General features: G+C 37.2%; 3 protein-coding genes and 1 long non-coding RNA gene across 4 annotated transcripts in view; 2 read left to right on the forward strand and 2 right to left on the reverse strand.

Annotated features, from left to right (window-relative positions):
* The first annotated feature begins 3120 nt into the window (after positions 1-3120).
* LOC137401711 (uncharacterized) lies at positions 3121-9210 on the forward strand. The gene is made up of 3 exons (XR_010979385.1): positions 3121-3272; positions 6203-6322; positions 8748-9210. It is a non-coding gene; the product is annotated as an uncharacterized lncRNA (long non-coding RNA).
* Positions 9211-13136: 3926 nt separating this feature from the next.
* On the forward strand, positions 13137-19506 carry LOC137401381 (uncharacterized). The gene is made up of 3 exons (XM_068087698.1): positions 13137-13217; positions 14942-15087; positions 19277-19506. The coding sequence occupies exons 2-3, from the start codon at positions 14971-14973 to the stop codon at positions 19472-19474; spliced, it is 315 nt and encodes a 104-aa protein (XP_067943799.1). The 5' UTR covers positions 13137-13217; positions 14942-14970; the 3' UTR covers positions 19475-19506.
* Positions 19507-23550: 4044 nt separating this feature from the next.
* LOC137401508 (E3 ubiquitin-protein ligase RBX1) lies at positions 23551-35714 on the reverse strand. The gene is made up of 3 exons (XM_068087892.1): positions 35523-35714; positions 25210-25359; positions 23551-23906 (listed from the first exon to the last, which is right to left on the reverse strand). The coding sequence occupies exons 1-3, from the start codon at positions 35601-35603 to the stop codon at positions 23808-23810; spliced, it is 330 nt and encodes a 109-aa protein (XP_067943993.1). The 5' UTR covers positions 35604-35714; the 3' UTR covers positions 23551-23807.
* A 21030-nt stretch (positions 35715-56744) lies between these two features.
* LOC137402551 (uncharacterized) overlaps positions 56745-58671 on the reverse strand; it is a 1981-nt gene continuing 54 nt past the window's right edge. The window contains exons 1-4 of the mRNA XM_068089054.1: positions 58608-58671; positions 58159-58470; positions 57957-57997; positions 56745-57491 (exon numbers count right to left, since the gene is read on the reverse strand). The exon at positions 58608-58671 is cut by the window's right edge and continues 54 nt beyond it. Of these exons, the coding sequence (XP_067945155.1) occupies positions 56745-57491; positions 57957-57997; positions 58159-58470; positions 58608-58671 (1164 nt within the window). The remainder of the gene's footprint in view (positions 57492-57956; positions 57998-58158; positions 58471-58607) is intronic.

The raw sequence follows: 58671 nt of genomic DNA on the forward strand, positions 1-58671 counted from the left end.
CAAAATCACTGGCTGCCCTGAGCAAACCGAAATAGTTGTAAAAAGAATTGTGCAAACTATGTACAAATAAAATCTGATACACAGACAGCGTTGTTACAAAAAATTGCATTTCAAACAACAGACACAATGATAATAAAGCATACTATACCGAGACGTACTCTTATAAGTGTCAATATTGCGCAATATGTAGGAATTTGAGTACGTAGGGAAACAACTCTAAGAATTTCTATACGGTCCATTTCCAGGGAATTTTGACCTCACGCTCTTTGTCATCTTGGAATCTATTTACTGTATGGCAATACCTATACAACCATGCAGTAGCATGGTAAACTCTGACTGTCTGTATATCTGGATGTCCACACATCTGGGACATTTAAATAATTTCATCTGGCGAGACCAGAGTAGAATCAAAGGTGGTAGCATCAATTTCCATCTTCTTTTGTTCCAGTTCATTTTCTGTTTCTGTTTTTTTTTCACTGATGCAAGCCATGGCTCATCAATTGATGCAGACACGGCTTACAACCGCTTGCAACCGCCCACAACTGCCTCTGTTATTCATGCCATCGATAAGAAGCGTTTCAAATGCATCCCAAAAATTGTGTTCTATAGTGGTACATATAATGTGGCTTCAAACACAGTCATTGTATTTCTTGGATTTCATCAGGTGTAGGCTCAATCTACTTCTAACAGGGGAGCTTGCCTGAACTCGCCGTCATTCCAACTTGATGCAGGGGTGTCAGGTTGGTTAGGTAATTCAGATGAAATTTCCTTTTGGGGTGTAGTGACTGTCCTATCAACTCTAGTACTCCTCTGTTAGTCAAATAAAATGCCTTCAAGTAACCCCTCACACGTTCTGTTCATCTCAGTTGGAGACATTCCCACTTCTATAGCATTGAGGTGTCTACTCACATCAAAGAAATGCTATTGAGATCAATTTCTAAAAAGCTACCAAAAATTTACTTGGCAGCAAACTATCGATCACAATCAGTAGGGTTGCAAATCTTTACTGCGACCTGCCTGTTGCTGCTTGGATCATACAGATTGGTCATGAAGCAAGTATATAAAAATAATTTGACCGCTCATTCACCAGCTGTATCTTGGAGGAAGTAACGACTATGGTATGGCCATTTGGTGCCAGTCCTTTCCAGCTACTGACAAGGGCGGGGAGTCTCAAAAGCCATTTTTAGTGTTGGCCAAATGACTGACAGAGTCTTTCCAAGTGATTGTCTCATCTGTATTAAGTACCTTCTGGCTTCTCTTCTTCGTTTGTCTTGTTCATTCATCAATGGTGCACTATCATCAGAATTAGGTTGCTCCTGTTCATCAGCTTGATGATCCCATAGAATAAAAAGTTACTTTTTTAATTCTAGCAATCCTACAAAGAGGAACTCGCAAGAGCCAGAGCATTTTTCAACTGGAACCATCTTTTCTGGAGAGGGATTTCATCGTTGTCTAACTTCTGTGGCCTTGTCAGGCAGTTTGTCATTTAATGATCACACTTCCCATATCTCCAGCAATTGGCAAAATGAGAAGCAGGGTTCTTTTTCCTTTTCCTGCAGACAGATTCTTCATTTTAATGCAAAAATCTCGTTCTGTAGACCCTTAATGGCATTAGATGGCAAGCAGACTTCCTTTGCTAGCATTTCAGCGTGAGAAACTGTCATTGCTACAGCGTCGACATCAACGTCCTCAGGCTCCTTAAAAATGCTTTGCATAAAGGTATGATTCCTCCACATGAGCTGCTGGTATTCATTCTCCGTATTGATAACTTCGTCAAAACTCTAGAGTTCTCTGGGCAACAAATGGCTTTATGGCTTTATAGACCCGTACTATCAAGTCTACATCAAAACTTCATCATAGCAAGATAGTCTCGCATTTCAGGTAGAGAATCTGTGTGAACGATTAACATCCTGAGTCATTGAATTTCAGCACTGAAGCCAGCCAACTCTCAAGGCAAGGATATCCTTATAGCGTTCAACTACATGCTCACATCTGAAACCGTTAACCTAAACTTCTGTTAGAGAATCTCTGATATCGCCACCGATTTGGCACAGTGGCTACTAGCTGCCACATGACCAGAGAGGCCTTCACTTGCCTTCCCTTGCCTATTTTTATAGTAACCAAAAAGCTACTCAGTGTTGCCCAGGGAATTGCAAAAGTGCAAGGAGTACATAGACATGGTCAAGAATTTAACAGTTACTCACAGACTACTAATATATAGACACTGTCAGGATATTAACTGTGATTCGTAGACTACTAATATATAGACACTGTCAGGGTATTAACTGTGACTTGTAGACTACTAATATATAGACACTGTCAGGGTATTAACTGTGACTTGTAAACTACTAATATATAGACACTGTCAGGGTATTAACTGCGACTTGTAGACTACTAAAATATAGACACTGTCAGGGTATTAACTGTGATTTGTAGACTACTAATATATAGGCACTGTCAGGGTATTAACAGTGATTTGTAGACTACTAATATATAGACACTGTCAGGATATTAACTGTGACTTGTAGACTACTAATATATAGACACTGTCAGGATATTAACTGCGACTCATAGACTACTAATATACAGACACTGTCAGGGTATTAACTGCGACTCATAGACTACTAATATATAGACACTGTCAGTATATTAACTGTGACTTGTAGACTACTAATATATAGACACTGTCAGGATATTAACTGTGACTCATAGACTACTAATATATAGACACTGTCAGGATATTAACTTTGACTTGTAGACTACTAATATATAGACACTGTCAGGATATTAACTGTGACCTGTAGACTACTAATATATAGACACTGTCAGGGTATTAACTGCGACTTGTAGACTACTAAAATATAGACACTGTCAGAGTATTAACTGCGACTCATAGACTACTAATATATAGACACTGTCAGGGTATTAACTGCGACTCATAGACTACTAATATATAGACACTGTCAGGGTATTAACTGCGACTCATAAACTACTAATATTCAGACACTGCTGGCATCACTGCTTCTCTTTGCATAAAATCAATAATGACACCTCAGCTCAGACATATCCGGTGTAAGGCACTGCCTTATATATATATAGGGACATGACCACGCGTAGTAAGTCATTGCTACTTGAGAGCTTATCTGACCACCTGCTGCTCCTGCCATCTGACAACCTGCATTCACTGGCATTTGACAACAGCTACTAGCAACATCACCTGCACCATCTGTATCTAAACTTTTGACAACTCATAAAAGTCTATTGCACCACTGGTGAGTAGTTTCCTATAGTGAAATATTTTTACAAAAAAATTTGTTTGTAATTTTTAGTCCGTGTGCAATGACCACTGCAATTTCCAAATTTATTCTTCTATTTATTAGGCTCCAGCTAAAGATGTAAAATTAATTATCATATGAAAAAATAAAACATTAGAAGATGCAAACATAAGTTTATTCTAGGTCAGTTTTAGTGCATCCATCAATATCTATCACTGATTTCAGTAAGATCTGTCTATTTATGCTGTAACATCTGCAAGACTGGACAGTTATGTTGCTCAATTGACCTAAGCAGGGAACATGGTTTTTCTTTTTTTCTGAAAATTTTTTGGAACAGGATTCGTGTAGGTTCTTTTCCACAGAGTAAAATTAAGTTTCAACTTGTATATATATAAATATCGATTATGCCATTTGTAGGGCATCATTGATATATACAATCGATGTATACCGATTGTATATATCAATATATCTCGATGTATATGTATAATATCAATATATATTGATGTACATTATATATTGATGATGCCTTGTAAGGCATCATGGATATCATCAGATAACCTCTGACAAAAATCTGAACTTAAAGTCGTGGCTGCCAGCTATCAGAGCGGCAACCACTTCCTAGAAACATTGGCTTATGTTGAGCATTCCATCTCATCTATATTTTAAATGCACATTGATTATTCTAAGTAAAACTCAAAACAGATTAGAAAATAAACCACTTTACTTAAAAAGTTGTGGATAAATAATCAAGTTATTATCATTACTAAAGAAGGATGTCCACCTTATATCATTGAATAAATAAAGCGCGCTTGTTAGAAATTTCTGGAACAAAAGTTAGAGGCAATTGCCAGAAGTGATAACTGTGTTATACTCCCAAGAACTTTACTGAATAAAATGTTCATGACTTGTCCTCATACATCATCTTCCTTTCAATTCTTGATGAGGTTGGTTTCATTATTTGCTGATCTGTAAAATCGCAAGAATCAATCGTTGAGAAGACAACTCCGTTCTTTCAGTGACTGACTTTTCACTTTCTGTCTGTTGCTGTTTAGAGAGCACCAACTTAGTGTGCAACAGTCAGAGCTTTTATAGTATTTAACCTTTTCACTGCCATCCGTGTACAACTTTAGATTTCTGCTTACTGCCAGCCATTTTACCGAAAATTGCCGATTTGGTTGCATGATATAAATACAGTTTTTTTCAATTTCAAACCCTATCTAGAACATTTTTGTTATACGTTTTATGTTGCCAACATGTTAACAAACGATGTATCTATACTATGTGCATTGCTAAAGTTTTTGTGAAGCTGCGATAGCTACAAAGCTATAACAATCCTGTACAATATTCCTTACTTTTACAAAACTATTACTTTCACCACCGTCAGAGTCAGTACTGTCGCTTTTATTGTCTGAGTATTAAATTAATTCTGAATCTGAATTAGCTATAATGTCATCAACAAAAGCTATTCTGTTTCTAACACAGCAGGTGCTTGTGGCAGCCATATTATAACTAAAAAGTTCGATCGTCAGACAAAAATGTTTGTTTTTGACTTGGAATTTCCTGATCAAAGATTATAATTTGCTTCGCAAATGTAAGCTAATTTTTGTGGAGAATTATTTAGACAGCACTCTTAACGCCTTAAAATACTAATGATCGCTGGTAATGCTGTCATGAATCATTAATATTCAGTTACTAGGCAACCACATTAAATTTCGCAAAAATGCCTCTACAGTAGCCAATCATAGAATTTCCAGAAACTCGCATACGACAGTGAAAGGTTTAAACTAACAATAAATGTAAAGGGTTGATGTTAGTAAAAACTTTATTGTTCAATGATAGAATGCTATAATCGAATATATAATAATATATATTATAATATCTATAAAAGAATAACAATACTTTGTTCACTCATCTCTAACTAATGCACAATTGGGGCCACAGAAGAAGCTATGACCCAATGGTCTAGAAGAACTGGTCAATTCCCAAAAAGGACTCTGTTCGTGACAGGCACGAAATTCAACCTAAAATTTCTCTCTGCAACTGGGTTTGTCTCTAGTTGTAAAGGCTTATTTTGCCACTGGACTCAGACATGTTCAGCCAGTATCACAGAGCTATTGTTTGTGTAACACTGGCTCTTAAATACGCACAGCCTCTGCTTGCTGAGGGCTCAGCAGACATCATAGTCAATCTTTGAGTGATTGCTTACATATACGCAGCGCTGATCGCACTTTCCTCATCAACACTTAATTGGGACCTCAGGGAAACAAATGTGTGGGTTTACACAAAATTTCTAGGTCAGTATATAAAAACAAAATCAGCCATGAGTGAGAATATGCTTTAAATAGAAGCATTGCAGAACCTGTTGACATGTTCAGTGTGGCAAGTTACAACTTTAGAAAAACTTGGGAAAATGCAACAACTCAGGTCATATACCCTTTGTTGATCAATTTCTCCTTATGCATGTAGAGTTGTACTTGTTCTAAAAGGCACTTTTCAGCCAGACATAAAGTGTGACATTTTACGACGGATGTGCTCTAAGGGGCACCTGCCAGCAAAACATTCAAAATGTGACATGTTACAACAGATCTGCTTTAAGGGGCTCCCACCAGCAAAACATTCAGAAGGTGGCGTGTTACAACAGCTTGTTCAAGGACACATCACCTTAACATATATAGAATGTGTCATGTTACAAACGGCTTGCTGTAAGGAGACGCTCCTTACAGCAAGCCGTTTGTAAGCGATTTGTACAGCAAGCTGCTTCTTTTCACAAGGTTACGTCTGCGCTTACAAGGTTCAAACTTCTTGGCCTTCACACATTTGGCAGTCAAAACACTCATGCCTAAAAGGTTTTCTTTAGCACTCGTGTAACTCATTTCAAAACTAGTATGTTATTGCATGCATTTCTCAGCTGTTCAATTTGCTTGCAGACAAGAGAAATGACAGTTATGAAACGGACTATCCTCGTGGCTATGGCAGTCACTCTCCTTTTCACAACATCGTCTCTAGCAAATGTCATAGATGATTTGCTAGAGATGGAATCAGCAGAAGTAAGTTAACATGCGAATAAACCATCAGCTAATGTAACCTTTTCAAAAGCGTTGCAGTTTAATTTTACAGTGAGAGAAAGATCGCAGAATTGTCTGCCCTTGAACAACATTTGTTCACTCAGGCATACAAACCTGTTGGACTGGGCATGTTGACATTGATAAAAATGCCAATTTGCATTAAGGTCTTAATTTTATAGACAGTTCTCGGTGTGGAAACTGCTTGAAGGATCTTTGTGATGGAATAATTGTATAGATAACTCTGAGTAGTGGAGTAATTCTATGGAAGCTCCGAGTAGTAAGATGATTCTATGACTAGTATTGATGATAAAATAATCTAAGAAACAATATCAGTAATAGCATAACTCTCTAAATAATTTAACAAAACTGCACGATGCAAAACAATCAATGTCTAATGGTTAGAGTTTGTTTAAAAAAATTCATCTCAACTTTATCCTTTTTTGCCTGCCTTTTTTGTATAATTCGTGCTCAGACCACAACAACTAAAATCAAGTGCATTAGCAAGAGCCTTACTAGCACCTATTATGAACTTTCTGCAGATCGTACTTATGATGCAGTTACACCACTTACTCCCCTTACACCACTTATGCCACTTACTCCACTTACTCTATTTACGCCACTTAGTCCACTTACTCCACTTATTCCACTTACTCCCCTTACTCCACTCACTCCACTTACTCCACTTACACCACTTACTCCACTTACTGTATTTACACCACCTACTCCACTTACTCCCCTTGCTCCACTCACTCCACTTACTCCACTTACACCACCTACTCCACTTACTCCACTTACTGTATTTACACCACTTACTCCACTTACTCCACTTACATCACCTACTCTACTTACTCCACTTACATCACCTACTCCACTTACTCCACTTACTCCACTTACATCACCTACTCCACTTACTCCACTTACTCCACTTACACCACCTACTCCACTTACTCCACTTACTGTATTTACACCACTTACTCCACTTACATCACCTACTCCACTTACTCCACTTACTCCACTTACATCACCTACTCCACTTACTCCACTTACTCCACTTACACCACCTACTCCACTTACTCCACTTACTGTATTTACACCACTTACTCCACTTACACCACCTACTCCACTTACTCCACTTACTGTATTTACACCACTTACTCCACTTACATCACCTACTCCACTTACTCCACTTACTCCACTTACTCCACTTACATCACCTACTCCACTTTCTCCACTTACTCCACTTACATCACCTACTCCACTTACTCCACTTACTCCACTTACATCACCTACTCCACTTACTCCACTTACATCACCTACTCCACTTATTCTACTCCACTTACTCCACTTACATCACCTACTCCACTTACTCCACTTACGCCACTTATGCTACCATGTGTGTGTGAAATGCTGAAAACTCAAGACATTGGCAGCTTTGGTTAGCGTCGAAACCCATTAGTGTAAGCAGCAAAACTTTTGCGTTTGGTTTGCGGATAAAGGGTCATTATTGATGTCTAAACACATAAAATAAAATAGAGTCCCATTTGTAATCTTAATACAGCTGGTTTGCCAATCAGAACTCATAATGTCAATGTATTAATAACGACTTTGCTCAAATAATTTCTTCTCCTTTTAACTTGGGACATTCTAGCAGACGCGTGTACTCAGAATATCTTATTCATTTATATGAATGACAGAATAGATGAGACCATTTTTATAACAAACATTTTAATGTGACCACTTAAACCACCAGCGTAAGCACCTCCCTCTGAAGAACCACATTAGGCTGACAGAAAGAAATATAATTGTCGGACACGGCTAGATTTTGTCATTCTTACGATCAACTGCAGGGACCAAACTGCACTAAATATTAACTTTTTGATTAGTGGAGGAGTTACAATGGAGTTAATCAATGTTTGACAGTAGATGAATGTGTATAGGGGTTGTCTACCCTAAAGAACTTTTACTCTAGGCTATGAGCATATGTCGCTAACCGCTGAGAGTATGCGTAAACCAGAAAGGTTACACAAAGTTGTGTAAATGCACATTCATTAGCTTCAACTTTAGACCTCCAGTCACCTCCAGTCTTAATGAGAGCTTGGAGGGAGGAAGAAAGTACTGGCTGATTGTGTTGTTTAAAAACTACCATTAAAAGACTTTTTATCCACCTGTCACCATAGTAATAGGAAAGGTTTGAAAGCGAAAATTAGACTGCCTGCATTACATATTACATCATCCTTGTGTGCGAGAGTTCAGAGTTATTTATTAGGTGCGAACATACATGTACAATTTACTGGCGCAAAAGTGTAAACGTGTGCCAGGTGTGATGTCGGTAAAGGAAGCTGACAAATATTGTATTCATGGTGAGTAACTGCACGATTCTGGTCACTCACTTACCCTGTGCTTATAGGAATCACACTCAAAACAAATGGAAACGACCGAGATGTGTGAAGCTGGATGTCTGGATCGCCAAGTAGATGATTGCATCGGTGAAACAGGCAAAACACTAACCTGCCTTCGGTTGTACCGCATGCCGAGTGTGAAACTAGAATGTGGATTTATCTGTGGAAAAGAAGGAGAGAAGTAGAAGAGCTACCAGAACCCAATACTATATCTAATTTCTAATTATATTTTGTAAACTTTCTGTTCAGATAGTAATTGTTCGCTTGTTACTTTTACTTATTATAATCCACTCGTTAATTATAGACCATCTTTTAACTTATTGATGGAATATTTCTCTTTGGTGTTTAATTAAATGTATATTTATCACTCAGACACTGAAATACAGTATTACCATCATTTCATATGTGTATTTATGCAGTGAAACAATCTCTGAAATATATTACACTTTGGAATGTGTAGATAAGAGTTGATTGATTTTTCTTTGTACTCATATCGTTGGCCAAATGTCTCTTTGAGTTGGCGAGTTTGAAAAAAACATCACTTTGATTTTGGAGATTCCAAGTTATATTTAACTAATAACTCCATGACTTTAGAGGTTCAACTAATAACTCCATGACTTTAGAGGTTCAACTAATAACTCCATGACTTTAGAGGTTCAACCAATAACTCCATGACTTTGGAGGTTCAACCAATAACTCCATGACTTTGGAGGTTCCAACCAATAACTCCATGACTTTAGAGGTTTAACCAATAACTCCATGACTTTGGAGGTTCCAACCAATAACTCCATGACTTTGGAGGTTTAACTAATAGCTCCATGCAGGCTTGTATGCCCTGAGCTGGGGCATACAAGCGGGCGGCTGGGGCCGCCTCAACTTTTCAGTGATTTTTGGTGGTCAAGTACTAAGAATTGCAGTCTAACCTCATTCACTTCGAAATTCCAAAAACTAATTTACTAGCAGCTAGCGTTCTATATTGTCTCCGTGGGATCTCGCCAAATTATTGATATTGTGAGACTTTGGTAAGACTTGGAAACTGAAATTTATTGCTTATAGTGGGGGTGTGAAGAAGACCCCCAAACTTGCATTTTCATTTTCATATAAAACTTAATCAGCGTAGAATCAAAACATCGATGAGGAGCACTATGGGGCAGGCTCGTCTAAATATTCTTCTAATATTACACATATATAAAGATGTTGAAGTAGATACAGAATCAGTCGTGAAAGATTTTTGCCATATAGACATTGACAAAACAAGAGCTATTGCAATAAAGAAGTAATAGCTATTGTTCTGTCAATGTCCCTTACAGAAATCTGTAGTGTCATGAGTTTTATTTCCTTCGTTGAATCTAGAAAAAGTTTTGCCTACCACGAACAATAAGCATATTTATGTAGATTTTGATGCTTACAATTGATTGCATTTAGGCATACATTGAGGTTTGGTGATGCTTAAAAGGCTCAGAGCTTTGGGATGCTGCCCCAAACCTCGTTTGGGGGCTTACACCGCCCCCAAACCCTCAGGTGTTCATAACTAGTCGCCTAACATTTGCAGCCTCAACTGGCAACCAGGGAATACAGGCCTGGCTCTATGACTTTATAAGTTCAACTAATAACTCCGTGACTTTTGAGGTTCACCTAATAACTCTGTGACTATTGAGCGCTCACTTGTTTCTGTAAAACTTCTCGAAACCCAGCGCTAGCCAGACTCTATAACAAACACTTTGTCGCTAGTGTTCTTATGGCCCCTTTAAGAATAAGGTTAGCATTCCAAAACACCTCGGGGAATTTCTTGACGTCAAGCCACCGCGGAGGTGTTGAACTATTGTAATGTTTCTTCTCTCATCGTCACGTTGTCTTTTAACGCCCATAACACGCAACAGCTTAATAGCGAATAGTCTCATGCTCGTGTACTGTAAACATGAGAGCCATTGGGATTAGTAGAGCCATGGTCCTGACTGCCAGTTCTGTAGGTGACACATTTTTTGTAAGACGTCATACCATGATTATGCAATATGTCAGCTCAACACTTACAAGTTTTGTTTATTGACCACATCTCACATTCATCTCACATTCATCTCACATTCATCTCACATTCATCTCACATTCATCTCACATTCATCTCACATTCATCTCACATTCATCTCACATTCATCTCACATTCATCTCACATTCATCTCACATTCATCTCACATTCATCTCACATTCATCTCACATTCATCTCACATTCATCTCACATTCATCTCACATTCATCTCACATTCATCTCACATTCATCTCACATTCATCTCACATTCATCTCACATTCATCTCACATTCATCTCACATTCATCTCACATTCATCTCACATTCATCTCACACTCATCTCACATTCATCTCACATTCATCTCACATTCATCTCACATTCATCTCACATTCATCTCACATTCATCTCACATTCATCTCACATTCATCTCACATTCATCTCACATTCATCTCACATTCATCTCACATTCATCTCACATTCATCTCACATTCATCTCACATTCATCTCACATTCATCTCACATTCATCTCACATTCATTGCACATTCATCTCACATTCATCTCACATTCATCTCACAAAGTTATTGTTCCTAGCAGCGAGATGTATTTATACAATGTGCTCATGTTTTCTGCACAGAATCAGGAGCTTCTAAACCATAACTGTTTGTGAAACAGTTCACTCCGTTATGAGTTTAACACGTAAATTCTGTGAAAATATCTCTCTCATTTAGATTGTAGATTTTCAGAACTGTAGATGCTACATTTTCACTTGTTTTGTTACAGCCAATTCACATCTTTAATTAATCTTCAACATATATCCTTTCAGATGCTGAGTACCAGCTTGTCAAGTAAGCAGTCCATAAGCTATGTTGAAGCTTACATTCTCACTGAGCCAGCCATTTATGTCAGTTATGTCAGCTTATGTCACCTAATTAGTTAGCTATATTATGCACACTCCTAGTTAGAGAGCTATATTGTATGCACCCTTAGTTAGCTAACTATATTGTATACAGCCCTGATTAGTTAGCTATATGGTATACACCCCTAGTTACCTAACTATATTGTATACAGCCCTGATTAGTTAGCTATATGATATACACCCATAGTTAGCTAACTATATTGTATACAGCCCTGATTAGTTATCTATATGGTATAAACCCCTAGTTAGCTGACTATATTGTATACAACCCTGATTAGTTAGCTATATGATATACACCCATAGCTAGCTAACTATATTGTATACAGCCCTGATTAGTTAGCTATATGATATACACCCCTAGTTACCTAACTATATTGTATACAGCCCTGATTAGTTAGCTATATGATATACACCCCTAGTTAGGTAATTATGTTGTATACAACCCTGATTAGTTAGCTATATAATATACACCCCTAGTTAGCTAACTTTATTGTATACAGCCCTGATTAGTTAGCTATATGGTATACACCCCTAGTTAGCTAACTTTATTGTATACAACCCTGATTAGTTAGCTATATGATATACACCCCTAGTTAGCTAAGTATGTTGTATATAGTTTTGCGCTTTAAAGGCACATATTTCTTAGCTTGTAGCTGCGGCAAATAGCAGGAATGTAGCTGGAGTTCACCCTGCCCATCATCTCCTCACCCCTATTACTACTTTCATCTATACACCCCTATTTCTACCTTCATCCATACACCCCTATTACTACCTTCATCCATACACTCCTATTACTACCTTCATCCATACACTCCTATTACTACCTTCATCCATACACTCCTATTACTACCTTCATCCATACACTCCTATTACTACCTTCATCCATACACTCCTATTACTACCTTCATCCATACACCCCTATTACTACCTTCATCTATACACTCCTATTACTACCTTCATCCATACACCCCTATTACTACCTTTGTTCGTACACTCCTATTACTACCTTCATCCATACACCCCTATTACTACGTTCATCCATAAACCCCTATTACTACCTTCATCCATACACCCCTATTATTACCTTCGTTCATACACTCCTATTACTACCTTTGTTCATACACTCCTATTACTACCTTCATCCATACACCCCTATTACTACCTTCATCCATACACCCCTATTACTACCTTCATCCTTACACCCCTATTACTACCTTTGTTCGTACACTCCTATTACTACCTTCATCCATACACCCCTATTAGAACCTTCATCCATACACCCCTATTACTACCTTCATTCATACACTCCTAGATTGTTATATGACTCACCGAGTAGAACAGCTTTTTAACCTTGTAAAATCGACAAGACATATGGCCTATGGAAATGCTTACACAAATGCAATGCTTTCTTACATTCCCTTGTCACCTCTTGAAACACAATAAAAGGCGAGCCAACTGCAGTCAGAGCGTCACAAGGCTCTGCACACCCTGATAGAAACATAGTGAAGAAGTCTGTGTTAGGGAAGCTAGCTTTTGTTGGTAAGCTCATTCTTTTGCGGTCTTGTTAGACAGTTTTATATGAGATAAAGTCTCAACTGCTTATAAAAACTTTTGCTTGTAGTTTTTGGTCTGATCACTCGAGGAAGCTTGAAAGCTGAACACTGTCGGAAGCTTGAAAGCTCATGAATGGCTAATTGACTAGACTCAGTTTTTACAGCAAGCGAAAATAACATTTTCACATCAAGCATAGCTATATCTTTCAAGTGGCTTGAGAATTTTGTTACTTAGCTATTGTCTGCTAGAATACCCAGCTTTCCTTGTTATAGACGAATTGTGCTATGAGCAGACAGTTGCACTTGATTGCGGCGTTAAGTACTTTCTCAAAAAGATAGTCTCACTTAAAAATCCACAAGATAGTTTTGCAAAAATAAAAAAGATTTTTGCTTTGATCTTCTTTAAAGGTTAGAGATGATATGACAGAAATCACATTCCTATCTGCTTGAGCACTTTCATTTTCAAATTTAACACAATATTTTCTATAATTAAAAATACATTTTCTACGTGTTCAGCAACAAATAATAAAGTGCTAAAAAGAATAATTGCTGAAACATTTGTGAATTTCACCTCAAAAAAATAGTTAAATTTGTGTATTGAATCAAAAATTATTTGTATTGTCAAAAAATAACTGTGTATTGCAAGGAAATATATGTGTATTGCAGGAAAGTACTTGTGTATGGTAGGGAAATATATGCGTATTACAGGGAAATATATGTGTATTGCAAAGAAATAGAAGCGTATTACAAGGAAATATATGCGTATTGCAGGAAAATATATGCGTATTGCAGAGAAATATATGCGTATTGCAAGGATATATGTGTATTGCAAGGAAATATATGCGTATAGCAGAGAAATATATGCGTATTGCAAGGAAATACGTATATGTGTATTGCAGGGAAATAGATGTGTATAGCAGGGAAATATATGTGTATTGCAGAGAAATAGATGTGTATTGCAAGGAAATACGTATATGTGTATTGCAGGGAAATAGATGTGTATTGCAAGGAAATATATGTGTATTGCAGGGAAATAGATGTGTATCGCAAGGAAATATATGTGTATTGCAGGGAAATAGATGTGTATTGCAAGGAAATATATGTGTATTGCAGGGAAATAGATGTGTATTGCAAGGAAATATATGTGTATTGCAGAGAAATATATGTGTATTGCAGAGAAATATATGTGTATTGCAGAGAAATAGATGTGTATTGCAAGGAAATATATGTGTATTGCAGGGAAATAGATGTGTATTGCAAGGAAATGTATGTGTATTGCAGGGAAATAGATGTGTATCGCAAGGAAATATATGTGTATTGCAGGGAAATAGATGTGTATTGCAAGGAAATATATGTGTATTGCAGAGAAATAGATGTGTATTGCAGAGAAATATATGTGTATTGCAGAGAAATAGATGTGTATTGCAAGGAAATATATGTGTATTGCAGAGAAATAGATGTGTATTGCAAGGAAATATATGTGTATTGCAGGGAAATAGATGTGTATCGCAAGGAAATATATGTGTATTGCAGGGAAATATATGTGTATTGCAGGGAAATATATGTGTATTGCAAGGAAATATATGCATATTATAAAATTTTCAAATATTAGTCAGCGTCTTCCCTTGTATTTGAAAATGTAATTGTGTGTTAGAAAAGTGTTTTTTTGCAGAAAAGTATTTTCTACAGAGAAATATTTTTATTTTACAGAATTCACTCCAGCCAACAGGGAAGCTTGTATGATGAAGTCTGTGATCCCACTGTTGTTATTAGCCTTAGTTTCCACGCTTATCGTCTCTGCGCATTCTGACCCCGTAGAAGACTACCTGCGTGCGAGAGCTGAGGATTCTAGTGAGGTGTGTTCCCTTTTATAAATGATATACACGTCTCTAAAATATCGATGCGCTTATCAACTTGTGTCTCACACATTGTATTAGACTTCAACTTAAATATAGTCGTCTTGCAAGCAGTTATAGAAACTACCGGTAGTTGCCTTGAAAGACAATAAGCACTCGCAGCCTCCCGTCAAACGGTAAAACCACCTCCGCTAACAAAATTATACAACATTCAATTTAGCCGAAACTTTTGCTTATAATTTTTATCACAATGCTGCTTCAAGCATTACATGTAAACAATACGTGCTGTCGCCTGACTTGTTAAATCTGTTTGTTACTGTAGCGATTTTGTAATGTAACCAGTGGCATAGGAATGCTGAAGAGAAACACTGAATGAAACACGTGCAGCTATAAATGCTATCTGATGATAAGACCGCTCGCTGACGTACTTGAAGGTCTAAAATGTCATTCCTCTGTTTGGCAATGCTTCCGGCACTTCTCTGTCTAGCATCCTGCGAGGATTCAATGCAGTTGCTCGCGTCAAAAAGGATTAATAAAAGGTTGCTAGTGGTTCCTGAGCACGATCTGATAAACAACCTGCCGAGTACATTCCGCTCTTGGGACTTTTCTTTGCAGTTTGCTCAGTCTGCTCTCCGCTGCAGGAAATGTTTTTATGCAATACCTCATGGTTCTTACATTTGCGGGAAACGGAGTGTGTGGGCAGTTCACTGCAACAGCGGTCAGATTAGCGCATGCTCACATGCTAAACAGGCATGAGTGTGTCAACGTTGTTTTCCTGTCATTAGCCACCGTGTTAAAAACAAGGCCAACATTTCTAAAAAAATTAAATATGGCTTGCTAGTGGTTTAAAACTCCCAACCTGTAAACAACAGGCAGGGGTTCAATCCTTCGTTTTTTCGTGACGTCATTCTATCGTTGTCTGCCATCTTTATGGACAACTTTTATCGTTAAAAACACAAAGCTTCGGCAATTAACTATTGCAAACAATGCTTTTGTTCGCAAATTTTTTATTTTAGTATCAAAACAACACCAAATATACTATTAATCAAGAGAATGACGATCGTTTTCTACAAAGGTGGCGGCTTTTTCATGGACGAGCGCATGTGCAAACAGGGTGATGACGTAAAAAAATGATGGATTCCCAAGATATGCTGGTGGTGATAGGAATGACATCCAAATGTAAATTGCCATCCGCAACTGGGCATGTCTCTAGCTGTAAAGGTTTCCTTGCCACTGGGCTGTAGCATGTCTAGCCAAGATCGCATAGCCATTGTTTGTGCAATAATGCTTTTAAAATACGCGCATACAGTGAGCTAAATGTATTGCAGTAAACTGCAACAGTAAGCTAAACAGACCTACTCGATCTTCAAGAGATTGATAAAAAAAAACAGAAATCGTCTCATCTTTGAACATGCAAAGGTTAAAACAGTCAGATAATGCTTTTATCTCAAAAAGTTTTCTTTGCCATTTAACAGCTGTTTGGTCTCTCTAATCTTTTTTGAGATTCAAAATGTTATTTCACTCTCAAATGGTCTTCTTGACTTCAGTTAGAATTGAGTACTCACAGTTTGTCATGCTTCAGAGTTAGAAATCCGTCACGTGGCTCCAAGGTAAAGGAAAATTAAGAACGTGTATTTATTTAGTCAGCGAGCCAATCGTTGTTGAAGATGCTTAATGAATAGAAGTCAGCGGAAGCATGACTCATGCTCACGGTGAAGCAATTCTTATGCGACTGCAGATTGTATGTTGGCTTTGACATTGGCTGGTAGCTCATCCGTGAGACGGTAGTGTCTTTTCTTGGGCAACATTGTGTATAAGGCTCTGAATAACTATTCTAAAACTGCTCATACAGGGCTCATAGGTTATGAGCCCTGTATGAGCAGTTTTAGCATAGTTACAGGCGATCTCAACATCCTCGAGATGTCGCATTATTTAGTTTGTGATATCTGGCATCTGTCTTTCTTCTGCACCTCTTAACCTTGTATCATTTCAACCAACTTCTCTTCATACCACTCATTAACTCGCTGCATGATTTCTTCTCGAGTCTGCCTGTGTCCATAATGCCAATGTTTGGCAAGACTCTTATTCTGAGTCAAGATATCTTGTGTCTCATAGTTGGTGCACTAATCATTGATGTGCTCATTGTTGACGTGCACATAGTTGGTGTGCTCATTGTCAGTATGCTCATAGTTGGTATGCTCATTGTTGGTATGCTCATAGTTGGTATGCTCATTGTTGGTATGCTCATAGTTGGTATGCTCATTGTCAGTATGCTCATAGTTGGTATGCTCATTGTTGGTATGCTCATAGTTGGTATGCTCATTGTTGGTATGCTCATAGTTGGTATGCTCATTGTCAGTATGCTCATTGTTAGTATGCTCATAGTTGGTATGCTCATTGTCAGTATGCTCATAGTTGGTATGCTCATTGTTGGTATGCTCATAGTTGGTATGCTCATTGTTGGTATGTTCATTGTTGGTATGCTCATAGTTGGTATGCTCATAGTTGGTATGCTCATAGTCAGTATGCTCATTGTTAGTATGCTCATAGTTGGTGTGCTCATAGTTGGTATGCTCATAGTTGGTATGCTCATAGTTGGTATGCTCAGTGTTGGTATGCTCATAGTTGGTATGCTCATAGTCAGTATGCTCATTGTTAGTATGCTCATAGTTGGTATGCTCATTGTCAGTATACTCATAGTTGGTATGCTCATTGTTGGTATGTTCATTGTTGGTATGCTCATAGTTGGTATGCTCATAGTTGGTATGCTCATAGTCAGTATGCTCATTGTTAGTATGCTCATAGTTGGTGTGCTCATAGTTGGTATGCTCATAGTTGGTATGCTCATAGTTGGTATGCTCAGTGTTGGTATGCTCATAGTTGGTATGCTCATAGTCAGTATGCTCATTGTTAGTATGCTCATAGTTGGTATGCTCATTGTCAGTATACTCATAGTTGGTATGCTCATTGTTGGTATGCTCATAGTTGGTATGCTCATTGTCAGTATGCTCATAGTTGGTATGCTCATTGTTGGTATGCTCATAGTTGGTATGCTCATAGTTGGTATGCTCATTGTTAGTATGCTCATAGTCAGTACGCTCATTGTTAGTGTGCTCATTGTTAGTATGCTAATTGTTGGTATGCTCATAGTTGGTATGTTCATAGTTGGTATGCTCATAGTCGGTATGCTCATAGTCGGTATGCTCATAGTTGATATGCTCATTGTTAGTGTGCTCATTGTTGGTATGCTCATTGTTGGTATGCTCATAGTTGGTATGCTCATAGTCGGTATGCTCATAGTTGGTATGCTCATAGTTGGTATGCTCATAATCGGTATGCTCATAGTTGGTGTGCTCATAGTTGGTATGCTCATAGTTGATATGCTCATTGTTAGTGTGCTCATTGTTGGTATGCTCATTATTGGTATGCTCATTGTTGGTATGTTCATTGTTGGTGTGTTCATAGCTGTGTACACCCTAAGTTAAACTTGCCCACACAAAAAATGTCTTATATCTAAAAAGGTTGTTGCAACTAAAAACTTAAATGATTTTGTTGGCGAGATTACTTGTTAATACCGTATACTCCTTCTCTTTACAACATGGACCCTCTGACAACTCACGACTGTATTCCTCATTGGTATCTAGATAGGTTCAGTGGTTGTGTCACTGAGGTACACACAACCTTACTCATTTTATGCCTAGTGCAGTTCGCAGGTCGCTACGGTGGCTTTACACAACACAATACGATTACTACAGCAACTTCCCATGACAGAATACGACAACTACAGCAACTTTACATGACAGAATATGATCACTACAGCAACTTCACATGACAGAATAGGACTACTACAGCAACTTCACATGACAGAATATGATCACTACAGCAACTTCACTCAACAGAATATGGCTCTTTCAACAAGTCTCTCTGCCTCAGTTGAATGTCACTATTAATATAATAATATTACTTGCACAAATTATTTAAAAACTGAAAGGTCGCATTTTATAAATATGAGTTTAGTTTGGTTCAACACTGTTGACATGTAAACATGATATACTCTGTCATGTTGCATACTTTTGCTTTAGGGCCTCTGTAAGCGTACAGAAGCCTCGAACTTTTTCTAGTTCACCTATGGATCCTTTGCTTGAAGTCATGTTTTCCTCTTTGTCAGTGGTTTCAATGTGATTTCAAGGTGGTGATTAGCAAGCCAGCACTTGACATGGATGCCTGTCGACAAGGTTGCCTCAATTACGAAGTAGCGAAATGTTCTACAGCTCTTGGGAAGCAATTGAGTTTAAGATGCTTTCAAATCTCTGAAATGCCCGACGTGAGATCAGACTGCACCGAGTTCTGCGCCAAGGCTCTTGCTATAGTGAGAATGAATGAATAATTGTATGAACAATCATTTATGTTGTCTTTCAGAGTCCTTGTGAACCATTACGCGTTATGTGGAATAACCTCTTTAAATATTCGTGATATATTATATTTATATATTTAATCCAAAAGCTTAATAAAGTTACATCTTACCATGGCAACACTTACTAAGCTTGCCCCAAAGTCGTGGTAGGAGTGTGAGCAAACCTGACTATGCATGATAACCCTCTACTGCTCCATAAAGAAGCCATGCATAGCACATAGTAAACACATAGCAAGTTGAGTGTATCTGCCATGTATAGCACACAGTATGCACTTAGCAAGTTGAGTGTATCTGCCATGTATAGCGCATAGTAAGCACTTAGCAAGTTGAGTGTATCTGCCATATATAGCACATAGTAGGCACCTAGCAAGTTGAGTGTATCTGCCATGTATAGCACATAGTATGCACTTAGCAAGTTGAGTGTATCTGCCATATATAGCACACAGTAAACACTTAGCAAGTTGAGTGTATCTGCCATATATAGCACATAGTAGGCACCTAGCAAGTTGAGTGTATCTGCCATGTATAGCACACAGTAAGCACTTAGCAAGTTGAGTGTATCTGCCATTTATAGCGCATATACCTGTAGTAATATATATAGTACTATATGTATATGTACTATATGTGTATATGTATACTACATATATAGTCAGAGGCCGAGTTCTCCAGCAGTAGCTGCATGTCAGAGGCAGAGTTGTCCGATGTAAAATGTCCAATGTACAAACAATGTAAAATTGTACATTTTACATGTACAATGTAAAATGTACATGTATATTTCACATTTCCGTAATTTTCCTATGAAATAAGGAATAGCAGGAAATAGTAATGTGATATTCATCACATCGCATTACCCGCACTGTGGTAGACGTTACTGCATAGCGGACAATCTTCTTACCCAAACAATTTACTCTCAATAAGTACAATTTTTTACCAAAATTCATATTCTCTCTTTTGCTAAACCCTCAATTAAGATAATAAACATTAGTTCAGAAAACAATTTTTTCTATATATACCTACTAGCTCCAAATGTATCCAGCGAGCTCGAAAATAGATTATTTTTGTCATGAGTTGATCAATGGTCCTGGCCTATTTAAACGCCACCTCTATTTGACCGTCACCCTAAAAAATGGGTTGAAAAATAAAGTGCCATTCTCCATTTGAACGCCTCCTCCATTTCACCCCTACTTTAGAATTCTTTGATCTTTACGAGCCCTTAGTATTGACTGATCAGTAGAAAAGTGTCCACACATCGTATTAATAATGATTCGTTTACATCATTAACAATCAATTCTCTCGTTGTCCAAATCCAAAGCTTTTCGCTTTGTTTTTTGTTAAAACTTTGAAAGTATCACCATAAAAATAATTAATAACTGTCTCAGACTAATAGTAGTTTCTTGTTTAACGCGGTCTTGATGTTTCCAAGTACATGTACATGCAAATAAAAATTTACGATGGTAAACAAATGACTAGTTTTAGGGTCAATCAGTCAATGTTGCATTTACCGAGCAAAACTTTTGTGCATTGCATTTGTACTAAATGCAATGCGCAAAAGTATTGCTATGCCAAAAAATTGTTTGGACCAATATCAACTAGTTCAGTAGTGCAGAAGAAGAGTTGAAGTCAGAAGACATTGTGGAAAGTATTGGACAACCACAAGATGTTTGTTCCATCTAGAGCAACAATCAGAACACAGCTATCTGAGCAAACGATGCTAATATTATTATTTTAAAAACGTTAATTTTTAATTCTGTACGTAATATAAGTATGGTTCATGTTCATGAATATATATATACATATATTTGTAGCATTTGATCGATTACCATTATATAACTTATAAATATGCAGATTTATAGCATGTTATTTAATAGCGTCCTTGCTGCTATCTTAACACGGCTTACAATGGATCGATGCTCATAACTCAACTTCTGTTGCACATAAAAAACTATTTTTGGCTGCAAACTGCAGCAAATGTATCAATGCGTGCAACAAGCTCTTATTCAACATTGTTAAATATAAAATAAAAATATGCCTTCAAATTTAGAGTGAAATAAAAAATTGAAAGTTCTAACTAATTACAAAGCATGGCGAATGCTATAATATCATTGTAGGTTAATTGCAACGGATAACAACAACTGGTAGAGATATTTCTTGGCGTTCCCAATGCATATTTTATTTAGAGACCTTTTTAGCAGATTTATTTCATTTCGAAAGGTTTCATATCGGTTCACCAAAAAAAGGAAGGTGCCGCCAGGTAAAATATAGGCAATATTCGCTTTGGCCGTAAAAAGGCAAATTTATCTTACCAAAATTCTGACGAGCCATGTAAAAAATACAATGCCAGCCTCCATTTGACTGCCACTAGAGAGGAAGGGTTGAAAAATAGAGCGCGGTAGCCCTCAATTAGAGGTTTTACAGTACCTTTCACCAATACCTTTCTGAAAAGTAAATTAATTCTTTTCAATTCCTTTATGACATCTCTATTGTTGTAACTAAGAAAGATGCTCTTTGCAGTCTTACTCAAATGATAGACCAATTATAATGGTTCAAAAATTTTACACAGAGACAGGATCCTCACCTTTTCTATTGAATAAACATCAGCATATTTCAAAAGCCTAGGTTACTGCTGTTTGGAGAAAATCTTTCGCATGACATCATGCGTTGGAACACGGAGAACATCAGCAAAACTCTTGCTCACCCATGACGTTTATTTTGTTATGCGAGTAAACTTACACATGGTGTACCTCTATCTTGTTATGCGAGTAAACTTACACATGGTGTACATCTATCTTGCTATACGAGTAAACTTACACATGGTGTACATCTATCTTGTTATGCGAGTAAACTTACACATGGCGTACATCTATCTTGTTATGCGAGTAAACTTACACATTGTGTACCTCTATCTTGCTATACGAGTACACTTACACATGGTGTACATCTATCTTGCTATGTGAGTAAACTTACACATGGTGTACCTCTATCTTGCTATGCGAGTAAACTTACACATGGTGTACATCTATCTCGCTATGCGAGTAAACTTACACATAGTGTTCATCTATCTTGTTATGCAAGTAAACTTACACATGGTGTACATCTATCTTGTTATGCGAGTAAACTTACACATGGTGTACATCTATCTTGTTATGCGAGTAAACTTACACATAGTGTACATCTATCTTGCTATGCGAGTAAACTTACACATGGTGTACCTCTATCTTGCTATGCGAGTAAACTTACACATAGTGTTCATCTATCTTGTCATGCGAGTAAACTTACACATAGTGTACATCTATCTTGCTATGCGAGTAAACTTACACATGGTGTACATCTATCTTGCTATGCGAGTAAACTTACACATGGTGTACATCTATCTTGTTATGCGAGTAAACTTACACATGGTGTACATCTATCTTGTTATGCAAGTAAACTTACACATGGTGTACCTCTATCTTGCTATGCGAGTAAACTTACACATGGTGTACCTCTATCTTGCTATGCGAGTAAACTTACACATGGTGTACATCTATCTAGTTATACAAGTAAACTTACACATGGTGTACATCTATCTTGTTATACAAGTAAACTTACACATAGTGTACCTTTATCTTGCTATGCGAGTAAACTTACACATGGTGTACATCTATCTTATTATACAAGTAAACTTACACATGGCGTACATCTATCTTGTCATGCGAGTAAACTTACACATGGTGTACATCTATCTTGTTATGCGAGTAAACTTACACATGGTGTACCTCTACCTTGCTATGCGAGTAAACTTACACAAGGTGTACATCTATCTTGCTATACGAGTAAACTTACACATAGTGTACCTCTATCTTGTTATGCGAGTACACTTACACATGGTGTACATCTATCTTGTTATGCGAGTAAACTTACACATGGTGTACATCTATCTTGCTATGCGAGTAAACTTACACATGGTGTACATCTATCTTGTTATGCGAGTAAACTTACACATGGTGTACATCTATCTTGTTATGCGAGTAAACATGAGAAACTAAATGAAACATGCGCAGTGAAATAAATTGAACTCTCCATCTGAGCATTTTTCATATAAATGTTGGTTCGGGCAAGACCATCTTGAAATCCATGTATCAAAAAACCTGCTCATGGCATACTAGCATGGAAATATTGCAAGGGCCTAGTGAATAATGTTCAGCCAACTTCATGCCTATCAGATGAACACGCAGGAGTCTATATTTAACATCCATTTCTAGATTTGATGGTATATATAAGATTCTCAAGCAATATTATAATGTGAAGTAAAAACTTCGGCAAAAGGCTAATGACCATATTTCTGAAATTCCCACTCTCTGTTGTCCAGAGGACAAACTTGCCGAGTCTTCAGCCACCGGGAAATGCAGTGAAAATGGAAGGCGTGCTACAAAGAGAACAGAAGCTAGTTGACACCAGATCTTGTCAGTTATATAGTACCAAAGGGGTACCTCTATTATTCATAATAGCAGCAAAGGGGTATCTCTATTATATATAATGGTACCAAAGGGGTATCTCTATTATATATAATGGTACCAAAGGGGTATCTCTATTATATATAATAGTACCAAAGGGGTATCTCTATTATATATAACGGTACCAAAGGGGTATCGCTATTATATATAATAGTACTAAAGGGGTAACTCTATTATATATAATAGTACCCTGGCAGTTTAGCTGCTGCGAGAGATCATCAGGTGCGCCGATAAATCAAAGAGAATAAGTAGCTGCACAAATCTTCAGAAATGTTTGAAGGCAGACGATTGGTGGATGTATTAGTGTTAGTCTACCGATCCGAATGTCACAATTTGGAATATCATTGAAATCAATCTTTCATCCTACTATCTAACTCTGGTTCCAGATGAATAGACAAATGGACAGACAACTCCCTTAGTACAGTTGAATATATATTTTATTTTACTTTGTATTGGACATGTACAATATTTTTTATTTCTTTTTTCCAGCATAGACATTGCTGTCTAAAAAAGTGACAAATTCATTTGAATAGACATTAAAGTTACCGTAATCATTAGCCCTAAACCAAGTAAAAGTGATAAAGGAGACGAAGTTGTTAAACCAATAGTACCACAGTTACTTACATACAGTTACTGTACAGTCATTACCGTGAAAGCTCTATTTGAATGCCACCTCTATTTGAGCGCCGCTTCTATTAGACCGATACTATTTGATATTCTTAATCTTTACAAACCCATAATAGCAAATTGATCAGTAGAAGTGCCAACAAAACGAATCGTACTAACTGTACTAATAATGACTGGATTACATCAATAATTAGCTCGTTCGTTGTTTCTGTTCGAAACAAAGTCCGTTATCCAACTCCAAATCTTAAGGTTTTTTCGTTAAAAACTTTGATTGCAACATCATAGAAATAATTAGTAACTGTATCAGGCTAATAGTAGTTCTTTTTTACTGTGGTCTTGATATTTCGATGTATGTAGGAAAAAGTTTCCGCATTTATGATAGAAAATGTGCTATTACGTACTTTGAGGCTAATATTTTGAGGCCAATATTTTGATGTCTGCCTTCATGTTAGAGATAGGCTGAATTTTGGAATCATGTGTACTTGCAACAATGCGACCATTTAGCACGCAAACATCATACACAGAATTTCCTTGCGGTAAGCCCACATCTAGTGCCCGCTCAACCCGAATAAAAACCGGTCTACTTACATTGCATATGCCCCAAGCAACAGTGCATTCTTCACTCGTGGCAGAAGCTTGGTTGGCTTGACACTCTATACAAAGATCCATAATATGGTTCCTACAGATGGCACAGTTGTCCACAACTATATCCCAAGCCCAGAGTGCAACAGCACTCCACTGTAAAGACAAAACACATCCCTTGTTGCTATTTCCGACTACTTCCGGCAGCATGATTGGACTTACCATAACCAAACCACAGTTCATGGCTGTTATCAGTAGTGGAAGGTAGGGCAATTTGGGTCATGAGGCAATTGGGCCAAGTCACATATGTGGAGTTGAATTTTATGTTTGTTTTTTTTTGTTGGGTCGCCGACAACATCTTAGGTTAAGGTTATTTTCTACCATTATTTAGTAACGAACATTTAGCAGGTTAGAGTTTTATTTGACATTCACTACTACAATAGAGGCTCCTATAACGTATACTTCCTACAATGTAAATTCCAGATAACATAAAAACTTTATGTGAAGTTTTTGCTTCATACGACATAAAAAATTTCCTATTGAGTAGTGCCCAGTCGAGTGAGCTTTCAAACTCTATTTGAATGTGAATCCATCTTGCTGCACTTGCGGGAAAAATGACATGCGCATAGCGTTACATCTATTATATATAATATTTCATGACATTCTAGTTCATCGTAATAGATCGCCAAATGTGTCAACAAAACAGATACATGTACAGTGCACCCTCAGGACACGAATACCCTGATATACGATTTTTTTATCTTATGAAGTGGAACATGATAATTTTTTCACATCACCATACAAATCGTATTTCACCATAGGGTAAAGCCGTTTTTGGCAGGATTGTGACGCGCGGGACATTTGAACGCTTCCTCGCATACCTCTCAGCTCAGATGCGAAATTTTGGTGTCATTCATACTGTTTTAGAAAGTACTTGACATCAACTACTACTGAATGAGATTTCATCCTTGTCATGAAATGTGTTAACAAATTATGAATCATTGAAGCTGGTGTGACGCGCGGGACCATAATTTGACATGAAAAACTACTCTTTGATCAATTGGAAAAATCTTCTGAATTTTTGAACTCATAACATTATTATTTGACAAGCGCAAAGCTCTTTTGTCCTTCTGCTAGGAATACATACCATTTTGTTTCCAGGCCCAAGTTTAATGACTCTGTGAGGTTTGAAAGAAGACAACCACCTGTGACGCGCGGGACTGTGACGCGCGGGACAAAAATAACATCATGAAAAATTAAACATTTTTCTATGTTTTGTTGTTGTTAGACCACAAATTGCCATGAGTTGTAATTGTAACAGTGAATATATTTGTATTAAACCCACTAGTAATTAATATTATTATATATTGCATTTATTTTATTTAAACATAAAACATATATAACCTAAAGATTGTCAGACTTTCATGCAGTAAACCATTTTTTTTAAATCAGCATGATTCATTTTCCATTTTACACAGTTCTTTTCAGTAGCTGGTGGAGCGTAGTAGGCATTTCCAAAGAACAGACACTAGCCTGCCGCAGTCCCAGTAGAGCTGAATCCGCATTTTCGCAGTATTTGCAAGCACAGACAATTTGACCATACATGTCTAGAAACTGGCTTGCAATTTACTGGGCGCAACTCTTTTTAAATTTACTAAGGCCAACCTTAATATCTGGATATTCCTCCTTGAAAATCTCAAAGATGTCACTTAACGTGTAGTTCAGTGTTTCCGAAGTTTTCATCGCTTACCAGTCTTGTCTTTTACACTGATGGTATCCTTCTGGCTTGGCATTTCTCGACTGATCTTACTGTCCCGGTAGAAAGAAGTTATCTTCTCCACTGTTGATTCAAGTAGCTTGTTCCGTGGCTGAAAATTCGTTCGCGCTTTTGGTTTAGGCAGACAAACTGCCTGGAGGGCAATATCCTGTTTGGTCGGGCTCATCATGGACAGCTATTTACCAATCAAAAGAGCTTTTCTCCATGGAAAGTGTGGCAATGCTGTCTGTAGCTTTTTTCTCGCTCCTCATTCAGACAGTCAGCTTAAAAATATGGAAGAGGTGCTTGTTCCTGGTGTTGAATTAGCTTCTGCCTCTTAGCGCGATATTTGGCCTTTCTCTCTTTCCTTGGCACGCTTTGCTTCTAAATCTGATGGAGCCATACGAAATCTCTTTCTCTCCCTGTGCTATCTACACCTAAATAATCATAAAACTGTACACTAATATTCATTACAGATTAAACCATATTATGTACATATCATATACATGTATATGGCATGAAACCTGTTGAATGTTTACTCAAATTCGTGATTCACCTTACATCATCAAACCACAAGTAGTGTGATTGATAAAAAATGTTGTACGTACTTGTGTATACTTGCTCAGAAATGTATAATAGGCATTAAATATATTTTACCTTTCATTCTCTAGTTTCCTGAATGCTTTAAATCCATGTTGTGCTATGAAAATTTCTCTACTCTTACGCTTACGATCCATCGAATTAGGCATCTTGCAAGCAAATGACATCTAACATAACGCCAAGTATGGCATGACGCTGAGCGTTATGTTGAGTGTGGTGTTATTCTGTCAGCCTTGCCTGACAGGGAGGATGGCATGTTTAGTATGGTGTCATTTTGGCAGTATTACCATACCGAGAGGAAGTGTAGCATGATTTTAACAGCAGTTTGGCAGTCATTGGAACACATGCCAGTTTGAAAGTGTGAAAAAAGCAAACGTACTCTCTCTGAAAAATTCTTAGTGTTTATGAGGGAAACCTACTTTCTCTACTGACTGAAAATTAAATGCATGAGTGGAAAGTAATTTTTGTAACCATACTTTACAAATACACATTTGGTTCAAGGATTACCTCGTGATTTGCATGCTAGGTATGTGTGTGTGTATCAAAAGAGTAATCTTGACAAGCTACATATTTTGAGTTACAAAACTTCATAAAATAATTCTAATTCATTATTTTTCTCAAAGAAACTGGCTTTTAAGACTTGGAATATCCAGCATTACTTTCAAATACCAGAGTATCAAAGAGAACTCCCAAACAAAGGCAGGCATCACCATATTATTAAAAATGTCCCGCGCGTCACAAATACTTCCATGTACCTATAAAACTATAACTTGCAGTATCTTCAGCAAATTGGCGCGTTTGGCTAAGCTATAGCAGCCCAAAATCGAATTATAGATGAGAATTTTTTATCTCAGATAGCTTTGAAAGAACAGGCTGCAACTAAATGCACTTAAATTGTGACGCGCGGGACAAACTAATTTTTGCTTGCCTAAATGGTAAGGAAAAATTTGCATTTGCTAGGAAAAAACACCTGGGCTATAAAATCCACTATAGTATTGATTATAAAATGGAAGAAAAATTTATTTCAGAATGAATTGCAAAGTTTGAGAAGAGATGATCAATTGTCCCGCGCGTCACACACCATACCAGAAAAACCTACTTGCATGCCCAATATCTTCATAAGAGAAGATTTCATTATGAAAACTTTTGTGTTTCCACATGTCTGAACATGTTTGCTTGCCAATTAACTAAAAATTATGGTTGCTAAAGGCAGAAAAAAAATTGCCTTTGTGTGTGACACCATGCTTGGCCTTGCCCCATACATATTCAACAAAATTTTCGCCTAAGTTCAAATTTGGCAGTCGGTGTGCTTATTATGTTCGTAGAAATAACAAAAAAGCCCAAATGTTGTTCGGCCAAACTATTTTTACAACGCCTGAAAGAGACACAATGACCGATTTCTCTCAGTTCAGTAATTTTTGTGTGTCAAATGCTAAATTTTTTCCCTTAAAACCAGTAGCAAAGTTGGAGTTGCAATCCCTTCAAACAGAAGGTCAGTGGTAAGACAACATTTCTTAACCTGCTAACAAAAATCCAGCTAACAAAACAGCATCATTCAGGCTTTCATACCGAATTAGGTTGAAAAAAGTTTTCAACAGGTCAGCTAAAAAGTTTTAGTGAAAGTGAAGACAGAAACTGACAGGTGATAAAAATTTAGTAATAAAAAGTTGAAATACAGTAAAATAGCTAAAAATACATACTAGGACTTAACTTTAAGGGTGTGCTTTTTTCAAGCTAAACTAATTTGAGATGACTAATTTAAAGTTTATGTTATACGTACTTCTGTCTTAAAAGTAAGAACTCCCTACTGTACATTCTAATGTTAAATTTTATTACATACATACTGCACATGGCATATTATGTTACATTTTATTGCAGATCATAATCACTGAATACAATAAAGTAACTGTAAGTAATGTTACTAAGATTGTTACAAAATAGTGTTAACATACTATTTGGTTACTAATTTTCAATGTGTACAGTAATTATATAAAATTTTGATGATTTTTACCAGGGGATGTTTGCATCATATAACTACTATGGTTTCTATACCCCAGCATACAATTTTTTAATCATATGATGGCAGTCCTGGAATGGATCAAAATCGTATCCTGAGGATGCACTAATAGGTTGCTGCGTAGGTTTTTATAAACATTTGAAGGCGATCGATTGATGCAGGTGTTACAGCGTCGGTCCACCAATTTCAATGTCACGAGTATCGTCAAAAGTTATCTTTTATCCTAACCTTGACCCCTGGATACAGATAGACGATGAACAGGTATCACCTCTTTTTATAGTAAAAATATTTTTGTTGTTTCACTTTATTGTAGATGTATAAAAAATTTGTTATTAGTTTTACTATGCAGAGTTGACCTTGCTGTTCAGAAAGAATAAGCAAATCATAGAAAACTATTGCAAACTTATCACAATTGTTTTATAAAACCAGTGAGATTGATCAGAAAAAGAAAAAATTTGCCGAGAACAACCAATAATACTGTAGTTACAGTACAGCCCACAAATTAGAAAACTTGAGTCAAATTATAGCCTTTTGTAAGGCCAAAGAGGTGAGTTGTGAACAATCTTGGAACAGATTAGGCAATTTACCTATAACTATACCTATGCCATATGTTACTGTTCTTATTACTTAAAATCCCTATAACGTAAATGTTCCTGGAACGAATTATTTACATCATAGGAGCACCTACTGTGTTTTATATCAAACTAATGAAATGGCCAGCGTTGCACAGGTATTAAAAATCAGCTTATATACAGTGAGAGGTAATGTAGTTGTCTGTCATTGCCAATGGCTAATTTGATTAGGCTTACTAAAAAGAGCCTTGGGAACAACCATAAAATTATGTTGCGCCATAACGGAGAGCGATAGCATATACCCAAATAGCGACATAAATCGCCCAAAGAATCCATGAATATCATGTAGCTTAATTGGTAAGGTATTTGCTTGGTGAATGGGAGGTTCGGAGATCAAATCTTCTGTGATACAGCTTCTTCATTTTAATAGCTATAGCCTGACAAACCGCAGGACACATAAACTTTGAGATTTATATAGATGTAAAATTTACCTGCCAAATTGTACTCTATGATTTTGGTAGAAAAAAACAGAAGTATTCCCATGACCAAACACAAACGAAGCGATTGTTTGGGAGCTTTATGATAGATGCATATGTGCACACAACTCACGAAAATTATTCATCATCACCGTCGCAAACCCTTGTACCGAAATCTCATCAGCAAATTTAACCATTTTTCAATTTCAAGTCGTTAAAGTATAATAACGAAACAAAACACATATAAACCTATTTAAATATGTTACCAAGTTTTTGAAATTTGTAGACAATATCCTAAACCTTATCCATCTGATCGGATTATACATAAATAGACAGATTAAGTTGGCCTAAAATCGTTATTAAACCTTGACCAAGCCTTATTTTTAGCAAAATTAAGACCGGCAAACGAAATGCCGAGCGACAGAGAATAGAACCATTAAGTCGTGCGCATTTCACGAAAAGAAATGTGCACATTTCACCAGTCTATGGCATTGTCCAATTGCCAAAGGTTTCTGTAATTAACGCAGAAGTACTGAAAAGCAATCATTTCTTTTTTGCCGATTTCAAAGTAACCAACTTTTATTAAAAATCATTATATTATATATATAATGATTTATATATAATGTATATATATACAATCATTATATATTAAAGCACTGAAAGTAAAGGAAATGACGATGATAAGTTTTCTAACGATTCTTATGAGATTATTACAATATTTAATTATAAGAATAATTATTCGATTTTATAAGATTTAATTATAAGAATAATCATTCGAATTTACAGGATCGAAGTATATAGTGACTGATGTTGGGCAATATGTTACTGTTATTACTTTTTATAAGTAGTTTTGTTAAATAGATTTTCTAAAAATCTATATAAATATCACAACTTTTTGATATTGGTTGCTGACGCTTTAAAATGTAAACAAAACTGTGCATTGGTTTTCTATTATTAATGTATTACTATATTAATAATATTGGTTGTTCTAATAATATTAGTGCATTTTACTTCTCATATTGCACTTCTCCTATTGCGGGGAAGAGATATAAACATATAATCTTTTCCTTTCATTATTGCTGTCTTTTGCACATAATAACACCCAGTACATTACAGCTACCTTTGCATTTATCCTATTGCACTGCAGTGCCATTTGACTGCTAATATTGCATTTCTCAACCATCGGTACCCTTTCTTTTTTCCAATATCACTTTGGTCGTGGGCTGTATGACAGGGGAACTTATAGTTTTATGTAATTCAGAATGACTAATGGCTAAAACTTCACAATTAAGTTAGCACATAAATACATGTATTTGTAGCTGCTAGAACAAATAGTGAAAACAAGTACATTTTGTGCAGAAAAAACAGCTGGGGCAAGTTGGGTCAATCTTGGTAGGGCAAGCTGGGCCACTGACCCAGCTTGCCCCACCAAGATTGGTCTATATGTATATACTAGCTGTGCTACCTTGCATTGCCCAGGTAATAAAAAAGTCTTCAGACAGAAAATTGATTTGTATTTAACATATAACAACATTTGCCATTCTAACTTTCAGACTATAGATGAGAGAAATGTTTTGTGTAGTTAAAATAAATTAAGAGAAAAAATAAAAACAACTGTAAAGGCTTTCAAACTTTGTCAAACAACTGTTACCTATAAACCACGAGGAAAATTTTTTGTGCAGGACAACTAAATAAATAAAACAACTGTAAAGGTTTTCAAACAACTGCAAATTTAAAATTTCATAACTTGAAAGTCTTTTGTTGAAATAAATTAGAAGGAAACATACAAATGTAAAGGTGTTTAAATGTAAATGTGAAATTATTAGCAAGTAATGGTAACATGCTAAATATAGTCTATTTTGCTACGATTACAATCCAAAATTATTTGATATAAGAATTATATGATTTCAGTTCGTTTCAGTGTTGGCCTGCAAAAAATGGCATGTAGGCTAATATCGTAGGCTATAGGTACTAATCATCATCATCATCAAAAATAGTGCCAAAATACTGTGTTAACCTTGGTAACTATAGGTACCTACTTGTAATGATTTGAGTGAATTTAGTGGTTATGATCTGCGTGCCCAAGATAATATAACATTACAATGTACTGTGTGGAGAGTTTTTACCTTCGAGACAAACGTATATCATAAACTCTGAATCTAACTTGAATGAATTTAGTTTACTAAACACATACTTGAAAGAAGTTTTAGTATGTATTTATGTATTTATAGTATGTATAACGGATACAGATGACTCGCCATGGCAAGTTCAGCGACGTATATAATTTTATCTTTTATTAATGTATATAATCAGTTCATAATTCGCCAAATTTTAAGTTCGAGATTAATTATCGTGGGCGGAATAAATTAGCCCTAACGAAAAAGACGAATAAGCATCGCGTTGCATATACTTACTGAAGTCCCAAAATATTTCTGAACAGAAGCATAGTAACTCGTTGACGATGAAAGCTAAAATAATTAGCACACGCATTGCGTATCCGTTATATTAAAACAACTTCGATCACTATGGTGTTCTAGCTCAGTGGTAGAGTGTCCGGATTGGAAAATTGTCATCAAATCGTCGTGAGTTCAAATCCGTCGCGACGCGTGATTTTAATAGCAAGATTTTAAGATCTACTAGCTGGAATGCGTACCAACATGTCCATTATATACACACATACTTTGAGATATAGATACAGACAGACATACATGTACTTTGAGAAATATACATATAGACCACATATAAGCCTAACAGATGAGAAGTTTTAGAACAGTGAATAGAGTCAATAGTCTTCGCACTTAACAGTTAAAGTCTTTGAAATAACTCCCGCGAATTTGCATACACCACTAAGGCACCACATAGAAAAGCTACTGTAAACATAAGAGAGCTAGGACTGCAATACTATTTGGCACTACAGAAAACAGCAGCTGAAAAATCCCAAGTAAAATGACAAAAAAAGGAAAAAGCTCAATACAAAGCTCAGATGAAAACCTTTGCAGACCGCTTTCAAAGACTAGTCCAGACAGTGATTTACTGGCGACAGAGACTGATAATAAAGAAATGGAGAAATCAGTTCGAATAGAAAAGTTTGTTTTAGTAAAGTTTGATGGAAATCACAAGTTATTTGTTTGTTTTAATGGTGACAAAATGTGAGGAATTGTTTGGCTGGTAATCTTTTACAAAAGGACCCTCAAGAAACGAACAGCAAACCTGAACTGGAAAGTGTGTCACCAGGAGATCCAACCAGGCCATTAAAAAATTACGGGTAGGGGTACTAAGGGCCCACTTTCTACAGTAACAACTACCAGAGCAGTAGGAAGTGTCAGCTTTGGTGTTAAGATACATGTAGATGTGAAGGAAATTTATGGAAAATTACGCTAATAATGCTTATTACGCCTAATAAAGGTAAGCTATAATGTTTTGTTAATAATATTACTTACGCATAATATCACATATGTACATGGCTACATGCGCATAACAATTATAAGTGTAAAATATATTTAAGGTGAATCCAAAATATACAGCAGTTGTAATTGTAAAGCATTATTGTGTCATAAAACTACTCTTCTGAATGCTTACCCCATTGTCAGACCTAACTTACCCCAAAACTGGGGTAAATTGGGACACACGACAACAAATTTTTAAACGAGCATTTTTTCATTCTGGCCAAATCTTGACCATTGCGGATTTCCAGTTCCATAGAACACACACTAGTCTATTTAAAGGAAAAGTTTAACAATTCTAGAGCTTCACTTTTGCCATATTTCGCATAAATGTGATTGTTGACCCAGCTTCCCCTATTCATTTCACTTGCAACTATTTACCTATTTTACATAGTGAGAGCGGCAACAAGAGTGTAGTCAGAGAGGCAACAAGAGTCTAGTCAGAGAGGCAACAAGAGTCTAGTCAGGGAGGCAACAAGAGTCTAGTCAGAGAGGCAACAAGAGTCTAGTCAGAGAGGCAACAAGAGTCTAGTCAGAGAGGCAACAAGAGTCTAGTCAGAGAGGCAACAAGAGTCTAGTCAGGGAGGCAACAAGAGTCTAGTCATGAAGACTCTTGTTGCCTCTATGACTAGACTTTTGTTGCCTCATCAACATCAATGACTCAGCTTCTCTCTTTTCCCAGAGAGCCTGCAGAGCTCTCTCTTTTCCCCGAGAGCCTGCAGAGCTCTCTCTTTTCCCCGAGAGCCTGCAGAGCTCGCTCTCTCTCTCTTTCCAGAGGGCCTGCTTAGGCACTCTTCCCTCAGCCTGCTGAGGAGTCTCTCGCTCCACCCGCCTATGAAGCCTCATTTTTCTTCCAACAGGCGAGCCCCTTCTACGCCACCATCTCAACTGCCAAAACTTTCTACCTATGGACTGTCACGACTCTCTTTGACTGTTGAGACTCAAAGCTATACGGGTCTGAGCAAACAAACATGGATGACCGTTCGAGTAAGGATGTAACTTTCATTAACTAATCTAACCTTGTCATTAATATTATTGTTTTAGAATTTTATTACTTGGGTATTCAATTGTTGGACATAAAAGGATAAAGTAACTTATACTGGTAAATATCAGTATTGCTTACAATAACTTAACACCTTCACTAGTACTTGAACCAGTAATAATGAAATTAGTTCCCACAAGCTATGCAAAAGTGCAGAAACTAAACAGTCAAAATAAAATAAAATTCATTGACAGCAATTTCAACACTGATGTTGTATGTGGATTCGGATTAGTTATGCATAACAATTTTTCCATATCGAAACTCGCGTATTATATCACCTACAAAAAAATTTTCATTTTGCTCACTAACGAGCCATCTTTCTCTGAAAAAAGGATCAAAAGCTTATTGCCGATTTCAGTAAACCAGATACAAGACAAAATCCTTGTGATAGAATAATTACTAAATAGATATACCTTTTTCACTTCGAAGCGCTTTTTAGTTCCTTTGTCTGAACTCGTGCCAGGCATTGGTTGGTCAACATCCATTTCTGTCATGACTAAAACAATAAGTGCAATTATGTCACAAACTTTTGTTGATACGTCCTATACTTTCGTATGCAACAATCTGACTGAATATTAGAGGAAGAACCTTATTCGACCATAGAGCTAGGAATTGCGCTAGAAGCATATATAGCGAATGCGCTTTTTATGTGGTACAATTCGAGTGCTAAGTTGTCCAGCCCTTCGTAGTTTTATTAAAGCTTCTCAAATAGCTCCATATTTGGCTATTACGATTAAAGTTGATAGAGGTTGATGAATCGGGGACAAATCTGATACGCGACGGCCGAAGACATACCACAAAAATCTTTGTCTGTGAAAACGTAAACATGTTGAGTTGCATGTTTTTGTGTTGAATGTTTTTATTTTATGTTCAACTTAAGACTACATTCTCCGGATATCGGGCTATTTGAGAGCGAAACCAATTAATATACTTTATACTAAACTTACTTTATATTAATAGACTTTATACTGGGACGCATTTACTAAGCTAAGCTGCTTTAACCCATTCAGGACTAATTAGTTATTGGTTGACTGCTCCCCCAGCCTAATTAATGTTTCACTAGCTTTACAATTAAAATAGAGCTACACAAAATTGAGTATAGCTAGAGTTCTTTTCAAAATAATCTTGATTTGTTTTTTGCAGCTTAACAAAGACATTCCAGGCTACAATTTAATATAAATTTTTGTGCACCTTTACAAATTCTACTAACCACAATTTCTAATAATTCTGTGAACTTTTTTGATCAAAATTGTTTTTTATGTTTCATAGCAGCTCACAAGCAGTTTTTTGGTACTGACATTGTTGGACCTATGTTAGATTGATAGCAAACTTTATCAGCAGCAAATAAAAAAGATTTCTCAATTTCAAGCAATAGAACAGGTGTTATTAGCTTCTAACCAACACTACGTCACTGATAGTTTTATCAATTATATAATCAAACAATTTGTTAATTTATATTGAAATGCATTGCAGAGGTTATTATGAATATATTATGCATAAAAAAGATACTCAAGTTACCAGCTAACAGACAATCAATCACCAGCAAAAAATAGGTGTGAAAATACAGTAAAATATATTGTAAAAAATACAGTAAAAATGAATATGCATGAAAACGAAACAATATATACATGTATAATATGGGTTTGTTCATAAAAAAATGATGACACGGTGAGAGTTATTTGATGCTAACTACACATGCATATTTGCTCCCATTATAAGTTAGTTGATGCAGTATTCATCAGATATTGGTGTTGAAGCCCTAGGCTCATCATCAACGGCATCATCACTCACAAGCACTTGACTGTCTTCACCTTCAAGTAGCAAATATGATCGGTAGTAAGCAACCTATTTGCTTTCAAACTTCTCGTACAGCCTAGAAAAAATTGTGCTTTAGTAGCTTTTCAGTGTAAATACCTGATAAAAAATTGAAAATAAGTAGTCTACTGCAGTTAACAATTGGTAATACAAATTGCAAATATTTTTTGATACTGTAGATATAAACACAGAAAGTCATGAAGATGATTACTGTGGTAAGTGTCCCCTATCAACCAATATTAAAGCCTAGTGGTTGGGGCTAGTTTATAGTAGATGTTGGGGTTGAGAACTATATGCTTGACTAATTGTGGGTTGAACAATTTGATATAAATGAAATAAGCAATTTTTATTATCTTGTAGTTCTACAAGGAAATCATAAAACTATTATTTATTATGGGGTAATAGAGTGATGAGTTCATGCTGCAAAAAGATCTAAATTTTATTTGATTGAAAATGTTATAATCATGTGTATCATGAAAAAATCCATATCTTACACTGTTAGAATAAAGCTTGTTAGAAACTCACAAGAAAAATTTCGGCTTTTTATCGTTTTTTTTCGGTAAAATTCTATAAATAGCCACATAAAACTTACCTTCTTCCATCAGAAAATTCTCATTTTCTTCTTAAACTTTACTTTTGTCGCTATTTTCTTCCCCCTGAGCTGATTACCACATCTAATTCACTTGAAAATTTTGCCATCGTTCGGATAAGCTTTTTCCAGAATGGCGATCAACAAATTTTCAAAACAGTTGATATCTATCACATAATTTGTTAGTTAAAACTTTCTTGTCTAATCACATATTTGATATCAAAATGATGCCCAGACTCTTAAATTTCGTTTGGTGAATGAATAAAACCGATGTACCTAAACAGCTAAGCAATAGAGCAAATCAAAGTTTAACCCGAAGACTTCAGGAACGGGCCCTGGAGAGCACAACTCTTCCCGAAGTGATCGAGAACAGTCCTGAATGGGTTAATTACCATAAGTGTTCAACTATTGTCAGATTAGCCATGTAATTCAAAAGCCAACTTGCGTGGAAAGCCTATTGACAAACACCCAGCCCTTGCTAGATATATATATGCAAAGGTGCTTCAGTGTTACAGTAGTTGGAAGAACAACAGCGTAGAGCAAGGAGTACGGACTACGAGCTACAAGACTGAGAATTCCGTTCCTAATCATAATTAAAAACAGTGGGGTAACATTAACTTACCTCTGTGCAGCTTTGTGTATACTTATATATCTTGACATTCTTGCATTTACAAGTGTAACTGTATAATGAGGGTTTATTATTTGTAAACTCATTTCGGCATTACGCTTGATTGTATTGAATTGTATCTAATTGTTCTGTTTTTTCATGCTTATAAAGCTTGTGTAATAAAGAGCCATACTCATTTACCAGTCACCTTGCTGCAACAATTACAGTTGTGCATGAGAGCTACTTCTCATTTGGTGTAAGACAACTTGTACGCAGAACCTATTTGCAAGTGGCTAGTCACCGCTGACTTCCACAACAATACGTTTAAAGATAGCCACAAGGCCTATCATAGTGCAACAGTGAAATGGCAAGACTATTTAAAATATAACAATTATACAGTTACAATACACGTCTGCTTCGGTTTTGTCATTTTCATCATAACCATTATTCATTACTATTCAGTATTTATTCAATTTAACAGCAAAATGTGTTGTGCCAGTTACTAATTGCTTTTTATTAGAGACTATAGATATGCTATCATGCATACGCATGAGTATGGCGTGCAAGGATCGTTCTTACAAGTAGAGCAATCAAGTAGCGAACATATCGTTTAGGCCTGGCCAGGCAAACACTTTGTAACAACATTCTAAAGCTACAACTGGTATTAAACTACGTACCTATAAAACCAACATAGCAAAGGTGAGCTTCCAAAACACGGCGTTAGGAGTAAATACTTAATCATAGCTGGGACTAGAGCATACACATAGAATCCTGACTATTAAAACTTAAAGGAAACTACACTTGATAGAATACTCGCAACCTAGATCGCTCAATTAACACTGCTTTGAATTCGAATGGCTTGACCCTGTGCATCCCCTGGTACTACATAGGGAAGAAGCGTTCTGCGTGTTCAGAAAACAGTGGGAGAGGTATTCAATTGTAGCCAGTAGCTGTTTAGCTACTGACTTACTACATAAGTCAGTAGCTAAACAGCTTTCAAATATACAAGACTAACAATGAGCACAGCTAAAGTAATTGTACGAAATCTTACCAACAACAAGAAGTACAGGGTGCAGTTTCACGTAGTATCTGAGAAGAGAACACCGATACTTGGCCTGCGAGCGTCCATAGCCATGGGCTTGATCACTATCAATCAAGAAAACATCAATACAGTAGCCACATGTGCTCCTCTAGATATAAATAAAGAGTTTCCCAGCATGTTTGACGGCGAACTCGGGGAACTTTTTGGGATACAGAATTTGCAAATATCTTCAAACGCAAAGTCGCACGCATCACCAGTTTGCAGGGTACCACACGCTATTCGCTCTGAAGTGAAGACGGAGTTGAAGAAAATGGTAATCAAAAAAATAATTGCGTCAGTTGACACACCAACACTGTGGGAAAGCAATATGGTAGTGGCTAAGAAAGCCAATGACATGTTAAGAGCAACATGCCAATGGCATGTTGCTCTCTGTCAGAAAGTGTGGGCTCAGGTCACCCAGCGGTTAGACAAAAGCGAAAGATCTTACGTAGTGCAGCTTGAGAAAGGATCTCTCATTCGCTGCAACAGAGTAGACTTTAGAAGAGTTCCGTCTCCTACCAAGATACACTCACCTGGATTAATGGTCTCAGAAAGGCCAACACCACCAAAAGTAGAAAAAGACAGCTCCGAACATGAATCTACCACCAACTGGCACGATGGTCTCAGAAAGGCCAACACCACCAAAAACTAAAAAAGACAGCTCCAAACGCACTAATCCACCACTAACTGAATCTACTGAAGCACCTCCAGTGACCCCAGGTAAGACAACTCGATCTGGAAGAGTAATTACACTTTCCGTGCGCTACCGTGAGTAATGCGCCACCCCTGTTTTTACTAATCCATGTACATATTACCCTGCACCATATTTACTTAACATCACGAACACTAGTCATTTAAAAGAGAAGAAAGCTGCAGAATGTGTTGTGCCAGTTACTAATTACTATTTATTAGAGACTATAAGTATACTATCACGCATGCTCATGAGAACAGCGTGCAAGGATCGTTCTTACAAGTAGAGCAATCAAGTAGAGAACATATCGTTTAGGCCTGGCCAGGCAAACACTCTGTAACAACATTCTAACGCTACAACTGGTATTAAACTATGTACCTATGAAACCAACATAGCACAGGTGAGCTTCCAAAACACGGCGTTAGGAGTAAACACTTAATCATAGCTGGGACTAGAGCATACACATAGAATCCTGACTATTAAAACTTAAAGGAAACTACACTTGATAGAATACTCGCAACCTAGATCGCTCCATTAACACTGCTTTGAATTCGAATGGCTTGATCCTGTGCATCCCCTGGTACTACATAGAGAAGAGGCATTCTGCGTGCTCAGAAAACAGTGGGAGAGGTGTTTAATTGTAGCCAAGCTAGCTGAGAAAAATGATGCCTATCGAGCAGCCCTGTTAATGTACACAATAGGAGAGCCTGCTGTGAAAATAGTGGAATCTAGCGGAGTATTGGATTGCGCATGAGAACAGTGCGCAAGGATCGTTCTTACAAGTAGAGCAATCAAGTAGCGAACATATCGTTTAGGCCTGGCCAGGCAAACACTTTGTAACAATATTCTAATGCTGCAACTGGTATTAAACTACGTACCTATAAAACCAACATAGCACAGGTGAGCTACCAAAACAGAATGTAGAAAACCTAAAAACTTCGCAAATGTCATTCTAGCAAACATACTATAAAATGGGTGATGAATTTATTTAATGAATATGAAGGGCTTACAGAGATTACGCCTACAAGAGGTTATGCCTATAAGAAAGTTCGACACCAAGAGGTAGGCTTCGTCCACAATGTTAGGAGGTTATGTCCACAAGCTCTACACTTCCTGGAGATTACGTCTACAGTTATGGATTTGGTGCCTACCATTGATCACTGAGGAGAAAAATGGTAAGAAATAATGTAATAGTAGTGTTTTGACTTAAAATTGATTGAAAAATGTACTCCTGATAAGTCATTTATCAATCGGAGTGACTATAGAAACGAAGGGTGAAAATAAAGCTAAGTGTAAAATAAAAACAATTTATTATCTCCTTTCCTTTTTTAATGATTACTACCACTGCTACTATTATTACTGGTGGCTCCTCGGAACCACCAAAACGCTAAGATGTGTGCTTAAAATTTCAAGGCTTTGGTAGATGCTTCGAGACTAATAAGATTATCACCACCTTAGGGTGAGAGTACCATTCGTTGTGCTACAAATTATGATCTATTGATCGTTTGTAATTTACTAATAGTCTGCAACTCACGGTGAGCTAGTATTAATAAGTCGATATGTTTGGCATTGGTCTGTCTGTCTATAGTAACTTAATAGTAAAACGAGTGTGGGTAAATGAATAAACTGAAACAATCTAACTATTTGCGAATAAATAACAAAAATAAATAAATAGTCTTTTCATAGCTAAGTTATTTCATTCTTCTGATCACTTTTAATGTTTTATTGTCTTATGCATTGCTAATATATACTACATAGTAGTAGTAATAGTATAACAAATATACATATCTTTAGTATATATATATATATATATATATATATATATATATATATATATATATATATATATATATAGATATATCTTGTAGTGGTTTTATTATTTTGTGTTGCAGGCAAGGTCGATTGATCGAAAGGTTGAGTCATGAGTTGAAACTGTGCTTTGCTTGGGGTGACTATTTGTGGTAAAAAATAGGTAAGATTACATTAAAAATTTCATCATTTGAGCAATTAGTCTAAAACTGTAAATCATGAAAAGCCAACCCCATGTAGTAGGCTACCATTTTACATGTATGTAGCATTGTACGCAGCATCTAAATTACAAGTTCCAGGTAGCGAATGGATTTTTAGTTTTTAAATTAGGGTGTTTTGATTTAAATCAGATGTTTTTGAAAACATCAATTACCAGCTATTTTTCATAACCGCTAACATGATATTATTTTATTTTGTTGAAGCGTGCCACGTGAAAAAATTAGCAACATTACAAAACAACTTTGCATCACTTTAATTTATTAGAAGTTGTTATTATTTTCATTTTGGCCAAGTTGTGCAGTTCATGATGCAGTTTTAGGATAATTTAAATCACAGCCTTTGACATGGAAAAAAATTGTCAAACATGATTTTTTAAGATGATTTAAATCATTTGATTTTAATCGACCAACCCTAATTGGCCCTGACCAATAAGGCACTACTCTGATTGGTCCTGACCAATAAGTCACTACCCTGATTGGTCCTGACCAATAAGTCACTACTCTGATTGGTCCTGACCAATAAGTCACTACTCTGATTGGTCCTGACCAATAAGGCACTATCACCGCCCAGCATTTTACTAAAACATTATGGCAAAGTTTAACTCATCTGTCTTTCAAGGGTTTTAAAAAATTAATTTCCCATAAAACTAACTCTGCCTTTTTGTCTACACAAAAATCTCAGTGCAACATTTTGAGTTCACTTTAGTAAAGTAATATCCTTTTTTCGGTAAGGGTACCAAACCATGCAGCCCTATTCAGGACCAGGTCTAACTAGTAAAATATCAGCTATCCTTTTCTGTCTTGTGATCTGCATCTCTCAGAACCCTCGTAAGCATGCTGATTAATTGCTTTCCCTTGGATTCATTTTTAAAATATGTTTATTAAATTTCAGATCATTTTGCAACTCTACCACAAAATAAGGATTAGAAATATGAGTAGAAGTATGTGAAGTATTATAGACAATAAATTTTGTTGCAGCATGGTGGGTGGCTTTGTCTTGCAGCATGGTGGGTGGCTTTGCCTTGTGTAGCTAGAGCATCATCAGCAAAGTGTCTACACAAATGAGAATTAATGGTGTCCACAAAGTCATTAATGAAAAATAAAAACGCAAAAATCATGTTGAATATCCGTAAGTATGCCATATTTATGAAGATGTGTGCTTATGTAAAAATGAACAGAATGAACAATGTGCTCCAACGCTTACAACAAACGCTACTCAAGGACACAGGTCTATAGTTAACTAGATCAAGCTTAGAACCCTTTTTATATAATAGCACAACCTTGGCACATTTCCACACCAATGAGAGTCTTGCAGTTTTTATGGAGACCGCAAACGAAAATTGGCCAAAATACATGTAGTTGTTACCAACAAGGTGACCACATGACTTCAGCAGGCTCTAAGTTGTTAAGTCACCTTCATCGTAATCCCTCCAGTTTCATCAGTTTTCTTTGAGCCATTATGGATGATTTTCTCACCCTTTTTGTAATTCTTTTTAGCAGAAATAAGCTTTACATTAATCAATTTTGATTTTTTATACAGTTCTGTGATTAATCTATAGAAGTTTGGGCACCATTTTTAAATACCCTGTGATTGAACTGTCGGTGCCAACCTTCCACATCGTTGTTCGTTCTTGTAGGTCTCATGAACTTGGATCATGAAGTGGGTGGCCATGTAGTTAATATGTTTTAGGCGGACCTGGTATAATCGGCTAAATCTCAGTCTATCATCACTTTTTGCCAATCTTATCCAAAACATAGGCATAGGCAGCATAGGCAAAACAAAGAATCTTTTGATAATTTTTTCTATCTTACTGTCTTAATAGAGTCACCAGGCCTAGTGTCTGTATCGTTCTGCAGACAGCTTAGATCCAGTGGAGATGACATCCGTGTGAGGGAATTAGTACGAAATTAGCACCTTCTTTGATTACTGTTGATAGACAGCTCCTCCGACTACATCACCAATAGGTCTTCGACAGCCCTTGTCTGGTCATCGCGAAGCTATAACCTGTGCTGCTCACAAGAAGATCCTTACCTCTTCGACTCCCTTCTGTTATGACTTTAAAAGTTTCTCTACAAAGGTGAAAAAGATCTACCTATAAGAGTTTTTATTATTAAGGTTAGTTTAACTGATGAATTCACATTATTTGGCACCTGATGAATATATATATACATATATATATATATATATATATATATATATATATATATATATATATATATATATATATATATATATATATATATATATATATATATATATAGATGAACAAACTGTTCATCAATAATCCATCTAGAGTGTATTCCCAGTTCAAAGGTGAATTGCTGAGGCCAATGTCTGAGCCTCCCCGATCGAGCACTTCAAAGTTCTGGAAGGACATCTGGGAGAAAGAGACTACTCATAACACCACTGCAAATTGGCTGAAGAGGCTTAAAGAGAGCCATCAACACACTGTGGCTCAGCAAGGACTCACCATCAGCAAAGAGGACATCAAGTGCAGAGTGCAGCGTATGAAGAACTGGGCAGCACCTGGCCATGACATGATTCAAGCCTTCTGGTTAAAGAAATTGACATCACTTCACACTAGAATGGCTAAGCAGATGGAATGCCTAATAGAACAAGGTGACCATCCAGAATGGCTGACCAAAGGGCAAACTGTACTTCTGATAAAAGATCCAAAGCAGGGGCCGATTCCCAAAAACTATCGACCAATAACGCGCTTGCCCACCACTTGGAAACTGCTCTCAGGAATAGTTGCAGACAAACTGGAAGAGCACATGAGTCACTATATGACCAGTGCTCAGAAAGGAATTGGGCGCAACACCCGAGGAGCCAAACATCAGTTACTGGTGGATCGGACGGTCTGTCAAGACAGCAGGAGAAGGCAAACCAATCTTGCCATGGCTTGGATTGACTACAAAAAGGCCTATGACTCAATTCCCCATAGCTGGATACTTGAGTGCCTCAGTATGTACAATGTTCACCCTGCTCTTGTGGCATTCATCAAGATGTCAATGACCAAATGGAAGACGGAACTGGAGGCTAATGGCAAAAGGCTGGCGAACGTAAAAATTAAGCGAGGCATCTATCAAGGTGACTCCTTATCACCGCTGCTCTTCTGCATATGCCTAAACCCTCTAAGCAATATGCTGGAGGAGACTCAATATGGGTACCAGTTTAAGAGTGGCACCAAGATAAACCACCTCTTCTACATGGATGACATCAAGCTGTACGCTAACAAAGAAAGGGACATTGATTCGCTAATACACCTCACTCAGGTATACAGCAAGGACATCGGAATGATCTTCGGTATTGAGAAATGTGGAAGGCTAATTCTTAAGAAAGGCCATTCTATGCTCACAGATGGCCTAAGAATGCCAAATGGTACCATCAAAGATATAGAAGAAGGGTACAAGTACTTGGGGATTATGCAAAGCAACATCAACCCCGAGGCCGAGGTACGTCACAAAGCCATTACCGAATACAAGAAACGCCTTCGGCAGGTCTTACAGAGCCAGCTCAATGCCAAGAACCAAGTCATGGCAATAAATACCTACGCATTGCCAGTAATAAGATATCCAGCAGGCATAATAAAGTAGACTGAGGAAGCCATCAAAGAAACAGATATAGCAATTCGTAAACTGCTGACCATGCATGGAGAACTCCACCCAAAATCTGATACTACTAGATTGTATCTTGATAGGAAAGATGGCGGTAGGGGACTCAAAAGTGTACAGCAGACAGTGAAAGAAGAGGAGCAAAGCATCAAAGCCTATGCAGCCTCCATGGCCATCTCAGATAAGTTGCTAGCTGAATTTCAATCGGCTGCTCTTACAACGGACCTACGCCCTGATGAGGAGGAAATTGACTGGCACACGAAACCTCTTCATGGTGCTTACCACCAACATATATTTAAGGTTGGCGATCTTCACCAGACATATATGTGGCTGAACAAAGGAAACCTAATGGCCAATACAGAGTCGCTAATCATGGCAGCCCAGGAGCAAGTGCTCCCAACAAGGCAACTCCAAATGAAAATCTATCACACTAGAGACGATCCTAGATGCAGACTGTGCAAAGATGTACCTGAGACCATCCAACTCATCATCAGTGGGTGCAAGCAGCTAGCAGGAAACGCATACACTGAGCGGCATAATCATGTCGCAGGTGTTGTATATAGAAGTCTATGTGATGAGTATGGCCTTAATAAACCACAACACTGGTGGGAAGCTCCTGGTAAGGTCAATGAAAATGACCGCGCTAAGATCCTCTGGGACTTCTACATCCGAACCGACAAGCATGTCCTAGCAAACCAACCAGATATAGTGGTGGTAAACAAGGAGAACAAGAGGGCTACTATAATAGATATAGCAGTACCCAATGACTACAATATAGCCAGGAAAGAGAAAGAAAAGGTAGAGAAATATCTCCCTCTTAGAGAAGAGATTGAAAAATGCTGGAATGTAAGAACAACTGTAATCCCAGTAGTCATTGGGGCACTGGGCGCATTAACACCGGCGCATAAAATGTGGCTTGCCCAAATACCAACAACAATCAACTCAGGTGAGTTGCAGAAAAGTGCGCTATTGGGAACAGCTAAGATCTTGAGGCGAGTGCTCAAACTGCCAGGTCTCTGGTAGGAGACCCGAGTTAGAGCAGAATTTACCACCCATACGGGGTATCCGGGGTGAGGAAACAATTTTTATATATATATAGGTATATTTCTCAAAGTTTGTCTGTATGCCGTATATTTGTCTGCATTCCAGCTATAGCTATTATTAGAATAGCCTAGCTGAGCAACAATGCTGATGCAATGTCATTGTCTACCGGCATTTGAAGCTTACAAACTAGGTTAGTGGAATTTTCCATTGGTAATGTGCCAGGCCACTTGGCATTGGCCTGCCACTTGCTGGAGCATTGCCTGCCAGCAAGTGGTAAGCAAATCTCATCACTTCTCATTGTTTATAAGCTGATTTTTAATACCCGGGCAACGCTAGAGGCACAGCTAGTATATAATCTATATAACACATGTCTAGCCTATAGTTTACTTACTCTTCATGCGTAATGATATCTTCCTGATTTTCTGGCACAGGTGTGGTTGTGGCACCAGTAAGTAATGATCTGAAAATATTAGGGAATTTCGTTAAATCTATTAACTTCTGTTTTGAACAAAAAGCAAAAAAATACAAGATAAACCTGAGATATAACAATGCATATGTGAAATTTTAAAAGATGACACTCACTACCAACCTCTTAATATGAATAAGTGGTCTCTGGAAGCTTCTTTCTGCCAGAAAACTGTACATTTTACTTTCTAGGTCATCTGATTCTCCCACATGCACATCACATTATCATTGGTCAATCAATTTGACATTAATATGGTATTCATTGTAATTTGAAGTCGTTTCACCAGTGTGGGCACAAATTCAAGCTTGCAGATACTCGATGCTTTTAAAAGTTGCTGTATCAAGTCAAGTACAGGCATATAAAAAACTAGGCAAGTACATGTATATATAAATATTATTGCTTAAATGTTCCAGGAAATAATCTCTCCAATCAAAAATGGTTGTACCGAAGAGATTAATGAAACAAACTTGATAAATTTGAAACTGATGGATTCGAAGCCATGGTATGCAGTTGAGTCACATCAAATGTTGTATATTGGCAGTAAATACATCTAATTTATTGTCTTAGTAAAGTGACAATCATCATCTGCATTTTATTGCTGATACAAATGATTTTTTTTCTCTTCACTGGTTTTACCTAAAAATTATGTGCAAGTAACCATTAATTCTTTATGTTATGTACATAATGACAAATGTTTTCCCATCATCAAAACTCATTGATTACCTAAATCAGTACACTCTTAGTTTGTAGATACTTGCAGCTATTTTGACAAGTACTAGTGAAAATTCCTACATAATTATACTCCAAAAATTGATCTGAAGTGTATCAATTAAACTGCCATGTTAGTGTTTTTATATCTCTCAAAGATATCTTGATGGTTGCTATGTGTTCTATTATGGTCCACCTGTGATGGTACGTTGTCAATGAGATGTGCAGCTGTGACGATCATTCCAGCGACAGGTGACACTGCCAGAGGTATGGGTATACGTTTTTTCTTTCTGCACTACAAAGTTATATTCCTAATACCGGTAATTAGAATAAGAAACAAAAGGCAGTGTGTTATCATTACATCGCCATAAGTATTTGTTATAAATTCAAAGGTTTATAACAAATAGTTATATTTGATATAAATTTTTGAATTTATAACAAACATAGATATATTTATGTATTTGTATGTATTATAAATATATAAATGGTATTTTATATTTGTTTTATATAGTGTTTTATTTTATATAATATTTTATACTTAAAAAGTATAAATATACATATTTATAATTATTAAATATAAATATACTTCATATTATATTGATAAATGTTAAATATAAATAAAATTTATTTATATTTTAAAGTTAAAAATTTATAAATTCATGAATTTTTAATTATCTAAACCGTGGTATTCTCAATAACATAAAATTGCTACTCTAAACAGACATCACCCACGATAGTGCTGGTGTATGAGTACTAGTAATTTTATCTCTTTACCGTCGGTCTAGATCAACTGATATTATTACACAGCTCTTCATTGCATGTCATCTTCATCTAAACTGCGTCATCCCCACATCCTTGGATTACGGTTAAAAATAATTAACTTCATGGCATGATTCTTTTTAAATATACCGCTGGCTCCATTGAATGTCAAGTTTTTACTTCCAATTCTTAAAATGAATTAGATAGATATTATTAAATAGAATTCGTAGATGAATTGTCAGCGGCAGACTTCGGCAAAATATAGGCTGTACAGATTTTTATTTGAGTTATTATGCTTCAGTTTTTTATGCAATTACAAAAGAATTGAATCACATAGAATCAAACTGCATTAACGCCAGTCTGAAAATTTAATCATTAGTATTCTAAATTGCCTATCAAGGTTATTGTTAAGGTCAAATTGCTTATCAAATTGCTTATCTAACTTACTTGGTATATATTTTGATACAGCTTATGCTAGGTGTTTTCTCCTTGTCACTGCAGGGCGGGTTGTCTAATTTCCTGTCATCAAAAACATGTTTGATGTACATGTAACAGCATTTAAATAAATTGACAATACCAATTATAGAAAAAGTTTTGGTGATCCAACCACTAACTAACTCCTCTTTAAATGTAATATTTGTGAAATATTACAGTAATTTTTGTCAAACATTACAATAAGATTATTTGTGAGATATTCCATAAACTTCTGTATTCGAATAATCAAAAAGTAGGTAGGATTTTTGACTAACTTTTTTTGCCCTGCGGATGTATATTGCTTTACTGGAAATACATGTATATACGTATGTTCACTTTTAAAGTCATATGAATTACAACACCCATACATAGATTTAGATAGTCAGTAGATGGTTTGCTGGTTTGGGAGTTACTCATCCCATGATCTAGTCTATTAGGTATATCATGATTATCATGATTAGTACTTAGTACTCTACAAAAACATTCTGTTGAGGGAATTTTATCACATTTTTATTTACCAAAGCAAACAATTTTACAAATTGTTTTCATCACTTATACAGTTAACTTATTAATTTATTGTGAGCCAAAACACTTGCAATATTTGTTTATAATTGCTGCCATCTTTCTCCTCACCAATCTGCGCAAATCCTTTTATCCCGCGCTCAGTGTTGAGTTCCTGATGTATCGAGCTAGAGAAAGTAAATTGCATGATCATACTCACTAATATTCTCAAAAAAACATATTGCTTTTTTCATGTCTTTCTACTCTACTTTGTAAAACAATGAGAGAGCAGTCGATTGAAAAAAAATGATAATAGCCAGATGAAAGTGATATGATGATGCATACGTTATCAAACAAATTCTAGTACAAATACAGATGCTGCCATTTCAAGATGTATCACTGACATGGTGGTGCTTGTACGGGATGAATAAGAAAATGGAACAAATGAATCTGTACTGGATATGTGTATTTTTTGCAGCAGAATAAATCTTTAACTTGTAATATATGTATTGATTCAACTGATGAAATAGGAAAACTTCAGCAAGTAAAAACACTACAAGGATGTGTACTTAGCATATATATTGACTGTAGTGTGTACAAAGATAACAGAATTCCTCCAAATTATACAAAAGTGACTAATTTTGCATAAGACTAAATGATATTCAATTCAAAGTAATCTTTTAATCTATACTTGTTATATTATACTTTTAATCTATACTTGTTATATTATACTTTTAATCTATACTTGTTATATTATACTTTTAATCTATACTTGTTATATTATACTTTTAATCTATACTTGTTATATTATACTTTTAATCTATACTTGTTATATTATATAGCAAACCTAAAGAGAAGGAGCAGTTATAGTAGCCATGCAAGGAGATTGAGAAATGGGTTTTTACTTCATTTCAAAGATATTTATTACAGCAATACAAAGAGGTTGAAGCTATGGCCACTTTAGCATAATGTTATCAAATTGCTTTTTTGTGGTATATAACAGTCTATTTGTTAATTTAGAGTTGGCTCGGTTATATGTAATATGTGTTCTTGCTAAAGCAGTAATGTTTGATAAATCATTTCTTTGGTATCAAAGGGAAATGACATTGATTTTAATGTAAATTTTTATGAGAGCCTTCTTTGATCATTTATGATGGATGACACTATTGTAAATCATACAACTTGTATTTGTAATGTACCCTGTACGTGCATATGTACCTAAGGATGATCTCAACCAGCTGCGAGGGAGGCTCTGTGTAAAAGTGAGACATAATGATAGCCAATAGAAGATAAACAAACAAATCCAAAAGTATGCCAATTGATCACTTTTTGTGATGGGCTGCTGATAACATATAGAAATACTCAGTTATTGAAATGTGTGTGTATGTATGTATAAGACTAACAACTTTAAAAATACATACGCTTGTTTTTTGCTTTATGATTCAATAAAAATCTGGTTTCAACTTCAATAACAGATTTTGCTTCGAGGCAAATAAACGGCTATTAAATCACTATGGTTACTAATTATCAACTCGAATTAAATTTATATATTTGTAAGGATTTTCTATGTAAATGATAATAAGATTGGATATAAAAATAATGTATTCACATATAAAATACATCAACACACGTGCATAACTTACATTCATCATGTCATTCATTATTTTCTGTATCACATGATTTTCAGGCGTGATATCCTAGGTCGTAGGCAGTCTCCGAGCAGTCTCTTGTAGACGTAATCTCCTGTAGGCAAAATCACTTATAGGCGTAATCTCCTATAAAAAGTCTAATAGCGGGCAGCTCTCACTACTTCTCATTGTTTATAAAACAAAACACTTTTCTTTTGATATGTAGTTTGAAAGTTAGAATGGCAAATGTTGTTACATGTATATGTTAAATACAAATCAATTTTCTGTACAATAATAGCTCAAAATGACTACATGGTCCTCTGGTCACGTTTTGAACATGCTGTGGAAATATAATCAATAAATACGTACCTTCTAAGATACAAGAACAATCCTCTCAACCGCCATGGATAGAGAAACAAACTGAATGACTATTGAAAGACAGCGTAAAACATACAACAAAATAAAGCAAACGGGTTTGCAAACATATATCAGTGAGTATAAAAAACTTTAAAAAAACAAAATAAAAAATTATAAAAAAACGAAGGCTCAATATCTATTTGATAAGTTGTTTGTTGCCTTGAAGAAGGGTGAAAACAAACCTTTCTTTAGATACATGTATATGCGAGAAAATCACTCAAATTATGGTGAAATCCTTCCTGAATTGAGGGGAGGTGATATGGCAGCTAAAACACCTATTAAAAAGATAACATGCTGAATCAACAATTTCAATCTGTTTTTACTTTGGATAAAAATGATTGCCTCCCTGCAACAGTTGCACCTCGTTATGAAGACACTAGTTATACAGAAATAACTGAGATAGGTTTAAAATGGTATAAATGGTATAAAAGTTGGCAAGGCTGGGAATCCTGACAACATCAAAGGAAGTACACTAAAGACTTCCTTACGCTCTCTTGCTCAGCCACTTACAAATATTTTTCAATACTCAATAAACACAGAGAAATTGCCATCAGTATAGAAACATGCAAAAGTAGTGCCCATTTGTAAGAAAGGTTCAAGGCATGATCCTGCCAACTATAGGCCAGTATTACTGACTAGTGTCTGTTGTAAGTTACTGGAACATATTATCCATTACCACATAAGGGCGACCTAAATAAATTTAATATTCTTACAGATGTACAGCACGGATTTTGTGCTAAACGATCCTGTGAAACACAACCCATTTGTACACTAAACAATCTAGCCAAGAACTTTGATAGAAATTGATTACAGCTATAATAATAGATTTTTCAATGGAATTTCATTTTGTGAATCGTCAAAAACTGGTTTATGAAATCGGAAATTATAGAATACACAATCAAGTTTTAAACTGGATAACATCAATTTTAGAGAACAGAACTCAAGTATTTGAGGTAGGAAATGAACTGTCAATTAGTGTGTCTGTAACCGCAGGGTTCGCTGCTGGGCCCATTGTTATTTTTTATTTATTGATGACCTTGCAGATAAAATAGAATCTTAGTGTAGACTTTTTAGTGTATGCCACAAGAAATCAAGCCAATACCTTGCAACAGGATCTGCATTCACTTGAGGCTTGGGCGAGTCTCTGGTAGATGAGTTTTAACTCTAAAAAATGTTACCGCCTTTTAGTGGGGAAACCTCATCTCATGTCGGATAAAAAGATTTATTTTTCTTACGCGCTCAAAAACTAGAAAGCGTATTATCTAATTTGTATCTCGGAGTAGAGCTGCAGAGCGACCTAAAATGGAATAAACACATTTGCAAAATTAAATCTAAGGGAAAGCGATTAATAGGGGTGCTTAGAAAGGGTACTCCGAGATGCAGGTGTTTGAACTAGGAAGGCTGCATATACATCCTTACTAAAACCAGGTCTCGAATATGGCGGCATGGTTTGAGATCCACACCTTATGGAAGATGTTCTATCATTGGAGCAAACGCAGAACATAGCACTGATTTATATTTAAGAAAAAAGGAATTGTTAGTTTTAGTAATTTAAGAGAGAGTAATTTTTTTGAACCGTTAGAGGAGAGACGATCCAGATTGCGTTGAAATATTTTTAGTAGAATCTTTGGAGGCGACGTTAATATGATTGTAGGCGTGAAAGTTAGAAAAAGCGGTTTAGATGAGGAAAACAGGCCTCCTGCATTTTCTACTCGATTTGGAAAGTCTTCCTGCCCCAAATTAATACCGAGCAGCTTAGGTATTCTTTTTGGCTTCGGATGGTGAGATAAGTCCGTTCCAAGATTGAGTAGCTAGCTTGTTCTTCTAAGTAGCGTTTTGTTATTTTTTACCTCCACTGGAGGGCCTTTTGCAGAACATTTTCATCTGATCTAAAATATATTAAGAAACAAAAACTATAAACATGTTTAAATGTAGATGGAAAATAATTCGCAATAAATAGCTAAATTAAGTCTGTTTTGCTACGGTCACAATAAAAGATGATTTGGTAATGATGCAATTAATACGAACTGAGAAAACAAAATAAAAATCCTGAATATGTTGAATTAATAATAACAGTTCGTGCATAGAAGTGGGTGTGTACAAAAAAGTTAATGTTCCAACAGAAAGTATCCATCAAAGTATCCATATTGGACTGTTTTTGTCTGACCGAATGAAAAGCGAACTTAGGGCTATTCTTACTTGAGATAATACAATTGTCTGCATGAAAATATAAGCCTTTTTCGATTTAGTAATTGAACTTTACGAAAAACCTGAAATAGAAGTTTAGGTATTTTACAAGTAAGCAGTTCACAGGTGAAGGCATTGTGTTTCATAGAGTTAATAGTTTCCATTAATACGTCGTTTAGCATGTACAATCGAAAAAAGGGTGTATACAGTATAAAGTGAGAACTACGAATCGTAAGAGCCTTCCTAGACCGTGGTTAGTGTCAGCAATACAACAAGGATATTGCTGCGCAGCACCAAGCTGCTACGATGACACGCCAACCTCCCCTTTGCTACCAGTCTTCACTACCATGGCGACGCACGCCACAGCAGAATGCTGTCACTAATCTCACGGCAGTCCCTATTGCCAACCCGTAGGCAAATCAAATCAGCAGCCTTACTGCTACGTGATGGACTATCAAGTACGATCTCCAGCACAGATTGCTGGTCAGTAGATGCATGGCAATACAGATGATCAGCTCACTTGCTCTCCTGCTGAGGCTTCTGCGAAGCATCTGTTTAACACCTGTTTATATAGCGAAAGCTGTTAGTTCCTTGGCTTTCCTGTGAAAAGCTAACTTTTCAAAGCCCTGGCATTCCATGAAAGCCAGCCCCGTGCTACCAGCTAATCACTCGGAAGCTTCGAATATCTACATAATATCCCACATTTCCTCCAGCTTTTTGCAAAGCTCACAAGAAATATGCATTTGTCTCGAGTGACTAGCATGCATAGTCATCCAAATACACAGGACGCCGTCACAAACACTGCGACCGTCTAGGCCAGTGGTTCCCAAATGGTGAGGAATTCCCCCTAAAGGGGGAACTTTCAAGGGGGGGGATTCCAGCCTTTATTTATAAATTTTTGCTGATACATTGTATTTGCAAAACTGTGCATAATAGTTACATGCGGCATATTGTTATTTGTTGTTAATAAACTAAGCGTTTATTGCATTGTGTACTATCTTGGGATTCATAGTTTCATCATACTTTTTATAACTTTGGGGATTTTCCACTTCCTTTTCCCCAATAAGATGCTGACCAGACCTTTATAAAGATAGTTAAACTACTAAATGCTGTGATACATAATATTTGGTGATGTGGAATACAGAAATGACAAAATATGACAAAGCATGCAGATTGAAAGCAAAAGGAAGCCTAATAGAATAGGTGGAATTGAGTTTTCATAGTCTGAAAAGGGGAAACCAGGGAACCTAATTGGGAACCCCTGGTCTAGGCAGTTCAGGCTGCTCAGTCAGTCTGTCTGCCTCAACCACCAGCCTGTCTGCATCAGCCCCGGGTTCGACTTTCTCAGCTGGCAGCTGCGCTCCGTCCCCTCCCTGATGCTCTGCTGCCTTGCCATCAGCCGCAATTAGAGGCAAAACAGGCAATACAGGGTCAATAGCCAGCTCCACTGGCGGCATATTGACTGCATCCACCTCCAAAAAAGGGTTGCCACCTAAACCTAATGGTCTAGGTCAAATGTCACTGACAAGTTCATGGCTGACATGGCCAGTACCTATGTTGTTGCCATAGCGCCGTTGCCTGACATTCCTTACATGCCTAGGCATGCCATTCACACACACTGTGTGCTTAGAAACGACGCTGGTAACCTGACTTAGCGTCTACTGTTTTGTGCAAGATGGGGGGTATGGTTTCACCCACACCTCATCACCCACACTAAAACAGCTCTTGACATCTTTATCAGATACCTTACTGTTGATACCAAAGGGCACTCGCCATAGATATCGAAGCAGCACATTCGAAGGAACAGAGGTCTCCTCCGTCTCCTTTCGAGGAAAAATATTATACCAAAAAATCGCCTCCTTTGGGGTGATTCTAACCCTTTCAATAATTCTCTTGATTTTTCGACGATTTCTCTCAACTATTCCACTACCGCCAGAGGCGTAGGCGGCTCGAAAACAAAGAGAAATTTCCACCTGTCAGCAAACTGATGAACAGCTGCTGACCTGAATGCCGCTGAGTTATTCAGCAACAACTCATAACACGGCCATAATAACACATAATAACTCATGATGCTACACAGCTGAGTCGCTATCTGTGCTGCAGACTCAGTTTGCAACCTACACCAGATGGCAAACCGCGACGGGCCATAGTTCACTATTGACACAAAAGGACTGTCGCCATATTGAGTCACATCAATAGCAACTCGGCACCAGCTCTCCTCTATGGCCAAATCTCTAACAACCACAATAGCCTCGCCCCGCAGTGCAGGGTCAACGTGCTGGCATGCCTTGCACCCAGCCAGGTTAGTCTTCACCTGTTTCCGTGACAGATCTTTACGAATTTTTTGTGCAAGGTAAAGCGTCCTGTCAACTCCCAAATGGTACGGCAAGTGTGCTGCCCAAATGGTGTTTTCAAGACTTTTGGTACTGACAGTCGCAGCTGACACCTCAGCTCTTTCACAGTCAGTTTTTTGGTACTTTAGCCAACGCCTAGGTATTCTGGTCATTTGATCAGCTATATTCTGTACAGAAGGAACAAAGTGAACAGACACTGCAAGTCCATACTCGGCTATCGTGTCAGGGATCACCCCCAAACGACGCTTCACAAGCATCTCCGCAACACCTTTTGTTTGGACACGGTTTTATCCATCAATGGTGTTGGTTAAGAGTTAACAACTGTGAGCAAATCAATGGCCAACGTGAAAGTTTTGAAGCCCCATGCAATTGCCAAATTGATCCCTCGACCAACTGCCTCCAACTCAGCAACATTGATGTGCTGATGGTCAGGCTCTTTTCAGAGCCATGAAGCATCCTCTACAATGTTGCCATCGACCTCCAAGGCAACGCTCATGCTAAGAAAGCTTGCATCAGTCCACAGTGTAACAGAACTGCGAGGGTTTACCCTCCAAACTCTTTTGACTGGGTCCTCGCAGTGGGCTCTTGCCAAGAGCTCACTAGCCAGACTGCCGACTGTCTTTTCGACAGAAGAGTCCTAAGTTCTACTGCAGCCTAGCCATTTTAACAAAACTACACTGTGGGCACAACCACCCTGCCACATATCGACAACAGCTCCTTCCTCATGAGTGCTGATGGCTCCAAATTGTATCTCGAATGAGCTGTTCCCCTCGACATCTGCAGATGCCCGCTGAAATCTTTCTGCAAAGCAACACTCAGCAACCAGCTTCTATCTAAGGCTTCAGGCTTCTTTGTATCGAGCCCATATCTAGCCAAGTAATCTCTCAACTTTTGAGCACTCAATACAGACTCTTGAACCACTATGTCATCAATATAGTGATCAGTATCACAGTGAACACGTTCGTCCAAGGCCAGCACCTTTTTAAGGATTGAGGTCATGATCCTTGATGCACATGACAGGCCAAAGTCCAGTTGGGTTAAGGCATAGTACACGCCCTTGTACCCCATGACTTCATACTTCCACAGGTCCTTGGAAAAGTGAATCTGCAGGTATGCGAACTTAAGGTCTACCACCTTCCGCTCGTTCCACAGCTGCCGCCATTTCCTAATCTTATCAGCACACACTGCCACCACGACATCATCAGTATGACACTCGACAAGTGCATTCAGCTCACGAAAATCCATGACTGGGTGCACTTTGTCTTTCATTGGCTGTCCGACTGCCAGCAGTAGAATGATGCCTTTTTTAAGCTCGTAGCACCGCTTCAGCCAGTCTTTCGAGATCCAGCTCTCTAGTTCGGCGCAATGGGGCTCTCGCAGCTGAGGTGCCTGAGTACATTTATACTCAGAGATCCTGGCCTGAAATCCATTAGGTAGCTTCCCAGATCACCCCCAACTAACAGTCCAGTGACATTTGGCAAACTCGACGACGAAATTTGGGTCCTCAAATCACAGAGGGCCCATACTACCACAGGTTGATGGCCCAGAATCATCCACAGCTTTGCTGGCTGCACTAACAGTAGGCTTTTATCGAGAATCACCGCAGCCCTTCTCAATGAGGTTTCCCCACAGAACACTGTATTTCGAATCTAAGCCTCTCCCAACAGTGACACCACCCATATGATTGATGACATCACCGCCAAGAAGACAGTCAACCCCTAAATTCCTCAACTCACTCAATACTGGTGCAGTAACGCGAAAGCAGTGTCTATGCAAACTAATACTGACTCGAGATCGGCCTCTCATGTGAGAAACTTTGCCATCGGCTGTTAACAAATGCTAGCTTGGCTTAATAGGAAGCCCCACCACCAACCGTGGACTCACCAATGTTTGCTCGCTTCCTGTGTCTACAAGACATCCTGTGTCTACAATACACATGAAACAACAACCGTTGAGAATGGCCTGAACTACTGGCATGCGAACACTGCACATAGCCCTACCAGTTACCCCAGACAGTACCAAACTGTCTGACCGAGCGCAAGTACCAATTCGTGCTACTCTGTTTCCACTGAAGAAGACGCCCCACCTATGACTGCGCCTTCCCCGTAAACACTCGATCTACCACTGGTAGACCCGGCGGCCAAATCATTGTGCGATCGCTGTCTAGGACAGCTAGCAACGAGGTGCTCAGAGCTGCCACACTTGAAGCAACTCTTTCTAGTAGAAGCCTCTGTTGACTTCTTTCCTGCGGCGCTCTTACGCTCAAGTTTGTTCTGTTGACAGGCTTTTCTTCGGTGATTACCATCAGACTGAAAACAGCTGGAGCTGCTTCCCTGCTGCTTGGAAGCAGCAGCGAGACTTCTTGTTGAGTCCAATGAGAGCGAGCTTCTGCAGCTTTCTGCGAAACCAAGCAAGCTCACACACAGGCCAGCACTGACCCAAAATCGGTTGTGTATGCATGTTCATGCGCAATGGCTTACTTATAAACAGAAGATAGGAACTCTTCGTAAAACTTGACTCAAAAGCCAAAGTCACCTGAGGACATCTTCAGTCTTTTCCCTAATCGCTCCAAACGATCCCAATAAACGTCAACTGCATC

Source organism: Watersipora subatra, chromosome 8 (genome assembly GCF_963576615.1).
Source record: "Watersipora subatra chromosome 8, tzWatSuba1.1, whole genome shotgun sequence".
NCBI classification, from domain to species: domain Eukaryota; kingdom Metazoa; phylum Bryozoa; class Gymnolaemata; order Cheilostomatida; family Watersiporidae; genus Watersipora; species Watersipora subatra.

Excerpts from the sequence above, each read along its gene's own strand:
- LOC137401381 (XM_068087698.1), top strand. The coding sequence starts at position 14,971 with ATGATGAAGTCTGTGATCCCACTGTTGTTATTAGCCTTAGTTTCCACG. Across the intron at positions 15,088-19,276 it reads GAGCTGAGGATTCTAGTGAG|GTGGTGATTAGCAAGCCAGC; the intron begins GTGTGTTCCCTT and ends TGTGATTTCAAG.
- LOC137401508 (XM_068087892.1), bottom strand. The coding sequence starts at position 35,603 with ATGACAGAAATGGATGTTGACCAACCAATGCCTGGCACGAGTTCAGAC. Across the intron at positions 25,360-35,522 it reads AGCGCTTCGAAGTGAAAAAG|TGGAGTGCTGTTGCACTCTG; the intron begins GTATATCTATTT and ends TTGTCTTTACAG. Across the intron at positions 23,907-25,209 it reads TTGCTTGGGGCATATGCAAT|CACGCCTTCCATTTTCACTG; the intron begins GTAAGTAGACCG and ends TTCTCTTTGTAG.